Source organism: Passer domesticus, chromosome 2, assembly GCF_036417665.1.
Source record: "Passer domesticus isolate bPasDom1 chromosome 2, bPasDom1.hap1, whole genome shotgun sequence".
NCBI lineage: Eukaryota > Metazoa > Chordata > Aves > Passeriformes > Passeridae > Passer > Passer domesticus.
Window position 1 is genome coordinate 119,769,125 of NC_087475.1, and position 72,089 is coordinate 119,841,213.

The window sequence follows — 72,089 nt, forward strand, 5'->3', positions numbered from 1 at the left end:
TTTTAAAGTATCATTTAAACCAGTGTTTAATTGTCAACTTCTTATCATGAGCACACAAAAAAAAGTCAAGTATTGTGGCTTTAGGCCACCTATTGCATTTACAATAAATAATGATCCTTATGGATGGACAGATCTGTACAGAACAAGTACAGTGTAAGAGATATAAATCTTTAAGCAAAAATATTTGTTTGCAAGGACGTAATTCCTTGGTTTTCTCTTTACATAGTATTTTTTCTGTCAGAAATTTATGTAACCTTTTCACAGAGTGAAGCTTTGTATAGATATGCTGTCTGATACTGCTTCCACTGGCAAATCGTTTCCTTTAGTCTTTTTGGTGTAGTGTTTAATAAGAGAAGCAACACTTTAGTTGGTTTATTTGGGACTTAAAATATATCTATAAAAGTAAAACTTCTTTCTAGTTTTATAGCTATTATTTGCATCATGCATGTGTTGAACTCAAACTCTATTTCTGGGAGGTTTCCCCTTGTAATGAGATATTTTCACTCTTAAGTCCCCACAAACTTAAAGTTTGGTCATCTACTAAAAATTCAATATATGTTAGCCAGTAGTCCATGTTATTTGCTTTAATTAAAATTCTAGACAATTTTTATTGGAGAAATGGATTGTTAAGGCAAAGGAAAAAATCAGTGATGGAACAGTGACCAAATTTGGTAAATCACAGTATAAGTCTCTCCTGATATAGGAGGGTAAATACATATGTGGCAGTGATTTACCAGTGCTTCTGTTTCAGCTGGGAAATTAAGCAAATGTTACTGAATTTCATCTCTCTTAAGTGTTCTGTTTAGTGGTAAGAGAGTGGCAGTTTAAAATTATTTTTCTGCCCCTCCCCTACCCATTATTCTTCAAATGCGGGGGTTCATTTCAACGTAAGCAAATGTAGAATTTTGAAGAAAAGTCAGGCACTTTAGGAACTGCAAGTACAAAGGACAATAGGTCATTGAGACACTCATCCTGAGGGGGTACAGGACCATCCATATGAAGAACCCACGTGATTTCCATGGCAGGACAAGGAATTCACAGCTGAAGATATTGTCCTTGATGGTGGCCAAGTATTACCTTCTTCTTACTTAACACTATCAACCACTCCCAAGCTCCTGCTCAGTTACTTGTACTGATGCTTCCAAAATAATTTCCATCAAAATTACTGAAACTAATTTTAAATAGATTCTATTTGCAACCCTAACACGTTTTGCTTGGCCTTGGCCTGAAAAGGGTCTCAATGAGGTTATTAGCTGACAAAGATACAGCCTCTAGCTGGGAGAAATTGTAAGACATGGTGGACAAGGTGCAGACTGTATCCATTCAGCACAGAAAGATCTGGAAGAAAAATCTGGGTCAGTAATAATGTAAGACTTAATGTCAGAGATGGAAAAGTGCTATTTAGTAAGAGAGCTACATCACATAAACACTAGAAGACACTTTATGCCTAGAAGGCAGGAATCTGATTCAGGCTTCACATCTTTTTTTTTCTTTATTTTTTTTTCTCATTTTGACCAGTAAAACTACCCTGAATCACAATTTTCACTTTTTCTTATGGAAACTGTCTTTCAGAAACAAAGGTGGAAAAAACCCCACCAAAATTATCTTTTTTTGTTGTTTCATAGTTCATAACCACAGAATAAGTGTGGAGTGAACACCCATAAAATAATGGAATTCGCTCAAAGGAATGCAAAGAATTTCCTGCCTTTGGCTCTCTACCACTGCTTTAAAACATACTAACTCTTAGAATCTGTCTTATTTATGAAAGGAAATCTTCAAAAGCAATAAAGGTTTTATAAAAAATACCTTTGTATCAAAGATTTACCCTGTGTTCTGCAAGCTTTAAATCAGATAGATATCACTCCTAATATATTTAAGTGTCTTTATGGAAATTTTCTTAAGCAATTTTCATTACCTTCAAGTAAAATATTTCATACCATTCATTCAGGAATCATTTACATGAGATTTAAAAAGTATGCAGTTATGAATGAAATTTTTTTAATCAAAGGATCAAATGATGTCATACCTAGCAGAATCTGAGATTGGGAGAGTACTAGTTTTGCATTTTAAGATGGATGCAAAGGAAAAAATGTCATATGTAAGTAGGATGTACTATTATTTTTCTGTAACACTCTTTTTTATACTGTCCCTTTTGTTGACAAGCTGCAAGATCCCCTGCATGGCATGAGGTGCACAGATCTTTTATTTGGATGTTCAAGACCTAGAGAGGACAGTGTGGCAGGACTTTGGAAACAAAACATGCCAGGAAGGATGTTTTGCAATAGAAAACCTAAAGGATACTTAAAAAATTTAAGATATACAGGGAGATTAATGATAAGTTCATATATGTTTGTGTTCAAACAAAGGAAATTCTGTCAACTGCAATGCCTTGAAATTTGCCTTGCAGAAAATACGTTCTTGAAATTGACTATACAGAAAAAACCTGAGCACCTCAAACTGAGTCACTACAGCAGTCCTAAGGAAAGAACCCTTGGAATTTACAGGTGTGAAGTCCTGAGATTAAGGCCACAGGACAGTAAGCATTTAGCCTAAAAGGCCCCAGAAGGGCGCTTTCAGATACCTTCAAAACAAAAATCCATCAGTTTCAGGTTTACCTGATGGTTTCAGTGTTATGCATCAGGGCATCATCCAGATAAAGTGAAAATGAATAGTGTTCTTACTATCTCTTCTGCTGAAATCTGTATGAATTGCAGGTATCCAAGTCTGTAACAATTAAACCCAGCATCAGTCACTGAAGATCATTAGAAAACACATAGCTACTCCAAGTCCATCTCACTAAAACTATTTTCCTGAGAAGCAGTTTTACAGCAGCCAAGAAGCGAATGCAGAGCTAACTGGGTGCAATGATCACTCCCAGCAGAGTGGATTTGTTTGTAAATACACATTCCAGAGGGGCCAGTCTGCTGCTTGAGCATGGAAAATATACACATGTTAACTACCATTTATGCTAAATCTTACATATATTATGACTGATCTTCAGTTTAATGGTGTTTGTGAAATGGTAGACACAGCACAGAGTAGCAATAATGCAATAAAATGCTTCAGCAATATTCATTTGTTGTCTGCAAGAGGGGATCTGTGCAGTGATTCATCTTTCCATGAGTTACATACAAAGATAACTTTTAATTCCCAAAGCAAAGCAAATACATCAAAGAGGAAAGTAGCTGCTTACAAAACAACTCTGCCCTAACAGTTCTTTATAATGATGTGAAATTTCAGCTCTTAACATCATTAAGTGAGCAATTTTCCATCATGGCCCTTATGGGTTTTTATGTTGTTGTGCCTGAGGAAGTTACAAACTTCAGGTGTAAAGTCAGATAGTTATCTTTCATAGCTTTGAAGAAATATTAATCCATAGAAGAATAATTTATAACATGCAGCAGGAAGATATGTCATCTAGAGAGACTGTTTAGTGTGAAGTGAGGAAGGGAGCTTCAAAAATAAAATCTCTGGCAAATCTTGGTATTTAAAACTGAGATTTCCTAAAAAAAAACAAAACCACAAAACTAAACAAAAAAAAACCAAACCAAAAACAAAACCAAAAAAACACCACAACTCAAACAACAAACCAAAACAAACAAACAAACAAACCCCCAGACAAACAACAAAAACAAAACCCCTTCACAAACACACAAAGCAATTAAGAATTTTTTCAATAAATTCCCATTCTCAGTTTCACATGACTTCTAATCCTTCAGAGCAGACAGGTTGATGGGCAGATGATTTTTACTAACACCAAGATCAGTATTTTTCAGCAGATTTCCTTGCACATAGGTTAACTGGAGAGATCCTAAAATTTTCTCAGGATTGCAGAACTGCATCACCCTGGTTTATGACATCCTTGTGCAAACTGAGTTTCTTCAGTTAAATCTGGAAATTATTTCTTAAGCAGAAAGATGAACTGTACTACATTAAAAGGGAATGCTTTGGTTGTTGTATTTCACAAGGGTTTTGAGTAGGAAATCATATAATCCATTTTCTAATCACTTCTTACATTTGACAGAGATGTGTGGGAGAAAGGTGGGGTGGTGGAATCTACTCAGATGTTGCTTTTAGATTAAATATCATTTGAATAGTAATTACTGGTGCTTAAGGTGGAATATTAATGGCATTCAGACCATTAGGATAATGTATAACATTATGTGTTATACATCAATACCACCCAGGCTTGCAAGACCATTATATATTAAGGGGAAACTCACTCACTCAAGGCCTTGTTGGTGACCACTTTATTCCTCTTTGACTGTGGTCTGTTGGAGACTGAAAACATTTAAAGTGAAGCAGTAGAGAAGAACTGTGCCTGTAAAAAAACATGTACTCAAAAGCTAAATAACATGCAATGTCATTTGAAAGATTCTCCTAATCTAATTCCCTCTGTTTCCATACATCAAAAGTAGATTACAATTTTAAGTCTCATGCTACAATTACTCACAGGGCTTATCTGTAAATGAAATTCAAGAACATGACATGAACATAATGTGCTGGCAGAAGACACCAAGATGCAGCTAATCTGCCTCCTATCACACTTTATGTCACTGTCCCCATTCACAAGAAGGACTGCAGTTGCTGGGAGATATGTTGTGAGCACAGTCATGCTTTCTTTGCAATCCTTGACAAGATCTCCCCCACCTCAGTGTAAAGCTGTACATTAACCATTATCTTCTCTGTTAGAAGTGAAATAACCCAAATAAAAGCCTGTCTGGAAAATATTTTTCTTCACAGCTTTTATCAGAAGGCACTGACATGTAAATGAAGAAGAAGAAAAAAAAAAAAAAGACCTCAGGTCTTGCAGTTCTTCAAGTCCTTTTTTATCCACAAAAATACATTGTGAAAACATTAGTTCAAATGGCACTGGGTTTACCCCTCTTATTTAAACACAACTACAAAAAGCACTAAAAAGAAAGTTTTCCAGTTGCAATTTCACAGAAATCTGAAGATGAGAGCACAGACTGTGACAGCATACCCACATTTGCACACTAAATAGGACATCATAAAGAATGGCAGGGACCTGAGTTTTACTATGTTTAGACATCTAAAGTACTTTCAAATTTTTTGAGACTGTTTTGTTCACTCTTTCATTTACCAGTGCCTCCTGGAATACTTAATTCCATGTTCTTTAAATTATGTAATCAGAAACTTCTGGAACAAAATGGAGAAGAAGAGTGTTCAAATGAACTCCTTTCCAGCAATCCTAGTTTAAGGGGATTCCAGCCCCTTCCTATTCTGCTGGTGTCAGGGAAATATTGTGTTCATATAAAATCCAGGAAAGATTATTTAGGATATTAATGAAATCTACCATTACCAGAAGCTCCATTTAGAAGACAAGTAGAGGCCAAACTTCATGTATGCAATGTATTCTCAACATGCCAGCTGATAAGTTTTATTTCTATTTCTGGTACGTGTCAGGGGTGCAAGGATTTAACAGCAGCAAAACCACAGCAGAAATAGCAAATTATAGAGATCTCCAACATTTTAAAATTCCATGATGTACATTTATGCAATAAACATCAATCAACCAGAATGAACTGAGCTATTTTTGTTAAAACTTGTATTATGAGCTACTCATAGAATAAAGATATCTTCTTAAAAACACCCTAAACTATATATTTCTATTTTTCATAATGAATATTTCACCATCAGTATCATAGCTTAGAACCTCTCAATCTCCATTGCTGTCACATAATATTAAAGTCAGAAAATTTTGTTCTTGATATCTGGAGAAGTCAAGAAATGCTAACTGTTTGGGTTTTTTGTTTTGTTTTGGTTTTTTTTCAAGGAAAATTGTGGTACAGAAGAGAACTGAATTTAAGTCTTACAAGGGTATTCATTAGACTAATCTTGCTCATTTAGTAGTGGCTTGCTATTCTCAGGTATTGTAAAAAATTTCAGGATGTTTGAAGTTGGTTTAATTCATATTTCATTTGCACGAGTTTTCAGAAAATGAAATTTAAAAATGTATTATTACACCAGATAAATACACAAATTTCCCAAGTTTACGGTATCAAACTGTTTTTTTTTTTTTATTTGCTTCCTGGTCTTCATTCTAGGTTTGAGTGTTATGTGTATTTGTGGTACTGCAGGTAAGTTACAGCAAAAAAATTTATGTAAGTTGAAAAATTGCACTTCTTCCCTTCAAGTAAAATACACAGCACTTCTTGTGGCAGGAAAATTGTGTTGTTTTTTTTTTTTTTTAATAGGGAAAAATTGTAAGATAAGCATCCAGAAAATTGCCTTGCCTCTTCCAAATACAAGCATAACAACTGGCTCTCCACCAAAACTGAATTTTACCCTACCTCCTTCAAATTAACAATTTCTTCATTCTTTTTGTTCTTGGACTTTGCAACAGGACATTAAAAGGGAATTATTGCCTTCAGGATTGTGACCACCTCTGTCAAAGTGCCAGATAAGAATATTTAAGTAGAAAATAGAAGAAATGCAGTATTTGCTTCACTGTTAAGGTTAGTGGTTATATGGGACACACAGCAGGCATATATTGCACCAAAATGTACCATTGACAGTCTTTCCATGTGAGAATTGCTCTTTAGTGATTGGCAATATGCTAGCGATTATGGCAGGAGGTTTTCTGATTTCCATTGTCTCTTCTGAGAAAAAAATGTCCTGTTTTTTGACTAAAGACTACAGGCTCAGACTGCTGGACATAATGGTCCCTTCTATACAGACAACAGTGTTTTAATTGCCAGGGCATTGATGCCCTTTGATTTAGTACAGATGTGTATAATTCTTCTTGGCCAGTTCCTCAGTTATCCCCCTAAATTGCCTCTAATTTCCTGGAGTTAATTGTGCAGAGTACAATTTAAATTTGGTTGTTTTTGTCATAGCTCACCATTGCTGGAAAGCCTCCAGTGGCTGACAAGTGGGTTTAATGAAGCACCTGACCTTTCACTGAGTCATCTGCAAGCTTGTTAGTGCTCATGTTAATGGCAGAGTTGGAAGAGATATTTAGTGATGGGCTCAGGGTCACATGTGCACACCGTGCTACATGAGAAAAAACATCCCTGAGATAATCCTATAAAGAATTCCTTGGCTTGGAACTTGCAGGTTTCAAGGCAAAATTATTTATTGTGCAGCTAGGAGAAGAGGTGAATTACAGTTTAATTGCTGTGTTATTCTCCATTTTTACCTACAGGAGCCAAAGGCATTTACTCATAAAAGTATTTTTATTGTATCCCCCAGTTATTGTGTAGGACTGAACATGATTTTTGGTTTCTTTTTTTTTTCTTTTTATTTTTTTTTCTTTTTTTCTTTTTTTGTGTTTTAACCCTGGTAGACAGCTAAACTTCACACAGTGACTTACCCACAATGAAATAGGGAAAGAATTGGGAGGGCAAAAGGGAGAAAACTCATGGACTGAGATAAAATCAGTTAAACATACAAGCAAAGTAGAATAAAGACTTTATTCAGTGCTTGCCATGGTCAGGAAGGTGTTCAGCCTTGCCCAGCAGAGCAGGGCTCCATCACACATAACAGTGGCTTTTTCAATGCATTTTTCTGATCACATGCTGAGAAAATTCAGTTATTTGCCATGTCCACATCAGACTTTTCAGGATGTGGTTCATTCTTTTTTCTATCAAAATAGGAAGCAGGTAAAAAATTTGCATTCAAATATTCACTGAATTCATTAGCATGCCTATAGGCTGGCCTCCAAAGTGTCGAAATTCTGTTGGAATAAAAGAAACATCTACGACTCACTGATTATTTAAAAACTACAAAGAGTTATGGTACATTTGTAGAAAGACTCAGGTGAGTTAACTAGAAACATATAAAATATTTCCTTCTGTCAGTCTCCACCTAACCCACCTGGGTTCTTCTCTCTGGCTCTGTAGAAGGTAATTGTGCCGTGCTCTTGGAAAGCCCTGAGCTCTTGTGGCTCAGGTAATCTTGGAAGACTTCAGCCTGAGGCAGAGATCAACTCAGGAAATTTTAAGAATGAACAAAGGGCTCTTATTGTACAAACTGTTAGCGAGGCAGCATTACCAGCCACACATAATTAGAAGTCTGTGCTTTGTGGGTTTTTTTGCCTTTCTGTGTTTGATTGCTTCTCTTTTCTGTTCTGTAACAGAGAGAAGCCATTATCAACAGACAGCGGATGGGATCTTTAAAACTACATTGTCTGCTTGAAAGGTCTATTAATTTCTTCTTACAAAAGCTATCAGCTTTTGGCTATTTTGTGTGGATTTTCACAGTTTTGTTTCAATTCTCCTCTGTCAACCACATTAGTTATAAAGCTAACCTTAAAAGCAAGAAGTGATAAAAGGTAATAAAAGTCAATCCAGGTAGTTAAACACCCACTCTATTAAAAGGCTTTTATCTGCAATATTTCTATAATTTCAACTATAAAAATGTTTTCCAGATTTGGTTTTTCCCTGAAGACTTACACAGATAGGAATTTACATCACAGAAAAAATTCTAGCCTTCCTCAATTGTACACTATGTTCTTTCAAAAGTAAAAATTAATAGCACAGAAATTTTAAATAGACCCTATTAAATAGACTTTGAATAGACATTTTAAATGTACATTACATCAAGCAAAATAGTACACCACAGATAAAATATGACTACTTTTTTCCTGTGGAGTTTCTTGTATATTCACTGAGACAAGAAAAATTCCTGATTAAATAAGACCAAAACCAATTTGGTTCAGATATTTTCAAAATCAGGAGAATCAAATATTTGTGTGTGATCATTCTGAACTTGCCTTGGGAAACCAAACAGTCCTTAAAAGAGTGAGAGGGAAAAAATCTTTATAGAAAAAATGCAAGAAAATCTACTAAATTTAAAAAAAAAAAAAAAAAAAAAAAAGAAGCAAGAAAAAGGAGGACCCTGGTCAATATTGTTCCTAAAATAACTCATTGTTAGACAACCATATATTTTTTAAATTTTTTTAATTTGCCCATTTACATTAGGCTTTAGATGTCAGGATCATAATAAAATTATCAGAGTAAGAAAATATCTAACATGAATCATGGAGTTTTTAACTTTCACAATTTTTCACTTTCCAGGGGGTCCAGCAAAAGAAAAGTTAAATTTGTAAATATATAAATTGATGCTTGCATTTTGAAATAGACAAAATAAACAGTGTGATACTGATGAATGAGAAAAACCTGCCCCAATATTTCACAATTTGCCATGCCGTTATTGTCATTGACAAATGAAGGCTTTAGTTCTTCTAAAGTAAACTCCGCAGAACAGACGGTTTTCCTCCTGATATGACAAGTAATAAAATGTCTGGTGAGGATCATGGTATTTTTAAGTCCTCCTAAAGAAAATATGTCAGAAATAACATGGGCAGGAGGCCCTTAAATGGAAACAACACAGGCAGCCATGTCTGAGCAGGATCCAGATCTGACACTTGGGTGTGACACCAACTTGCTCTGGGACTTTGGGCAAGTCATCCTCAGCTCTTTTTTTTCCACTGTGTAATTGTTGTTCTCTACTTGTACAGTACAAGTTCTGTGGCCTAGACAGTCCCTTACAGCATTTCTACACTACTGAAATTAGAGCACATGTAAATATCTGTACTGCTGTCCAATGCTGAAATGAATCTGACATCTCAGGAAATACATAACTCATTTGTACAGTTTGCTGAATCATGAAATCTGAATGTAAATCACGAATCCACAAATTCACCAGAATTATTTTTCCCAGTTTCATGCCATCATCCTCAAAGAATATATATGATACATCCCCATAGTGGCACTCTAAAACAGGTTTTTATTTCAGTAGTACTTAATGATCTTTTAAACTTGATTTATTACATAAGCTTGTAACATGTAATTTACAGAACCAATATATTTCCTACTAAATTTTGCTAATCTCCTTTAGAGTATAACAGAAACTGAACGAACATGGCACCTTGTAATTATGCAGCCCTTTCCTAGCCTAAAACCTGGAATAACCTTAGCAAGTCTCTCTGATTTTATCTGTTCTGCTGAGAGGGAACTAACATGGTGAAATGGAAGTTTTTGAAGTCTGTCTTATTTTTTATGATGTTGCTTGAACAAGGCATACAAAATATAAGTATATAACAGTAATCAGATTTAAAATCAGCAAAATATAGTGTATATATATATATATATATATATATATATACCCATGAGGTTAAGAAACCCACATGATTTATACATTTACACACACACATAAATATAAATAAAACATACAAGTAGTAAGCAGACAATTAATTTACATTTTCCTCTCTTAACCATAGGGCTGCTCATCTCACAAATCATATTTCTGTGGGAAATGAAAGGTAGACTGCTGCCAGCATTTTGTAAGAAATAATGACACACTTTACTACCTGTAAGTGCTGACTGAGTGCTTCTGCCTTTCCTTCCCAAGGTGACTGTAACACAGATTGATGAAAGATTCGGTAGGACTGCAAAGGTTAAAGATGCAGACCTGGAGCTAGAAGGCAGCCCTGACACTGATGGAATACAGTACAATGAAAGTAGCCACATTATTGTCCCATCCTCTGATAACCAGTGTAATATGAAAACTGACTGGAGGAGAAGGGAACAAATTAAATCCATTAATCAAGCATATCTGTACTAAACAGTTGCTCTGAAGAGACGAAGAAATGAAAAATTTACTGTTTGTTTCTATGCTTGCTACCCCTAGAGAAAAAATTAATTATAAGGAAGTGGTTCAACTATTAGTTAAGTTTTTTTTCTTGAGAAAACTATTTATTGCTTTGTCAAAGGACAAATGAACCTCATTACTGAGATTAGTTTCAGCTCATCATTTTGCATTAGGACAGTCTAATAATATATCCTTAAAGATCCATTCAAGGAAATAACTTCAAAGAAACAGAGTCCATTCTGTTGTATTAGACTTAGATCAGAAATATATGATTTGTCACTAGCTAAAAGTCAATTTTTTTTTCATATTGCCCTGGTAAAGTGGTTACATTATTGCCTGCAATCAGCTGCTTGTCAGGTATTCAGAGTGGGGTCTCTCTAGTTAAAGGGTCTCACAGTTCACTCACAAAACTCTGCCCTTGTAGTGCATCATCTGAAATCTGTCTAGTTCCTGAAACAACTCAAAACCCCTAAGTAGGGATTGGTGTGGGGAAGGGGGTTGGTGTGTGTGTCTGTGTGTGTTTTTAATAAAATAAGATGCACCTCAACAGAATTCTTCAAAAATTTTCTATTTATAAAGCAAAGGAAGATATATGTAAGTTCTCTAATCTAAACACAACAAACAGTACAGGCTGTTTTCATGCATTGCTCTGTCATCCTGCTGGAATCTTATGAGAGCAGTCCCTCCCCTTTGGAAAGAAGAGAAGCCAGATCTCTATGAACTGGAAGCCTTCAAGGCAAATTATTACCTGGAGAAGGTCAGAGAAGTTGTGCATGTATTAGCAGAGGGTTTGAAGTGCAGCATTTCTGCCAAAGTTTTGAATCTCTTTTTCAAAAAGAAGTTCTTCAGGGTGAAAGCCTCTGGTTTGCAATGGGCTCTTCTGCAGTGCTGGGCTCCTCATGGTGTAAATTACTCCTCTGGGGAATTGAACTGAAATTATGAAAATAAAATAGCTAGATATCACACAATAATTAACTTGTCACTACTCAATTGACCTGATTCCCAGTGAGAGTCTAGAGGCAAATCACAGCTAGGGAAGTCTGCTTCCATTGTTTTTTAGGTCTCATGAGTACCAGCCTTGATGGACAAACCTGTGGGAAGAGCTTACAAAGCTCTTGGTACATTTGAGAAATGCTTTCTTCCCTAGAGAAATAGTCTCATACTGCAAAAACCACCTGCTATTATTTTTCCCATTTCAACACTGATACTGTGCATTTTCTTGCCCAAAAATTTATTTTTAAAAACCTTGAATAAAACTATATTTTGCCTGTGTCCTCTGCTGGGACTGAACAAAATATTAGAATGTTACTGAGGGGATGGAGAAGAAGGAGTCATAACAGCACATGGAAACACAGATATGCCAAATTACAAAGGCCTGATTTTCTTAAACCAACTAAGAGTTGCTCTGTCCCATTATTAGTCATCCACAGAGCAGCACAACATGGATTGTTGAAAAAACAATATTTAAAGATTAAATATTGTTTAATATTTAATATAAAAAAATAATTTCAATTATGAATGTATTCATCGTTCAACACCAAACTCCACCCAAAACCAAGGACCCCTCCAAAAAAAAAAAATCCTGTTAACAGATTAAATAATTTTAAATATAGTTTGTTTAACTATTAAAATCCATCTGGAGCAGAACATAAAGTCTGACCCAGTGTCTCCATTACCTTCTGTTGAAGTGTTTTAGCTGGCTTTCTCTTTCCAGAGCACGGTGTAAAATGCAGTAGACATCAACTAAACAAAACAGCTGCAAAGAGATCCCTGATAGTTCCTCTTGAAACTTACCTTCAATTCAAAACTGCTTTTTGTACAATAGGGACTGATGTTTCCTGAGGGAAATGTTCAAAACTATTGAGATTTAACTGCAGTACTCACTCTTGTACTGAAGGTCTAGGCATTCTTGCAGTTTAAACAAGATGACCTTGTCTGTACATGTTTTAACTCCCATTAACTCCATTTTGGTAACAAATCCATCCAGCCTTAAGCTATTTCAGCAGGAAAGAATATATTCAATAGAAGTCTCACATGGCGTTTCAGCGCTTGCCTTTCATAATCCACCTTTTTGGTAGAGTGTCCAGAGGTTATCTTTAACCATATTTCTCTTTTGGGTGCATGACAGGATAAAATCATTGACATTATGTCCTTAGCAGGAGATGACTGCATTAGCCTGTGCTCCCCATGGTGCCATTTGACAGATTGAAGTGTGAATGGTGATATCTGGAAGCTAATGTGTCATGGGCATAAAGACCCATGATTCAAACCTCCCTTCTTGTTTTTTTTCCACTGCTGGAGAACTTAGATAGCCTTAGTAAGAATTCAAGTCATCCTTTTTGGAAACAGCACTTTAAAGGTTATCCTGAAGAGCTTTCTCTTTTACAGTAGTAAATCTTCTGTGAATAACAGGCTAGTGACTACCATAAAAAGACAATATTTTGTGCAGTCTGTGCAGTCTCTGATGACTCTGGCCTGTAGCTCATTCATGATTCTGAATGATAAAAGCAGCTTCCACTTTCTGTGTGAGGAACATGCTGTATAGATGATGCAAATGGAGATGGCATGTAATAAAACTATCCGAAATATCTATTACTGGGAGAGAAGTTTGCAAGTAAAGGAAGGTGACTAGTGAAACATAATAATGGCAAAGGTAAGTATTTGTGAAACAGTAATTTGGACTACTGGTGCTTAGCCACAAATGGTAAAAAAACATGTTTGGGTTTTCGTCTAAATATGGAGGGTGTGTGTGTCTCTAAGTAAATGAACTAGAAAATGGATAGTGGATGCTATTATATCTACAGCATTTCACAGAGCTGAATAGCAGCAAATAATGGATTCACAGAATATGTATTAATAAAATGAAAATAACATGTTATTTACTCAGATGTCTTACTGAAAATGAGAGATTAATGAAAAATGGAGAACCAACAAGCCTAGGATATTTGGGTTTTGAAGAATTATAATAGATTACCAAAATAACTTAAGGTTGATTTAAAATGAGCTTGAAAAAGACAAATTTCAAATTAACTTTCCAATGACAATGCTGTTGTGTTTGATGTGAAAAGTTGGAGTTGGTAGACTGAAATATGCAAATATTGAAACTCACTATGTCATTTTAGGAGGCAATTGTTTCTCCTTTTTTTGTGTGTGTGTTCGGGATGAAATATTTTCTTCTGTTACTTTTTATACTAAATGCTTTTAAAAGTCTTTATTTTAAAGGCAGAATCAGCAGACAAATTTGAAGCTGGTATGCAATCAGAAATATTTACTGACAGCTTTTTTTAGGCTGGTTCTACAGACTCAGATCATACTAGATTAGCTTTGGACTCACTGGAATGTTTGAATTTCCATCACCTGTCTTATCAAAATAATCTACTGTAGTCTCATCTCAGAAAATTATGTTGACACAAACTCTTTTTACAGGTTTGTTGACTGAAAACTCAAGTGTTTATTTTGGATTTTTTTCTAAAGGTAATTTGTTCTGGTACAATGACAGCACTTGAGGCTTTCTTCACAGCTTTCAAGATAATTTTGTGTTTCTCAACAGGTTAACCAGAATGCAATGGGTTTGACTGCTTGCTAGATATGGAGTCTTCAAAATATCATTTATGACTAAATTTTTGAGACTATCATCTGAAAAATGTGCTTGTGTTAGCATTTCATCAGAAAGTTCAAGTGACACCTAGAAGCATAATCCACCTGAATTCAGAGATGCACCTTGTGGTAGCTTACCATTTTCTCCCCAAATATACAAACCTAATCAGGTTTGAATCTTGAAGATTTTAGTTAGCATTAATCAGTTAGAGGAGAAAAAGTTGAAACACTTCAGGTAGGTCTCTAGAGACTTCATCTTCCCTGAACAAGGAGGAGATTTTATTGCAAAGGGCAGAGCAGTGTCTCTGTTCACACTCCTGGCACTGCTGCAGGCATCTCCACAGACACCGTCACAAGATTTCTCCTCTTTTTGCTCTCAGAGCTGTCAAGAAACTCTGTGAGACACCAGCTGTGGTCAGATGAACTGAATTAATGACTTTAAACTGCAAACACACTGTAAACCCTCACAAACTCTCAATCCTGCCAAGATCAAGTTCAAGCTTCTTCCCCAGTCAAGAAATTTGACGACAAAAGTGTTCTTTCTTTGTTACAAACAAATAAAGTTTTCTGCCTTCAGGACTCATTAACTTTTCTTCCTTCAAGAACAGGTGATTCTTAATGGTGCTGACCTACAATATTTCTTACCTTATTAAATTCATTTATCTCAGTGAGGACTAAAAGCTGAATTCCTTCCAGGAATCATTCATGTATTAATAAATGTCTCTTTCACATAAATAGTTTGGTTTATTATTTATTTAATTCTAGTTTTGGCCAGTGAAGGCATTTTGCCTTGCAGTGTTAAAACTAGAGCAGAGAAGAATTTTAAGATAAAAAACCCAAAAATTAGATTTGTGTGTCTCATAAATTATTCTAGTTTGTTCAGCAATTTGAGAAAGTTTTTATCTAAATTGTTTATTACTTCAGTAATGTAAGGAACTGTTTCTCATATATTAAAAGTTAATATCTAAGGAAGAGTAATGTTAATATATGAAAATCTCTAATATTACAAATTTTAAAAATGCAACTAATATTATGAAATATAATTTCAAAGACTTTCTGAAGATCCAAATTCTTCAGCTACTAAGCCAAAATCAAAATCAAGACATACGTCAAAAATGATTTTGTCAAATAGATTCATTACACCTAAAGTAGATAACAGATTAAAAAAGCAAAGCAAAACTAGATTTTTTTCTTTATAGAACTACATGTTGGACTGTAGAATTCCATATTAGATGAGAATGGAATAGAATTCAAAAAGAAAAGCCAAATAAAATTCTTCTTAATGTCTAACTATCACTATTTGTTACGTCTTAAAGACTTCTCATAGAAAGAGGAGCTTTGTTCTCTGGTTAAGCTAAAGTATAGGAATTTGATTGCAGATGTTCCCATGTGGAGTGATTCCACAGATTTTAGTGAGAATAACAATAGAAAAATCTAGAGTATTATGGTTTAAGCCAGTGTCTCATGAGGATTTACACTGAAGAAACTTAAATCAGGATGCAGACACTGATGATTAAAAAAAAACAACAAAATCAAACAAGTAAAACTTAACCAACCAACCAAACAAACCCACAAAATCAGTAAAAGGATTTTTTTTATTTAAAGTTACTTTTGTGAAATTTATATTCTTTTTAAGAAGCTTCAAAATAAATCTGATTCTATCTAATCACAAATCCCACTTCTGCAGTCTCTACTAATCTATTGATAACTGGTCTTACATTTAACATCAGTATTAAAAATTAGGTGTAAGCAAAAGACAGATGGCTGGGGGCTAAATACTATATTCCAGACAGGTTCTGCTATACTTGCTTCTCCTATGCATCACCTATTCATTTTTCAAAGTTGCATTGTTCTGTACTGAAATTGAATGAATTTACAACAATATAAAAATAATTTTACCCATGTCTCCAAGGTGAGTGGAATCTAGCAAGAGTTCAACATTTGCAAAACTTGTGCAGGTGCCTAATTACAAGTATGAGTTTTTTTTAAAAATCTTAATCACAGGTTATTATTTCTCTGCTGTAACATGTAATAAAACAAATGAGACTATGAAAACCAGAAACTATTTAATTTTCACTTGGTTAAATTTCTAGACAGGTAAAATTAAGATAAATGTGCTCCAAGTCAGGCTTCTTATTTTGACATTCTTATTACAAATAGTACAAATTATAAGAAAACCTCCCTCAGATCTGTGGGAAAGGCTTCTCACATAAGGATTTACAAATTTATGTTCATTATCATCATGAGGTTTTTTTGTATTTGCAAGGCAAGTATTTCAAAGAACACTTCCTGGAGATAAAGATCCTCTATTTCCCTATGGAAATTCTAATTCTTTTTCAAAGCCCAGCACCCAGAACACCCCTATCAAGCAGATGTTATTCCATAAACAACTCTGAGCCTCACACTGGTACAAAAGAAGTTATTCTTAATTTTGGCAGCTTTTCTACATTTCTTTTTATTATCTGCCATATTACTAATACTACATTATGCTGAGTGTCAGACCATGGTGTTTTTAGTTGGTTTAGGTATAGCATGGACAGAGCACATTTTGCTTATGTACCCGTCTCCTTATTCAAGGGACTCAACATCTTCATTAAGAACATTGCATTCATGCACAGGAGAGGCCACTGAAAACTGATTATACCTGCAGAAATGGACCTACAGGGAAATTAAGCAAGAAAAATTACAGTATGTTGTTCCTTGCACAGGTGAATATTGCAAACCCCTGCAGGAACTCTGTAGAAAAGTGAAGTGCTGAGAAGTAATAGATCATAAAAAAATGGTGTTTTGACATGAGAACTAAGACTTGCTCCCCATTTTTTTTCTTGCTTTTTATGGAAAAAACACCTATCAAATTAAATTTGTGTTTGAAAAAAATGAAATGTTAAAAAAAAGGTCTGAAATAGAAACTCTAAAGTAAGTGAATTAAAAATTCTTTAAAAGAACACATTATTCCAAAAGTACATAGTGAGTAGACAAAAAAGAGCTTTTCATCCTTTCATTTAATGTATTATTCATAATTTAGATTGACAAAACTGCAAAATCATGCAATTCAAATGTTAGGTATTAAACAAAAAAATAATTTAAAATTACACTGCACAATCCTAAAACAAAATACTTACAAATAAGTATCCCACATTTGGAAGTAGTCTTTTATGATTTTCACATCATATTCAGCTTTGTCCTTTTACCAGCTGACAAACTGATGAAGAAACCAAACCACAAAGAAACTTCAATCCTTCAGCTGTGTTAATTGGAAAGAATTTACCCTGAACATATAAATGCCTTTCTGGATCATTCCAGGAATAGAGATGTAGTATAAATGAGTATTCTTACTATTTAGAATTCTGTATGAAGCCTTGACAGGCTACATAGAACAGAGGCTAGACAGAGTTAAAGGAATAAAGTAGGTAATTATTAAAAAGCCTTCAAAGGACACATCTTGGGCAGTACAAGAACACAGCCATGGTTCTAACCAAGATGGATGATGGGTCATGAGTTTTCACACTTTTATAAGTTTTGGTCCATTTCCATATTGGAGTCAATTGTCCAATTACAGCTTCAGGTTAAGAAGTCCCATCCTCTCAGATTGCTCTCCTCAATTTGCTGTTTATATTTTTTGGGCCTGAAGCTGCAACAGCGTCCTTGGTTCTCAGGCTGGAAAAGGATTATTTAGTCTGACTAAATTGTGAGGACAACTTGCTAACACTTCATATGAAGCTCAGTAATGCAGTCCAGAATCTGGAAAATATGAAAGCTAAATCTTAAGGCACCAGTAAGGCTTCCCCAAAGGCTTAGGCTGGCCAAGCAGATGTTCCCTTGGGTGCAGAGGAAGTGTGGGATGCCTGGCTGACACTGAAAGGCTGGGTGGGATCCAGTAATGAACTTGTCACAGCTGCAAGGAAGGAGGTGAGATTGTGATCTGAAGAAAATAACCAAATGTAAAGAAAGAATTTTGACATCTAGGTTGTCCCTTTCCAAGGTTGTCCCAATTAGTTAGACACAAGTAAAGGAGAAGTATTACATAAATAAATACCTTATTGTTCTAAGATACTGTTTTCATGTAGAGCAAACAAGCAGTGACCCCAGAATTCATGTAAAAGGAATGTCACATACAGTTCTGCTGGGCACAACAAAAACAGTGATAAAACAAAGCTGTGTGTATGGATTTGTTTGCTCTGAAGAATGATGAGCAATGCAGAAAAGTGTTGAAAAAGTTCTCTTGTTAGGGAAAACTGGAATCCTGAGGGATAACTGGAAGCAGCAGAAACTTTTGTTCAGATTGCTTATTATTTGAATAGCAAGGAATTGCATATCAATCCGCAAAACCTGACTGTATCTGACAGCAGCCACTGGGTGGTCTTTAGATTGAGCCCACAGTGGAAATGGGTGGTTGGTTCAGCCCCTTCACTCAGCATCTGGTGTGCAGAATTGTCACTCTGATATCACCTAGCACTGTGTGTGTAAGCTGGTTGTCAGTAAAGGAGAATTTTATTTTTATTGCTGGTGTTTGATCTGATACCCTGCCCTCAAAACTTGGTATTCACTGAATCGTCTGTAGCCAGCAATACAAAATAGATTTTTTTTTTTTTTTTTCTCATAGCAACAAAAGTTGGGAGTCTTTATCTCTAGTTTTTGATTCATGGAGACAAAAGGTGTTGTGAATTTAATAAAGCAGATGATGAAAATAAAACATCTCTGCACCAGTGCTGGTTTTCACTGGATGTTTTACTTCAATCTCTACCTCTTACACTTTTAACTTTTCAAAGAAATTAAATAATTTCTTTACTTTGGATGCCAGATGGATTTTGACAAGTAAATGATGAGGTGATGTCCATATAGTGTGAATAACTCTAAAACCTTCTTGCTCCAAATATTATTGCTGTAACTACAATTCTTTGAAGAACTTAATTTTCATTAGAAATAAGCAAATGTTTGTGTAAGAGCATCCTAGATGAATGCTTGTTAATGCTGGAAGGCAGCTATGACTGCTTCATCTCTGATTCACATTGAGTCACTGCACCTTCTCCTGGTTTCAAAGTCAAAACCTCCCAGTCTAGATGTGAGATGTATTTAATCTTCAAACAGGTCTCAGAGCAGCCTGTCCCTCTTCTGTCTTTATCAGTGTGAGCTTGGAGACACCAGGCTCCTCGTCAACATTAACAGTGTCTCCTGACTGAATCTCTAGGAAGTAAAAAGCAGGCAACTGAAAATGAAATATGCTTACCTGGTTAGGTGGCAAGAACACAAAGTTTAGGGCACAGCACACTGCTTGGTTGGTGTCATCTATTTTGGATTAGCCAAAAAAGAACAGGGGGAAGTAATTTTTCTGAAGAACATTATGTAGGATCATGACAAGGCTGTAAGACCTTTGGTCCGGGTCCTGACACTGAACAAGTCTCCTCTGAGGTACATTTCTCACCTTTTTGGCCCTAAGTAAAAAAAGACCAACAAGGAATTTCTTCATATCTCCTGCTAAGATTATCTTATGTTTTAACATAAAGGAGCATTTTCCCCCTAACCACTTTAAATGAAATTCATTTCAGATGTTTCTGAACATTTTTCTGATCCTAACTGATGCCTTTGGTGATATTTTTTTTCTCGGGGAAAAAAGGGAGGAATATCTAAATATTCGAAAGTCAATATGTTTCCCTATTGTTAAAGTTCCCACAGTTTTATTTTGTATTGTTTTCTAAAGATAGCTCTACTTTTCAAACAAATTCATAAAGAAATTAGATTAAATTAATAAAGACAGAAAGTGATTTTGAATTGAAGGAGAAAAACAGATTTTACACAATAGCAGTTTTAGAACTTAAGTCCCTTCAATTCTCAGCTTTTGCCAGGAAAACCACTTCCCATGCCGCACAGAAATGTGTAAGGATGTCTTCCAGGTCCCAAGCTGGAGCATCCTCAGTTCTCTGCATCCTGTTTCTTACTTTTACCTCAAAAAAAATCTCAGTTTCTTGCACCTCTGTGCCAGTCTCATTTGAAGTATCATTACTAATGTGAGATCCACAATCGTCTCCTAAAACTTGCAAAAAAGAGACAAAAGTTTACCCAAAGAGACAATAACTGCAAAATTACCCACAGAGACAAAAGATAAAAGTAGTTCCCAAGCACTAATGTTAGCATGCATTGGTGCTGGAAAAAGATGAGGTTTTGTATAAATATTCCTCTCTTTTATACTGTGGATATATGGTGATTTATCAAGAAAGTCCGAGTAAGGATGTGATTTTAGAAATCATTGGTCTTGCCAGACCAAACTGCATATCTGTTTTAAATCACAAACGTTCACAATCAGCTTAAGAAGGAAATAAAATGAACATCTATTTTTGCATAGTTATTTTATAAATTTGAGATTAAAGACTGGAAAAAATGTAGGACTCTGCCAGAGGAGATGCAGCAAAGCCTTCAAACTTTTGGGTTTAAAAACCCCTTATGAAAAGTTAGATAATCATTCCTTTCTTAGACCTCAAAGACAGGGTTTTTTATTCAAGAAATAAAAAAAAATAAGCTAATCAGGGGTAAAAAACTACATATCACTTTCCTGCTGTCTTTTATTTTCTTCTGCTTTTTATTCTCATACATATACATCTTAAGTTTACATAAAATCTTGAAGATCTGCAGTGCTGAGGTACAAATCATGGTCTGAAGTGAAATATTCTCCCTTCTCATCTACCTAACAAATCAACTTGGTAAGCTTCATCTATGGAATATATGGGAAGAAAGAAGACACTTGCTGTCACTGTGGCTTAAACATATTTTTAAGTAAATCTTGTTTGGAACTCGGGTATGGGCTGCCATTCAAAATGGCAGTGTGTAATTATTTACTATGGTCTATTTTTCTACAATATAAAGACTAGAATTTTAATACTTTTAGATATAATATTGCTTGTGCAAAGAGGATGTAGGGGCTCAGTATTACCTAAAATTCTGTCCTTTACCAAACTTTTTTTTTAAGAGTAAACTAGAATTCGGCTGGCCTATTTGGCCATAAAAAAAATCAGTTATAATCCAACAAGCAAAATCCAGTGTTAGCAAATGTAAAATCCTTTATACACAAAATGTACATAGAAGTATTGCAAATTTTCTGAGCAAGCACACATTTCATAGTTCCAGAATATTGCAAAGGATATTTGAAGTACAATCATGAAATGAAACCTACCAAGTACTGAGGCTGTTTTATCCAAGGCTTTCTCACTCAACTTTGTTCTGTTCTTTTAAACCTCAGATTAAAATATTAGCTGGCAATATGTGAGCTCTAAAATCTTTCTGGAAAAAGTCCTGCCTCTGTCAAAGAAATATTTTGATAGGCTGAATGATATTTTAGAGATGGACCCTGATAAATTCTCAAACTACATCTAAAAGTGATATGTATAGCACTTCATTTCAGGGGTTTGTCTTGGTCCTCTTCATGAAACCACAAAACTTCCCAGACACAGGAGAGAAACATAATTGGGGGAAGGAGGCTGGTTAGATTGTTCTTAAATTGTTCTCTTTTCAGCATTTTAAGAGTTTGGTAGGCATCTAATGTCACCAAGCACAAACTTCTTCAATATTGTACCTCCACCCAAGATCCTTTTCACCAAAAGAAACAAGTGCTTATTGTAAAAAAAAAACACTGTTTAGTCAATTAATAATTTCAGAAGATACATGTGAAAAGTTATGATGGAATGCAAAATTTGTGCATTCAAGTTTATCACTATTGTTCTGAAATATTCTGTTTTTCAACATAAACATTACAGTTAGTCATATTAGAAGTATTTGGTGTACATATTCACTCTTTTTTTTTTTTTTTGTACTCTGTGTTGAGCACAGTTGTCATATTTTTGAAAGGGTTGAATGGTGAGGACAGGGACAAGAGGGGAAACAATGTGGTGGCTGCTAAAAAGCTACACAACACCAAGGGAAAAGAGAACAAGTTCACGAAAAGTGGAAGACCACAATGAATTATTAATTATACACTTACTTACAGCCATCCCTGGGTCAGACAGTCCCTGAGCAGCAAAACGGGAGACTGGGAGACCATTCTGAGACATATCATTGTGTCACTGCTCTTTTTTTTGCTGTGGTCCCTAGGCAGTTTACGTTGGTCATTCTCCAAGACAGGATGCAGGACTACCTGGATTCATACAATAGATATCAATATTTCAGCTCAAAATCACTCTTGTTTATGGCCAGTTTTATTTCATATATATATAGTTAGGCTTTTACAGAATGTTATCCCATTTGTTTTAGGACCACTGATAAGGTACATCTTGTTCATCTTATGTGCAGCTTTATTCCCTTGAAACTTGCTTCAGGAAAGAACAGGTAGGCAAAACCTGCCAGACTGCAAGCTTTAAGTATTTCAAAGAGCAAAGTCTTATCATTCCTACAAAGTTCTCAGGCAGAAGTAAAACAGAAAATATGATCAATGCCACAAAGCAAAGTTTTCTCCCTTATCTGGAAGGAGCAATAAAAAATACTTCCTAGTAGAACTGCTGATATAATCCTATGGATAGTTTTCTTTAAAATAATGAAAATTAAGTAAGTTTTAGACAACAGAGATTTGAATAATAATCTGCACAGATGATGTTCATGTACCCATAAAGTATCACTGCTAATTTTAAACATTGGGATATAAACATTTGATTTTCATATTCTAATACCTTGTTTCATGTGTCAGCAGCACCCTACACAATCATTCCCAGTAAAAGTGAGTTCCTACCTCAGTAGCCCATCTTTTGAGGGTGGCCAGCAGAGGATGTCTGGAGAAGCACTCAGGGAGGAAGTACTCAAATTCTGCTGAATTCTCTGACAGCTTCTAGTTTGCTATGTTTTATGGATTTTCTGAGTCAGAATAAATATTAAATATCAACAATGAATCTTTATTAATGCCTTTGTGCTTAAATTAGTTATATTTAATAGCTCTTGCTTGCTTTTTGTCTCATCAATGTTTGTGATTATTTTACAACCAGTCTAGTGCCACAACATCCTATGGAAATGTGGTTCACTCTTTATCTACCCATCATGTGAATAAGCATCTACTTTGTTCCAGTTAACAATTGCTCCCTCCTTTTTTATGAGACGTTCTTCATTTCCTTTCTTGCAATCTTGATTTTACAGTCTTATGTCAGATTCTCCCTTCAGTGCTCTCTCTTTCATTCTGAAGAGTCCTTGTCTATAAAATTATTCTTCATGCAGAAACCATTCCATAGCTCCTATGATTTCCTTTCCATCTTTTCTAGTTTTACTACTCCATTTTTAGATAAATGATCTTGACAGCAAAAGATAATCTTATGGATAAAGCATTAGAGTGTGGTCCTGGAAAAAGGAATTATATTTCTGTTTGTGTCACAGATCTTATGCATTATTCAGGCTTCTTGTCTGCTTAATTTTGAGTAACCATTCACTGCTAAATGAAAATATTCTGCAGCAACATGGAACATTTCTGCTTTCAGCACGTAGAATATAACCACTACAGGATATTTTAATATGAAAGTATTACTTAAAAGGCACTATGGCATGAGTCTACTTTGGGTATTTTTTAAAACTAATTGAGAATTTAAGATATTTGGGACACACCCCTAAAGAATCTCAGAGACCATACAGTACCTTCAAAAGGAGATCTACTTCAGTGTCTCTGCCTCTCTCCTGTTTTGAACAGCAGCTTTTCAGAAGTTGTTTCCAAACTATTAATAACTCCTAACTTTGAGTAAACTTTGATAAAAGTCCAATATTCTGGATGTCTATGTAAGTTAAAATAGACCCAGCTCCCATTTAGGTCATATACACCTAGATATTAAAAAGGTGTAAAAACCAGATGAGCAAACAAACAATTCTCAATTTCCACACTGCAGGTGAATTGCTTTCATAAAGGAGAACTCACTGATTTCTCCTAATAAAAAAGCATTATTCATTTCATGCTCCAAAAATGGGTAATGCAGAGAAATCTCAAGAGAATATTGGATTTTTCTCTTGTGAATGTGTGTCAATTTCTCCAGTGCTATCCAATGATATCTGAAGTCTATCATCCAAATGGCACCAATTGCATCACCTTTAATGGCAAACCTGCATTCATAAACAATAATAAGCTTCCTACATTTATTTTTACTAAGAGAGAAGCTTCAACGAAATCTGTGGCATGATGACAGAAAGACAAACAAGAAGGATGCCAAACTAAATGAAAGAGCAGTTGGACTCCGAGCCTCAAATTAAAACATTACTTTCTAATCAGTAGATAATATCTCAGAATCTCTGCGCCTTGACACAGAGCCTTAGGCATCTCAGCTGGAGTCCAACAAGCCCTAAGGCTTTACCCACACTCACAGCTCCAAAATTAATTTATGCACAAAAAAGAGACTAAGAAAAATCTTCTGTAGGAGTCAAAAACTTTTTATGGGGGATTTGACATATTTTCCAATGCACGGTGCTTGGTGTTGTTAGTAAAGACAGGGAAACACTGTAAAGCTTATTTATCTCTCTTCTTTAGGCATTTGTTTCTTTAGACATTTCTTTAGGATTATTAATTAGGCAATGACTCTATTAGGCATTTTAGGCATTTATTAACATGGACTTTCAAATATGCTATGGCATAATATCAGAACATGTCCTAGGCATTTAACATCTACTTATTTAATTGGGACATGTGTCCAAATCACTAAAAATAAAATTTAAAAAAATTCTATTATAGAGATAAAATGGGATTATATTGAGTTGGTTTCTCTGTGAATATAATAATTGAGAGTTTTGGTTTATTTCACTGAATGTACAGAAATTGTTTTCATGACTCCGTGTGCAAAGCAGCACCCTGAGCCAGAGGTCCTGCTGTTGGGCTTGGTCCATTATTTACAGAGGGCAAGACAAAAAAACAGGAATTCCTTTTGCCCTAAGTGATTTACTGGGTCACTGCCAGAAGACAGAACTACCTTTCCCAGGTTTCAGTGTAATACTCCAGGTACTCCTTTTTGGGAAGAAGAAAGGCACAACCAGGCTTTTTCCCCAGTGCAATCAACAAGTCAGCTCTATTCATGGCAGCAAGAGTTCAAGCATCAAGAGCTGTCAGTAATTTGGGCATCAGATTACACAGACAAGAAAGGAAAGGAAAACTGGACAGTAACATCTTCCAAGGATGACTGCTCTCCTCACAAACCCACTCCAATCTCACAGCAGAGTGCCATAGTTTAACCATTCTATTTTCCTGTCTGGCATTTAATTTGATTTTCCACTTAGGGAATGACTGCACTTAATTGATCCATGTAAGCCCATCTCAGTGGAAGAAGTGAAGTCTACAAAATTCATCAGGGAAAAGCTAATGAAATTATTAGACACAAGCATCTCCCAGACACGGTCCAGTAAATTTTTATTTCATTTTAAAATGAAAGATATTGAAGCAAGGACTATTTGAGGGAAGGCATAAATAAATAAAATACTGTGGATTATTTGCTACAGAACTATTGAAAATAGAATAAAAAAAGTGTTTGGGTATAGTTCTAGATGAGGTAAAACTTGTGATGTAACATTACAAATGATCTGCAGTAGGAGAAGGATACTGGTAACCCTTTGTTTTACATAATGAAACAAAAGACATCCTGCAAATTAACAACTATGGCCATAAATCAAATATTTTCCATTACTTACTCTAAGACAGGCAGCGAATCTTAAAAAATAACTTTATTTTTGAGGATTCATTTATATTTTCAGGTACATTATTGCCAACCCCAAAAGTATCACTAAGAGTCATATTTGTTCTTACATCAAATTTTTTCAGTCTTTTGCTTTTGAACAAAAATGCATTTAGGAATAAAAGAGGTACTTTTTAGAAGGTAATTTCTTAAAAGAATTTATTGTCTATATGTGAAAAATAATGTTTAAGCAATGTCGTTATATTCTGAAATTCTGCTTTATAATAATCCTATTTAAACTAAACTTCATTTTTCTCCACACTATTTTTCCACATGTCCAACTATCAGGAGTGTTGGATTTTTTTCCTCTTGCAAAAGAAAAGTTTGTGTATATCTTTCTTTGACTATGCTCAAACACAGAGATTTTCAGCCAAATGAAATTTTGTCCTGCAAGATTTTGCACAAAGAACTGTGCATCACATCTTCCAACAGCACCTTTCAACACAAAACTTAGTCAAAATCTCTTTGTTTCACCATGGTTGCATTTTTACTGAACAGTACCAGTGGAGTTCTTCCAGATCAAATTCACAGATAACATGGACCCTCTTGAAAGTCCTTCAAGAACGCAAAGAATGTGCATAAAATCCAAATTGGAAAAATATCCTGCCCTTACTTGTGTTGCACAGGATTTCTTTCTTCACTATTTGCCAAGCTCTGATAATCAGACAAGCTCATCTGCCTCTCCTCAAAACTTCTGAGTCCTTACAACCTACAAAATATAACTTACTTTGCAGTAAACAAGACTCTGAGATTAGCTGCTGTCATAATCCACTTTATGGGATATCTTCAAATAAACTGAGCTACCATCTCAACTCTTTTACACATCTTTTAAATAATTTCTAGCCTTTTTTTCCATGAAACCGTAGAGCTGGCTCATAAAACAAAATTCTATTTCTGGTGTCTGTCTGGATAGCACAGCTGGAAATTGCCTTCCCTTCCTGCAGCTGAATCTCAGCATAATCTCTCAGGGCCCAACATCTGGGATTTCCAAAGCCACCTCCCACATCACCTGCTGCTAATTATCCATTATTATTCATTATCCATATTAGCCACAATACTACCTTTGAAATCAATAATAATATTAAGGCAATAAGTCCAAATACAAAACATTACTTTGGTTCAGTACTTACCAGACGGAATTCAGGCTTCCTCCTTTCCCCTTTGTGTAAAGATGCTAAAATAAATATATATATAAATTTTAACTTTTATAATAACAACAGTCAAAGATATTGTCACAAATGTGTCTTGTCTCTGCAGTTTCCAGGTAAATTATTTACTTACTCAGACTATTGCATATGTTTGTTTACACATTTAAATATTAGACATCTCTTATTTTAGCTTCCCAGTTTGCAGCTCTTCCCTAAGTGCAAGGCCTTTGTGCCTTTAATTGGCTCAGCCTCCAATTCAATATTTGCATGTGGCCAGCTCTGTGGAAACAAGGCATTGCAGTGCTTCACTTTCATCTGTAGAACTTCTTTCTTTTTTTTTTTTTCTGTAACACTGTTGGTCCTTTCTAAGTTCTTCCAAGAAATTTAATCTCTTGTTTTTACAGTGCACAAGACCACAATATCTATGGAAGACCTAATAATGAGATAAGTTTGCTGTTATAGTTATTTTTCACCATGAAAGATGCATTGTCTGAAAGTACATTTGTAACTAGGAAGCCCATGTGAATAAATTAATAGTGTGATTCCCCTTTAAAAGTGAGCTGACAGTTATGTATTGTGTATGAAAATGCATCCATATATCAAGCATTTATATCTCTTTATATGTTCCACAGATTACCAGATTTAATCACCCCTAATCCAGCCTATATTTATTGCATTCAGGATATTATAATCTTGGTATCATTCGCTCAGAAATCTGGTTTTGGCAACAAGAATTATGTCCACATTGAGAGATCAAAATACCAGGCGCTGACTCTTCAACTCTGTCCCTCTTTCCATCACCTATTAGACTAGATATTACTATAACATAAAATAACCTAGACGTCTTCATTTAGGAAAGTTCATGTGGCTTTGTTTTTACTGTTCATGGACAAAAGCCCCAAAAATTGAATTTAGTTTTAGTGTTACACAAACATGCATAGCAAGCTGCAAGCTGCACCTCAGTAACTTTGGCTGTGTAACAAAAGGTCACCCAAATTTCACTGATGAATTGGTAATAGATGCATTGATGACAAATTCTCATTTCTATCCCAAAACCTAGTTTATAAACCATCCCAAAATAAAAATTTGCTGTTTGAAATATTTAAGCATGAAATCTAATGAGTGGTCTCCTAATTTTTTAAATACTTCCAGAAAACTAGATTAAAGCACACTAGAAAACCTTACAGGAACTGGTGAAAATATGATAATCAATAGCAGAAATATTTAAAAATCCAATCAAATACCCTTCTAAAAATATTCCCCTTATGTCATTAACCTTGTCAATTATTCCTTTAAATAAATCCCTGTTTAAAAATAATAAAAAGAAGGAAATGTACAAGTATGTACTTCTGGAGTGACTTCATAAATTGATTAATTTTTAAAATATTTTACACTGATTAATGAGAACAAGATAGAAGAAATATGTGAAATATGTTAACTGAAGATACAAATACACTGTACATTTTTATAATGCCATTTTTCAAGCAGTGTTTTCTGAGCATGATTTTAATTTAAATACCCAATACCATGCATGGAATCTGGCAACTCAAGGATTGCTTCTCAAAATCATTATGGTGAGACCTTTTATTACTGCTGTTATGAAAATAAAGTAATAGGTGAATTTACAGCTCTGATGTACATCACCTCACTAATATGTGTAGATCTTGAACCTACAGAGGTGGATCCCTCCATTCTGTACTCTAGGAGAGGTAAAATCTATTTAAAGGTTCCATGGGGATGCCAAAAGAGCACAAAATTTCTTCATGCCTAGCTCACTAAGCACCAGAGTATTAGTAAATCAGTTATTAGTTATCAGTTATTAGTTATTAGTATAACTCCGCATTTCTAGAATGGGATCAGTGTGTGGGAGAATGACAGATTCTGAGAACCACATTAAAAGATGCAACAGAAAGCCAGGATTTGCAATTAGAAAGGTAGAGGTGACTCAGTTTCCAGGGGTTTACTTTAAATGTCTAAACACTGTTATGACTCTGGAAAATATTTAATTTTTTAAATTTTAGGAAAAAAAAACCCAAAACCCTGAATAATGAGATTTTTTTTTCTTTTCTCAATGTTGTTGTTCTGAAAGTGATATATCAGGACTATGCCTACAATTTGTACTTCATAAAACCTACAAATAAATTGTCCTCACTGGTGACTCGGATGGCATAAATAAGTCTAGATTTAAGTTGATGGGAGATTTGTGTTCGTGAAAACTACAAGATATATGTGCTAATGATTAACACCTTTAGATCTAATTTCCTTTTCCATGTCTTTGTAAGGAACTCAAAGTCATCTGGAAGGTATTGGGTATGTAAATTCCAAGGGCTGCCCAAATCCATTAACTGAAGCTGAAACTTGAGATAACAAAAGAAATAAAAGATTTTTCTGAGAGAGAAAAGTAGTTTGTGTTTCAGCCTGGAATGATCCTGATAACTGATACAATGGAAAAGCTGAAGAAGAGATTAGCCATTTGAAAAATGGCCATTTCAGAGCTTTCATTGATTTTTTTAAAGGTCTATTCACTAAAAATACATTTTAAGCAGAAATGGCCAAGATCCTACTGGTAGGTCATTACTTGGATTGGAACTGCTTGCAGTCTGCTGCCTCAGAACAGTAAAAAAGAAAATATTGCTGCCCTAGCAATGAGTTAGTATTTTCTATAATTGTGGGATGGGACACGCAGGCACATGCAACAGGATTCAGTACAGCTGGTTGTATAAACCTAAATTTGTGTTGCACTCTACAATCACTTTAATATCACTAAGGGTGCCTGGTGGATAGTAGCACAGGTCTTCATCCTACAGAGAGATAATGCCCTTTGGAAGGAAAGATGCACCCAAAGGTCCAGCAGTTAGGGCCACATGGTCATAGCCAATGCTGGATTCAGCATTGTGGGAAAGTAAAACTAGTAAAGAGGAGATAACAATTTATTTGCAGCCAATTACTGACTTTTGATGTATTTGGACTGCTACCTTATTGTATCAGTATCAGTTATTATTCTCTGGTTAACTGCTATTCAGAATACCTGATATTTTGAAGAGAGATGAGGTCCTAAAACACAAGAAATAAAAAGTAAGGCGTAAGTAATTCTCTTAGAATTAAAAAAAAAAAAATCTGGGATGAATAAGCAAACAAAATATGCAATGCATGAAAGATTACAAATAAACAAGTAGCAGCTCTCAAGAGCAACTAGTGATAAAAAAAAATATTGAAACAAGTTAAAAAGTTTAGGGATCAAATAAAAAAAAAAGAAGAACAAAATGAGACCAAACAGTAGGCATAAGATTCAGCTGCTTAAACAAAGTATTCATTACTATGCAGGCATCCAAACAGCCTTACAAGGTTGCCAGATATGACTTTGAATCCAAGTGACACCTGCTGTCCTCTAGGTGGAAGCTGGAGGCCAGGCAGGATATTTTATGTGGCTGAAAACCGACAAACCAGACTGAATTTCTCAAAGCTTTGTGCTCTTTGCAGACATGCCAGGTGATGCTGGCCCTCTATTCAGCATGGTGAGGTCACACCTGGAGCGCTGTGTCCATGGCTGGGCTCACCAGCAGGAGAGAGAGATGGACAAACTGGAGAGAGATGGACAAACTGGAGAGAGTCCAGGGGAGGGGCACAAAAAAAGACAAGGGATTGAAGCATTTCTCCTGTGAGGAAAAGCTCAGTGTGGGACAGTTCAACCTGGAGAAATCTCAGGGAGAATCTCATTTGTTGCCCTACTTGTACTGACCAAATGCCATCTTGCAAAGACTTTTGCTGTAAGCGGTGAATGTAATGCATTATCCCTGAAATTACTGCTCAGCCTGTGAGAACAATTCATGTTTCTATGAGATTACAAGGCAGTTAATTAATCTGAGTTAAAGTTAATTGAAATTTCATTCCCGTAAGAAAAAGTGTTGGTCCATTTAGCATATGTTGGTCTTTTTTCAGCTAATGACATCTAAAAAGAAAATATTATGGGTTTTTGAAGTTTATTTGTGGAATTCCTGTCTATAATTCTCTGCTCAAGAAGAAGAAAAGTGAAGTTTAGTGTCTCTTATTATACAGTTATTTTTAGTTAACTACAGCAAGACTAAATATTGGTAGGTAATTGTGGCATCAGAGCTAATGAGTCAACCAAATTTGCATGCAGAATTTCTGGTCTTTTGTAATAAATCCAGAATCTGAGGGAGACTGAGTAAAGACATTAGAAATGGGATGTGGGGAGTATTCAGCTGCGTTTTCATGGGATTTAAAAGTCACTTGGCCACATACCACCTGTGCACAATTCCTGAAAAGCTCCCTTCCACACCATTCCCTCTGCTGGGGAAGCAGCACCATAAAGAAAAAAAATTAATAATGAACATCCATAGAGCTTGTAGAAATTGTGTCTTGCAGATTGAGCTCTCCCTTTTGCCCTCATACAGCATGCTGATGTCAGAAATATTTCAAAATTAGGGTCTTACGTATCATCAACGTGCTTTGACTATTTAGAGGCAAAACAGTCACAAAACCCAGCTCAGCTGGCTGGCATGCTCTACTTCCTTTAGCCTGTTGGTGAATCTGTTCTTAAAGTGAAAATAAATTATGATTTAAGATACTAGGAAAAATCAGAACTCATACAGGAATATCTTATTTTTCCTGTGCATTATTAGTATTTGCGTTCTGAAATAATTTGAAAAGAGTGAAACTAATAGGTGAACATTCTCCATATACTATTTAGGATAGGAAGGAGTTCTTTAAGTACAAAAGCATCACAAGGATGTGATAATTCCCCCAGAATAATTGAAATAAACTAAAAAAAAAAAAATCTAAGCTTCACACAAAACTATGTTAGCCCTCATATGTACTCCTAGCATGAAAAAATATTTTGAGGAAATTTGAAGATGTCAACAAATAAAATTAATTTTAGATCATTTAAAAAATTGCATAACTGGAAGAGGCCAATTGTCATGCATCATAACATATGGTAAAACTTCAGGAATGCAAAACTATTGTTGAAAATATTTATGTGCATAGAACATAGACTTATAAATATTATTTCTGAGAAATCTATGAATAAACATATTCTGGCATTTCCAATAAAGCCTTCAATATCCTTTCTTGTTTTATCTTAAGTCACCTTTATATTTTCTTATTCCATCAGTTTACTTAAAGAATTTGAATACACTGAAGGAAAAACTCTGATTTGATTTGCACTATAAGATGTGGAAATTTTAAGGTGGTTTTATAGTTTGCTTTTTTGGTCAGGTTTTGGTTTTAGTTTACAGGACAGGAATCTGTAGAGAAATTTGTCAGGAATATGTGCTTATTTTGTTTTATAATATGTGCTATTATATGTTTTAGCTATTGTTTTTGTGGAGTAAACTATTTTTATTTGAAATATAGAAGACAAAATTTACTAATTTCAAAGTGTAGCAGGCTGACAATGACTGGATGCCAGGCACCCACTAAAGCCTCTTCATCACTCCCCTCCACAGCTGGACAGAGGAGAGAAAATATAACAAAGGGTTCATGAGTTGAGATAAGGACACAGAGAGAGAGCATTTACCAAATACCATCATGAAGTAGACTCAACTCAGAGATAGTGACTGAATTCATTACTAACAAAATCAGAGCAGGATAGCGAAAACTGAAGGAAGACCTTAAAAACACCTTCCTCCCACCCCTCCCTCCTTCCCAGTGGTGCAGGGAGACAGGGAACGGGGATTATGCTCAGGTCATCACCCATGGTTTCTGCCTCTGCTCAGTGATAGGATTTGTCCTCCTGATGCACCGTGGGGTCCCTTCCATGGGACAGTTCTCCATTAACTTCTTCAATGTGAGTCCATCCCATGGAAAACATCCTCCCCAGCCTGCTGCAACTCTTCCATGGGGTCAGTCCTTCAGGCACAGCCTGTTCCAGCCTGGGTTCCCTGCAGGGTCACAGGCTCTACCACCAAACCTGCTCCGGGGTGAGCTCCTGTCTCCTTGGGTCTGCAGGTCCCTGCTCCAGCACAGGACTCCCACAGAGTCACAGCCTCATCTCAGACATCCCCCTGCTTCAGGGTGGGCTCCTCCATGGGCTGTGGGTGGATTTCTGCATCCCCATGTGCTGCAGGGGCACAGCTGCCTCATCTTGGTCTCACCAGGGGCTGCAGGGGAATCTCATCCCCCAAAGCCTGCAGCAACTCCTGCCCCTCCTTCTGCCCTGACCTCGGTGTCTGCAGGGTTCTTCCTCCCACGTGTTCTCACCCTGCTCTTCTCTGGCCACGAGTACATCTGCACGATGCATTTTGTTTCCTATTCAAATCTCTTATCACAGGGCCATTACTATCATTCATGCTAGGCTCAGCCTTGGCTAGCTGCATGTCCATCCTGGCTTTGTTGGCCATGGAAGAAGTTTCTGGCAGCTTCTTACAGCAGCCACCCCTGTACCCCCCTGACACCCACGCCTGGCCAGGCAAACCCAGTACACAGAGATATTTGTGTAACCTGGGGGGGGAAATGTGACACCCACCAAAATTTAGGCCTATCATTTCCTCAAGTATTTTCTAAAGAGTTCTAGTATTGTGCTGTGTTAGGTTTAGACATTAAAATGTTAAAATAATTTATAGTTTTTGCCATTAAAAAGGAGTGATAATGAACTGAATTAATATAATTTCAAGTTATAACATAAGAACAATTCCAGATAATGATTATCCTCCTTGAGAATGCAAAAACCACCATGGCATTTTAATTTTTTAACTAAAATAATCTTTTGAAGAAATGGGAAACCGTAGCCAATTAGGGTTATTTGCTGCAGAAAAATACAACAGAAATTGCTTAAAGTATGCTTCTAGCTTCTCCAGTTCCTGGCCCTGGCATTCTGCAATCCTGCCACCTCCAGGACACCCTGCCTGCCTTGGTGAAGGGACCCACACTGTCCCAACAATCCCAGAGCAACCCTTTTGAACTGGAGTTTAGGGGACTGTGTAGAAGTGTTAAATGAAGACTCCACTGTGATCTAATTTTAAAGAATTCTAAAGCAATGTAATTTTTTTTTTGGCAACACATTAGACAGAGGCTAATTACTACTGTTGATAATGATCTCTTACTCACTGCAGCTGAGTGTTGGTAATCCAAACTGAATTCCAAGGCTATAGGAGGAAGCATAAACTAGTTAGGAAGGTTCAGGGTAAGCATCAGTTCAAGGTCTAAAGTGTTTACGACCTGAAACAAGCTTAGCTAATTGATAATCAATGGGCTGCATTCTGAGAGACATGTTTTTAACAGAGTATAGAGAATAGTAAACCTGAGGGTGAAAAAGAGAAGTTAAAATATATAGCCTAAAATGATAAACCAGGTCTAAAACATGCAAGTATTTACAGAAAAAAGATGTTTCTCTTCAACAGAGAGAAATATTTTCCTGAACACATCATCACAAAATGAATCTTTACCCTTCCCTGATAACAAAGCAGAAAAAGAAATTAAAAACTGTGATTCAAATTTGAGCTACACAAACTCAATCTCTAAAAAAAAAAGAGTGATTTTCTGCTTGCTCTATTTAGTAATATGTTTGCAAATATATAACAATTACTTAATTACACTCAAGTTTCTTGAATGGGAGGTTTTGAAACAGCTCACAAAATGCTTATAATACTACAACAGTACAACTTATTATGGTTTATATAGCAAAATTTGGTCTTTTGATCTTTTGATGGATGAAGTAGATAGAGCTAAAGCAAAGAATCAGAAGATAGGTATTTGAAATGAAACAGGCAAGGTGAATTTGCATATTAACTTGAGAATACAGATGGAAATGAAGGTGTATTTAATCAGACAGTTTATATTAACATTATTGATTACCTAAAGGCTTCTGGTTGTCACAGAAAATGTCAGGTGCTCTAATTAGATTATGGTACAACTTGCATATGAACTAATTTCACAGGGGACTGCATATAAAACAAATGCAGTCTTCGTTTTACACGCTTTTTTCTCTTTTTTCCCCCCTCAACAGATCTTTTACATCTCCTGGACAATGACAGCATGAAATACAGTTTCTGAATGCAGATTTGTTTTGGGATGTCCAACAACTTTAAGTATGCAGACAGTGTGATTCCTATCCCTGGTTTACCAATGGGTCTATAAAGCCTTGCAGAAAGATTAATTGCAGCTCACATCAATTTTGGCCTCTAGATGTCATGTAAAGTACATAACACCAAAGAGGAAGCATAAGAATTTTGATTATATCCATCAGAGAAAAAAAAATTACAAGAAGGAAATGTAATTTTAAAAAGGATTGTTTTACTGTTTGCATCTTTCAGATAACTAAAGTTCTTAAAATTAAGGGAGAATTAGGAAGAAAGAAGAAATAAGTTCAAAGAAAAACATGTACTGATTGAAGAACTACTTCTATAAATCAGAACTACTTCGATAATCTAAGATTTGAGAAAATAATAAACAACGTTCAAAAACTCACAGATGCCATACCACTGTTTTTCAAGGTTAAAACTGGTACAGAAAATAAAATATCTGTCAAAGATTAAATAGAAATATAAGTATATAACTGACTTTTACGTGAAACTCTACCTGCAGTTCCAAGCTTTTCTCAAAATATTTCCAATAACTCTCATAAAACAATTCCCCAAATATTTTAGCTGCAGTTTTAAAATGCACAGTGCAAATACCATAAAACCACTTTGCTCCATGACAGCGTTTATCCGAGGATCTTAAAATGCATTAGTCATGCAAGTACCATATAAAGTAAATAATTAGAGTTCTATTCATTTTTGCAGGTCAGCGAGCAGGAAAAAGCTACTGAAATGCAGGCCCAAACTTTAATTCCAAATTGATAGCAAGGCCAGGAAAGGAAACTCAAAATCTTTTTCCCACTGAATTAAATATTCACTATCAAACATAAAATATGTGACAGGAAATCAATTTAGATTCTGTAAGGGATCCTGCATGTAGGGTTTGTGAGAGATGATGTTTTCTGTGTAATAACATACTCTGGAGAGCTGCAGGTGCCTGCAGACCCAGTTGTCAACATCAGACACCTTCTCATCTTTTTGGGCACTGTGCATCCCAGCAACACCAAACACCTACATTAACCTGAGGCCCATACAAAGTGTGCTTACCCTAAAGGCTAAGTCCTGCACAGAACATGCAGCACAAGCCAGCAGGGAAAAGCTGACCTGACCTTATCTTCAAGGCTAAAATCCTGATTTTTATAAGCTGTGCAAAGCTGGGGCTCTCCATTGCTTCTCCCCTCTTTGACTTCATCAGCCCTTTATCTCCTAAATGTCCAGCAGCTTTTGTCTTTTCCTCTCTTACACCCTTCTCCTAAGGTTATCACCAGGACTATCAACCTGCCAACACCAAAATTTTATCTCTCAGCTTTGATTCCCAGCAACTGAAAATCACTTCCAAGCACAGAGTAGCTCAGGATTCAGCTTGTGCCAGTTGTTTGCCTCCGAGTAAAGTTTACTCCAAAATGATGCTGCAAGTTACTATGAAATGCTTCTTAGAGTATGATAGTTCTTTCATACTACTTTAAGTGTCCATTTCTCAATTTTTCTCTCCTCCCAGTAAAACTTTTTTTTTTCCTTTTGAGAGAATAAATGCATTAATCAAAACTAGCTGCAACAGACTGACCATGCTAATCACACTTAATAGATCTAATCCTTTAAGTATGCCTTTTCCAGGAGCTGAGTAATAATGAGATTATACTCCACTTACAAACTAATACATTCTGCTTGAAATTTCCGAGTGCCTCAAATGCAGAAATACACTCAGCCTTGATACACAACATTGAATATTTTTAATCAATCTTAGGCATTTTTATAGACTCACAGCTTTTTTGACTTCTGTTAATGACAAAAAGTGGAAGAGAAGCATTTAAAGACAAGGCAGTGCTTGCCTAATGCGCGAGTCACAAAACTGGACCCTAATTTTCACCTTGCCTTTTGCTGTGATATTTTCTGAGTCTGAAGAAGGTTAAATATTAAGTAAAAACCAGCTTTAAGAAAATTACCTCCAGTCTCTTCTTGCAGTTGCACCCCAACCAGGTCAACCACTTTCCATCGCTTTGTGTAAACTCCCTGTAGGTGACATGCCTCTAGCTCAAAGTTTTTCTACTACCATGACAAAACATAACAAAACAAAAAAATCCCCACAAACAAACAAAACAAAACAAAAAAACCCCAAAACCAAACAGAACAAAAAAAAAAGGGGGATGATTTTGTTCTCATGCAGATGACTTCTGCACCAGAAATCTCATTTTTCAACTTCTTTTCTTTTCAACACAACCAGGGTATAGTAAGCAGTTGCATCAGCCCATTAAACAAAGATAAGAACTAAATTCTAACAGAATGCAAAATGAAATTCCATATGACAATATGGCAACAATTTTGCAAAAGTGTGGGCTAAGTGTTAACAGATTGAGGTCTTTTGTGGTCAAAATAATCTTCTCAGATTGGCAGGATCTATTCTGGGGAGTCCCAGATTTCTGCTAAACCAGCCTTTGGCACACCAGGTCTTCAGAGGTTGAGTTCATGAGCTCCCCAATAACAATTTATGATAGCAACAGATTCTCCACAAACAGAAAAATTATGGGGGGAAAAATGGAAGGAATAAGAAGGAAATAATTTTTAAAGTGTGTTTTTTCTCCTGTAAAGGATTCTAAACTTGAAAAGGAAGTAGTTTCTAGGAAATTAAAGAGTAAAATACAAATGAATTTTTAAAACTCCAGTTAATATTTTGTCTTGAAATTAATTAAATTAAAATATATTTCAGGCATACAAAGTGCCTTTTACTCAATTTAACCACTGGTTAATTTGATCCTTCATTTAATTTGATCAAAAACCCAGGAATCAAATCAGCTCTATTAAAAATAGCAAAACTTTCACTCCTTATTTTGATTAATTTTGATAGCCTTAGGCAAGTAATATCATATAATTCAATCATTGGTTATAGTACATTGCCGTTTTAATTAATTATGAAAATGAAAAAAATTGAGTGCGAACAGAGATAAGAGCCCAAGGAAGAAAATGTATTTATAACAAAAGGACAATTACAACTCAATGTTGTGTTATTAAGACATTGCTACTAAAATTCACCATTTGTCACGGCAGCCCTCTTGCTTACTGCTCAAGCCCAATGCAGAACTTCACACAGAACTGTACCATAAGCACAGGAAGATCAAAATTCAATAAAAAGAAGTACCACCTCTTGAGATTTTCTTCCACGAGAAGAGAAGCCACTCATACAATGATATGCAGCATTTTAGCCTTCTGGGGAATTTCAGTCCTGCCTTGAGGCAAATCTCCTCAGAAAGGCTGTTGCTGCTGCTTTCCTACCTCTTCAGGGAAAATTTGCTACCAGAAATGGCTCAGGAATGAAATGAAATTATTTAAACAAAGCTGAGAAGAGAAGAGGGGGATGTATCAAGCAGGTATTTTTATCAGTCCTCATCCCTCTTGCTCCATTCTCCTTTCATTTTCACTACCCCCAGTGTGTAGATAGAGAAGCAAAAGAGGTCATGTTGGTGACTCAGGAGACAAAGACAGAATCCCTGAAGATGTGCTGAGGCTGGAAGCACTCAGAATAATGCAAAAGACTGGTGCCACAGTTACTGCTGGCCCAGCAGACCAATATTATGTAAGTAAGAGATTCTGTAACTCCTCTTCATAAATATGGCAGGAATACCAAAATGAGTGATCCACACAAATAATTCCGGGTCCGGGGAACCAAGAGAATAATAACAACCACTACTACCACCAGAATATAGAATAAAACCAAAGCAACTATTTAAGGTGAGGAGTCTCCTCACCTTTTTGTTTCCATGTTTTCCCTTTTTTTTTTGTTTTGTTTTGTTTTTCTAGGGTTAATAACATTGACTCACCGGTCCATGAACATGAACCCATTTGCTCAAAACTAGTGGAAATCTGAGATAGGATTTATCACCTCCCTATTACACACCAAGTAAAATTTTGACATTTCAACATTTTGCAAATTAAGATCTGTTGAGAGCTGGCCTTGAGAAAAGCATTCACAACATCCAACTGCTCCCAGATTTCCTTGATATGTGTGGTACTAAGAAAAATGAAAATATACTGAGTGTATACTGATCAGCACAAACATGTAAAGCCTTTAAAAATTACTCATCATAACATTGGAACATGTTTTCCTCCCATCAGTCACAACTTTTTAACTCATAGCCCTATTTTCTTCAAAAAAACTGTATTATAACTCTGTGATGCGAAAGTGTAATGGTAGTCAAATTTTTTTAGGTGTAACAAGACTTAGAGAAACAGAGAATAATGAAGTTCCTATTATGTGTCTTCCCCAAAAGAAGGAAATCTTTTGGAAGCATCTTTTCAGACTCAATAGATCAATCTAAACCTGTGACATTTCATAGCTATTTTTTCTTTATTTTTATTTAATTAAATTCAGAATTTTTATTCCATTGCTCAATTCACATTGAAATGCAACAAAATTCTGAATTACTGGACTATCCCTTGGAATTCTGAACCATTTAAAACCCTGGACTGGCAGCAGTATAGGTAGTCTGGTACCAGATTCTGTGCTGCTGTATCATGTTCATTTTGAGACTAACTGAAAAAACAAATTGAAAACATCTATTTAACTTTTACTTAACTTCCTTCCACTTACAATAGTCATGACATAGAATCTTTTCTTGTTTAGCTCCCCCAGATACTCTATGTTCATCCACAGAAAGCTGCTACTTGTTGAGATTTTTCTCTTCCCCACAAACTCTTTAGGTTTAAGACCATTTTTTTTCAGCACAAACAATATCCTCATGACTGACTGTGATGGGTTTTATATTGATGTTTCTTGTAACCTAAACAGGTTGCAAATGTTACTCATTGCTGGAATTTTCCCAGAAAGGAAACAATCACTCTCAGTGCCCACACAAATTATTTCTGTACATTCAGGCATTTTCAGTGAAAAGCTTTGATAGTGGGGGGCAGAGGGAGAAATTCTCTCAAGAATTCAAACATCCAGTTGGATCCATTCTGAGTTGTCCAACTTTTCCTGTATTTGTCCTGTAATTCCCTCAGGACCAGAGCTGTTGTCCAGCACAACCTACACTAAGTTTCATCTGGTAAAATTAGTAATTTTTTAGATAGGCAGGAGAATATTTTTACAGACAGTCTATATTAAAAGGCATTTTCAGATCCTAAACTGCTTTCTAAAACCAATAATTTATTTAGAATAACACACAAAAGAGTTTACCAAGCTTTTGCAATGGTCTTGCATTTCTTGTTTGTTTTTCTGGCTTTTTTTTATGTGGCATCTATAAAAACAATTAAGATGAGAGTGACTTAGTCTTTTTTTCATTAAATAACCTTTCAAAAGTAGGAGAACATAGACTGCAATTAAGACCAAGTTTGTGACTCTAAAATACCATTTAAGAAACAGAAAAAACACCAGAACAAAACTTAGCAAAGCTTTGAAAAACAAAGAAAGGTAATGCATTTTTTGCCAAAATTCTTTGTTCATTTCTGTATATTTTCTCCCACCATCAGATATTATTCTAGAGAAAATGGAATAAACTTGTCACTTATTGGAATGTGTCTTCCCTGTGTTAAGGACACGTGTTATTTTTAGTTTTCTATGTTTAAAACCAAACCGTTGAAATTGGTTATTGAGGGAAACATAATTTTAAGTATTTTTAAAGGTATTAAAATGCAAAAAAAATATGGATTTAAATAATTTTCAAATATACTTTTATCACTTTTCAAATTTAATTACTATAAGAACAGTATCACTATATTAAAACCTAATTACCTTATACTCTTTCTGGCTTCATGACAAAGCTCATAAAATGCTTAATATTCATGTAACATGCTACCTCACCCTGTAATATCACCATATTTATGGAAAGAAATTGTAATCCTCTTTACTGGCTCAGGTTAATTCCAATAAAATATTAAATCCATTTTCTAATCTAAATGAGTTCATTAGGAGAGGCATGGTACTGAGAATACCAAACTCTCTACAGAGTTCAGCTTCATTACATTTCAGTACTGTGCATTTCCAGAGCTGTTGTACTACATTTATGAGGATTTATCTGTACTGTTCCAAAAACATTCATCCTAATTCTACTCCTTCTGTGCATGCTAATCATGAATATGTTAAGTGGAAATACTAAGCTAGCAGCCAATCTCATCCCCAGATGGGTTCAAGTTATGATTACAGAAGCAAATTTGCCATAAGCACTCATAAAACTCTGCCAGAGAAGAGGAAATGAAGGTTTGGAGATTCTTTTTTTTTTTTTTTTTTTTCCTTTTTATTTTTCCTTTCACTCCCCCTGCCACCTTTTTTTTTTTTTCATTTCAGTATAGTGGGGGAAAAATTCTTTGCCAAATAGAATACATGCCATAGCACACTTAGAGGGTTATTTCCAGTCCATGCAAACCATTGGCATTATGTTAGGCAGTGAAATGTAATGCATGGAACAATTTAAACAATATAAACCAAACTCCTTTGGACTGACACCTGATATCTTCCTCAAGTTCAAGGGCACCTCTCCACAAAATTATCCCCACTGATCCCAAAGTGCAGCTATCGCAGACTTCAGAACGTAAATGAAACAAATATCTTCATTAAAAGCAGTGGAAAATATTGTTTTTCGCAGGTCTTCTACAGCATCACCACCAGGAGTAACTCTCTAAGATAAAATTTTTAGTTTTAAGGAAGAGATCATAGTCATAACCTAAGATGCAGACAACGCAAGTTATTCTCAAATTCTTTATATTCAAGCACCATGTATTATGAGTATTAACTGCCGGTCTGTAGCAAAGGGTGGCCTTCATCCTCAAACCTTTTCCCTTTCTCTTCAGCAGGATCCAACCAGGACTTTGCATGGTTAATTTGATTTGATCTGCGTCATACACCACCAGCAAGGCAGGGAAACCTTTAATGGCCATATATATGTAGAGACACCACTGAAATATGGACAACATGGGTCAGCAGGGACCTTTTTGATCTGCACGTGGCAGCTCTGTACAGAATTGTAGAATACATCTACTCTTGAGGAGAGAAACACTCCTTTAAACTCATCCCCAGAGTTAGGAGAAGTAAAAGGAAATAAATTAGCTCTGCCCTTTACTTTTGAATCATAAAATCATTAAGGAATGGGTGTGAGTGGCTGTTTATCTGTAGGGATGTCTGCAGTCACAAGGAATAACTCGGCCAACTTCAGGTGAGTGGCCGCTGGTTGTCACTGTTGCTCCACAAAACGGGAGCTGCAGAGGGGAACTTTCAAAAGCTGTTCTCCCAGCCAAAAGTTGAAGACTTTTAGTTGATCCCTTTGAGTGGCCTAAGGTAAAGGCATCCACGGAATTTTAACAGCTTTCAAAGCTGGATTGTTGTGCTAAAAAAAAGAGAGCAGCTTGTCAAACAAAAAGTGATCAGACAATTAGATTTTTTTTTTGTTATGACAAAAAACACAGCAGACCTGAATATACACAGAAGAAAATTGTGTGCTAAAAAAAAAACCCAAAAAAATGAACAAATCCAAACACATTTTAATCACAACTTTTTAATTCCCTTCTAAAGTCCATATGCAATTCAAAGATGTTTTACTACATCAATTTAAAGCTGAACCATGCAAATTCTTCTAAATGTAATGCTGCTTACCCCAAATCATTCTCACCTCATAGTAGCTGTTAGTCTCTCTCCATAATCCCTGCATATTATGGAGCTGAACTCTAACTATGCAAATCTCGGTGCTTTTCTGAGTAGTATCAGTGAGAAATTTTCTTAGAGTATTTAAAATTTCCAGCTACTAACACAAACCACTCCGTGGTGCCATTCTGAGTGGCAAGCACTGAGTCAATACAGTTTCCAAGGTCACCTCATTAGTTTGTAATCACCACAGAATCAGACAAAATTTGTTGTGAAAATGGTCTACCAGTTAGTCTCTATTCTTCTGAGCAACTTCTCTGAAGATGAAGAGATGGCCAATTATTTCATCTAAATGGGAAATAACATTTTTTTTAAATCAATGGGATAATCTTGCAGGCATTCTCCACAATTAAAGCTTGGACTCTGTGATCTTAAAGGCCTTTTCTGAACTAAAAAATTCTATGATTCTATTAAGTGACACTTTATTCTGCTAAGGATTTTAATACAGAGATCTTATACCCCACAAATAGTTGGGTTTCACAACAATTTGCTTTGAATTTTCACTTTAACCAGTAAGGAAAAAAATAAAAGAAAATATTCATATCGAAGAAAGGATATAAATTCCAGGTTGATTCTTCAGGATTCATGTTTGAATTTTCTTTACTTAAATGAAAATCAAGTTTTTAAATCAAAGAACAAAATTTTGTTGCCTTTCTAAAAAATTTCATGAAAATAAGAATCTAACATTTTACAAAAAAAACCCCACTCATTTGCACTCACACTAATATCTCACTGCTAAATAAATGAAACGTTCACTTCTAAATAGCAGCATATGTTTAAATACAAGGAATATACATTTTGCTGCTATATGGTTATTTTATTTGAGATATCGTTAACAGGTAACAGACCAAATATACTTCATGGGAATTTCCAGAGTTGACTTGTAACACATTCCTTCAGATAGCTCCACCTTGTAGCGAAAAATTTTGTCTTTTTTTTAAAGTTTTCTCTTACTTTCACTGCTTGAGTGAACTATTTATTCATATATCCTCAGATAAGCAAAAACTCATTTACCACATTTATATTTTTTAAAATACCCAGTGCTAAGTTCCCTCACAGCCAGTGCCTCTGGGCCCAGACAATGGCTTCAGTGACTGCTGCTGTGGCTTGTACTGATGAGCACCAATTAATTGTACAAAACCTCCCAAGTTCATCATACTCAAAGATGTGCCTTTGAGTTCAATAGATCACAAATCACAAAATCAATTAAAAAAGCAGAAGGCTGAGAACAAGGCTGGTAACTGATGGAATCCCCACAATGATTGAGAAAAGGAAGACTAAGAGAGGGAAACTAAGCTTTCTGTCCCATCACACACCAGATTTCTGCCCTAAGATAAAGAGTCAGCTGCAGTTTGTCATAGGTGCAGGGCTCCCCAAGCAATCCCGTTTTGGTGCATGAGTAATTGGCTTGTTAAAAAAAAACCAAAATAAAACAACAATTTGATTGCATGGCACTGTGGAATAATTTAAGAGCTCAAAATCTGACAGCATACAGGATAAGGGATCCTGTCCTAGCTTTCTGTTCTGTGTCCTGTCTAAACTTTAATACTTAATTCTTGTTGCTTCTGAGGCACAAGAATCACCAGGGCTGCAGAGGAGTATAAAATTTTACAGGGGCTTTCAAATGTGTCTGAGTACCCAACAGAGAGTGTATTAAGGAGATTATTCAATTATTGCATAAATTGGAGTAATCTTTTTCAGCCTGCTGTAATCTTAGAAACTCCATTCCTTAAATTTAAAAAAAAAAATCATAAAAAAGTATTTTATTTGTAAGTATAATAATAGGGGCAAAATTACTTCAACCCCAGAAAGCTATTTTAAAATCCTTTGTAAAGTTTGTGAATTACAGGTTATTCACAACCTGATTGCATTTCACTGCATTGTATAGTAGTTAGCTTTCTTCTGACTGTAAGGGGTTTGTAAAAATGTCTTCTCCTACTTTCAGGTAGGGAATTTCTATAATCAATCTTTTCACTGTGGTATTTTCAGTCAGTAAGGAGCTACTGCATATGGACAAAGCAACTTCCACATGTTTATTTGGAGGGACTCTCAGCAGGGGTTTATAAATACCTTGCCCAGCAGCTCCCTGAGGAGAAGGTACATCAAAACCAAGCTGTGACATCAAATTGAGAGATAAATCCACACTGAGGCAGATTTCAGAGCTGCAGAGCTCCCTCCCAACAGGGAAGTGATGAGAGGCTGCAGAGTCCAGTCAGGCTCCAAATCTTGAAGATATTCTGCCAGATTTGGGGGCAGACAAAGGAATGTTGCTGTCCAGGAACCAGAAGCAGACGCCCTTGAGGCAAAAAAACCCCTGTGGTATCTGTATTATTGTGGGTGTATGAATGCTTTTTTTTCACAGTGTTTACGGATTTCAGTGACATGGATGACATGAATGAGTGCTTGGGGTTAGAACTTGGCCTGTTTATCCTTTAGAGTACAGAAAGGAGGGAAATAAAACAAAAAACCAAAAAAGCCCCTGGATCACTAAGTGTCACTTCAGTTCAGGCTAGACCTTCACTAGCATTTTTGTCCAAGGATATACAGACCATGATTTTATTAAATGCGGCTACAAATTTTCAGTGGCTGATTAATGACTTGTTCTTTTGTAAGATCTTATTTTAAAATAAACATGTTGCAAATCTTAAACTCTGCTTTGGTGAAGCCATTAAGAAAATGCTTATCTATTTCAGTGTACCAGGAACAGAGCTGGACAACTGATATATGTAAGTTAAAACCCAAATGAAAATTCAAGGATGAAGCCAAAATGAGCATAAAACCTTTCCAACTAGGATATTTTGAGGGAACTAATAAAAATTATTGTCTGCTAGTAATAGTTTTGTAACTCTTTTTAAAAAAGAGTTACCAAATTATAGCTTGCAGACAATAAATTTTGTTAAGAAAAAAAAAATCTGCAGTCCAAAATAACAATTAAAAACATCTAAGAACAATCACAATCTCATTGTCAATTTGGTAGTGACCCTGGTTTCTAAAATTGCTGATTTCCCCATTGCCCACAATGGAGGGCCATGAAGATGCTCAGAGGGCTGGAACAGCTCTCCTGTGAAAACAGAGGGTTGGGATTGTCCAGCCAAAAGAAGTTGGGCCACCAAAATGTGAAGAAATCAGTGCAGTAGGGGAGGGAAGGAGGACAGAAGGTAGTGTTGAAGTAAGAGACTGCCTAGTACATATATTTCAACCTGGCAGGAGTGACTTTTAAGTAGGACTAATCAGTTAAGCTATCAATTAAAGATGAGGCTTGACTGCATCCACTAATGAGGAAGAAACAAGGTATCATTATGAGTTGTCAGTATATTACTATTTATTTTCTGTGGAAAAAAAAAAGACGCATTGCTCCAAATAGCACAAGAAGGAACAGAGGAGAAGTGACTATATGGAGATGTAGGACTGAACAACAGACAGAGAAAAAGCTACTTTTTGGCTGGCAGCCACTTGCATGTCTCATTATGTGCTTATTGTTATTTATAAAAGATGCTTTGTTTTGCACTTTGAGAGCATTTCCCACTATTCAGGAACAGAAGCACTCCTGCAAAATTCTTGAGGAAAAGAACCACACAACCCAACAATAAATGCTGCATGATTTTGCTCATCAATCTGTTTGGGGAGATGGCAGTCAGGTTAACCACCACTCCTGCTTGATCTTCTCAGAGCTAAATTATGCATGAACAGTGAAGGCACAGGAGAAGCCATCACCAAGATGGTCACAGAACTACTCTTTTCAATGAATTCATTGATGTGAGAGGAAAAATACATAATCAGAGGATGGGGGAGGGAACAGCACAGTGTCAGACAAGTTGAACTCCAAGCAGCAGAAGACCTTGACTCTGTTTTAATTTTATATATTTAGACCCTTAATATTTTTTGTAATTAAAAGTAATTTCTGAGATATAAAAGTTAGATTTATGCCTATCACATTTTTATCAAATCTGTTAGAAACAGTTATCTAAAACAATGACAGATAGTCAAAACAATTATGTGACTGCCTGCCTTCTGTTTTCCAAAACCAGCTGTTCTTCAGGATGCTTTCTTTACTTATCAGGTATAAGACAAGCTATCAAAACAAAAAGCTGTTTTAGAAAGTATTTAATTATTTAACTACAGTAACATGTTGAAAATTTTGGATTCTTTGCTATCCTGCAGTTTATTGAAATTACCTGGTTGAGATATTTATGAAAATTTACCTGTTATTGTTGCCAATTTGGGGGTTGGTTGTGGGTTGGGTTTTTTTTCCCTTATCTTCCTTAAAATGTCAAATACACTCAACTATGATTTTGAACAGTCACATGATATTGCACGTCTCCTATTAAGAGCTGTTAATTAACGCTATTCTATTAAGAGATGTTTTATTTCTTTTTTTCAGGTAAAAATTATGTTATTCACATAATTGAAATTAAAATCTTTAAAAAGAACCAAAGAAGCTTAGTACTTTATCATGAGGTGATTGTTCTCCCCCAGGAACCTACCAGATTCCATTGAAAAGTGATATTAATTTTGATATTGTCTACAAAATCAGTATTTACCAGCCAGAGTATTAAAAAGAGCTCTGAGGCAATATATTACCCCCACCAGCTGAGAATTGTACTCCTATCTTAAATTAAGTTATGAATAATTCCCATCCACTTGGGATTAACTCTGAAAGAAATTCCAGAGGGAATCAGCCCAGAGGGCCAGAAATAAAAGGAAACTCTTAAGCAGGCAGAGCAGAAATTCAGGCTGCAGTGGAATTATCAGGGTCTTTCCTTGCTGAATGTACCTCAAACCTCTGCCTCTGTTGGCCCCAGGATGGTCCCAAATGTGTAAAGGCATCCAAGGTGGCATTATACAAAAGATGCCTTGCTGTGATCAAATTGTATTCTTTAAAAAGGCATGATTTAATAAAAGTAATGACACTATGATGTATGATAAAGTATTTAGTAAATAAGGTTTTAAGGTGAGAGGATAGGGAATGTTAGCTAAACCTCTCAAGTATGAGAAATAAAGTAACATAAAAATGTAAAGCCTTCTCAACATACAGAAGGTGTAGAAAAGAGAGAGGGAAGTGAGTGAAAATGCACACAGTAATTGTAAATTTTAAAGAGAAAACCAGAATCCAGTACTTTAATTGCCCTTTATGACTCTATCTAGACTCAGGAGCAATATTTTTTCTAGAAATATTTTCTGTGGACTTATTTAAGGGCAACACTTCCAGTGGAAGACAAAACTTAGTCTGGAAGTAGATCATGGTAAACTCCAGCCCATCCCTGCCCCGTGGCCTTGGCAGGTCCCTGCACCTGGGAGCACCTCTGGCTCCAGATCCTCTTTTCTCTGCCATGTGCACAAAGAGCTCTTCAGATACATTACAAGCACCAGGCACCAATCTTCCTTTTCTAGCTGCTGCCACACTGCTAAAGGCAAAAGCAAGTGCAAAAAATGAAATATTCTTTTCACCTGTTGCTCAGCAGTGTTCTAAGTCTTAGCAGGTAAGAATTGAGACTCAAAAAAGCAAACTAGTCTAGCAAAGCCTTCTAGGTTTTGATCCTTGGCAATTCCAGCTACATATTACTTTAGAAAACTGAATTATATAAATCCATCAGCTCATGTTTATTATCATGATGATTTTTTTAAAGATTATTAACACTGTGATAGGATTGATTTAAAACATTAACTTTCTCAAAATACTAGTCTTCTACAGGAAAATAAAACAACCTGCATATGATGTATTACACGTGCTTCACAGTGATATGTCTTACTATGCAAAAAGATACAACCCAGAACAAACTAGAAAAAGCTAGACAAAAATGTAACCTGAATATTTTTTCAGATGGAACTCGCAAGTTATTTGCTAAAAATCAGAAGCCAGACTTAGTGGCAAGCTTCTGAAAACTTGCACAGGTCTGATAAGACAGGACATCTTTCATAAATATTCATTAAAAATTACCTTTTCTGGATCATGAATTTTTCAAGCAGACATTGGTTTGACCTCTGCAAGGAACAAAATCCAGCCTGTAGCACAATGTCTCCATTTTCTCACAAAAAAACCAAACCAAAACAAAAAAAAACACAAAAAACAAACAAACAAAAAAAAACCAAACTGGCTTTTCTTGTTGAGCATCTACTTTTTTCCACTACATGAGGCCCAGGTCAATTAGCCTTGCAATCCAAGCATTAATATTAAATTCAAATTACAGACTTTAAATTCCAAAGTGTTACCTTCTTATTTTCTTAAAAAATTGATTGTGAGGCAAGGCAATGGCTTGCGTTTCAAACAATTTTCTAATCTACCATCACCATTCTTCACACATCTTTCAGTTCAAACAAGACAGTCCTAACTGGTAATCTTAAAGCACTTCATTGACATCTCCTGGGCTAGGAAGACTGGAATACATTTGTAAATCTTCTCAATCTGCTTTTTCCTGCTGGAAACTGGGGACTCCCTTAGCACAAGTGTTATCACACCAGGTAAAACATGCAGATTATTCAGTGCCATCATCACTAGTTAGCAAGAGAGGTACAAATGGGTGCTGGGATAACTGAACTCAGGTGTGCTGTGCTGAAGAGACCCTGACTGGCTGTGATCTCTCCCCAGAGATTGTTTCACAGGGGTGTTTCAATCTAATCAGATAATTGCTGGTAAAGACTTGCTATACCCTTTTTCAAAAACTTTAATTTTAAATTATCAACATAATGTTGGCAGCTTCAGCTCTTTTGCTGTTCACCTTTACCCTAACATCTTCTTGCTGCACAGATCAAAACACCACCAGCCAATGCAGAGAGAAGCAGAGAGCTTTACACCTCAGCTCCATAGCTAAACTGGTGCAGAAAAAGATAATTATCCCTTGTAACAGTATTTCAACTTGGCTGGTCAAAAAAGAGCGAAGCACCATGCTTTGTGCATGTTGCTGCATAAGCATCATCATAATTTCTCCTTAAAATCTCATTATTTTAGAGTTACTAGAAAACTAAGGATGGAAATGAGAGATTTCCTTGCATGATTTGTCCTAGTCATAAGAATCTGAATTGGAAATATGTTAAGCAACATATAACAGACATTTTCTCTTCTGATGCTCTATTCAATTCCTCCTTCCCCCAGCTTGTGTGCAGGCAAACCCCATGAACACAGATCTAAATGTAATAGAACCATAGCTAACAGGGAAAAAATTGGGAAGCTGAAATCTTTAAATTTTGGCATGCTCTTACAAAATTCTGCTTACCACACCGTTCTCAAACACCCTAATTCATTTAAGCAAAACCACATGATTTATTGCTTAAGATGAACATAAAATCCTTCCAGTGCACAAACTCATTGGGACATGCTAGCAGGGTTTAAGCTGTGTATTCATAGAGCTTCAACAACAACAACAAAAAAATTATATGGGGAGAGGCTGAATTGTGTCTACCTCGAGTAGCAGGGTAGGAGCAGGCATATGGCTGTATCAGCACACCACAACCTGGGCATAGTAATAGCTACATGCTAAAAAATGATTGAAAAATGTTCAGCATTGGAGGGGACTTTTAGAAACTTTAATCTTGCTTACTTAACTCTTTGTTTTTACATGCATTTCTTTAGTTTGTCCATGACAAGAAAAAAACAAAATAAAAATTACAGTCTGAATTCCAAAAGAGAGTGGTTTGTTCAGTATAGAGGACAGAAATGTGTCAGGGGCTTTTATTACATTTTACATCTCGCTGCTTATGTGCAGAGAGAGCAAGAGAGAGAGGAAATGAAGCAACCCAGTTGCCAGAGAATCAAGATGTGGCAAATAATATATGCTCCCCCTTTCAAAGGCAAGGTGCATATACACATATAGGCTATTCATTGTGAACAACAGAATTGCTATTTGCCTATTTCAAATGGAATCCAAATGTGCCAAGCACAGCAAGAATACTGAGAGCAAAGAGTGCTTAATATTCTAGCCCAGCTCACTGAAAAAAGCACTGAATTGACAGAGCAGTGTTCTGTAGAGCAACATGATGTGTCTGCTTTAAATGGAGAATAATGGATTTAAGTTTAGTGCAGAACTAAAGGGCTCAATTACTATTCATGAATTCTGAAATGTTCTACTACAGAAACTCCTTTTGCATGAAATGTTCATCAGAATCAATGTGTGGAACTACAAAAAGTAAACCTTGCCCCCTCACACAATACAGTACTTACCTAGATTTGTGCATTTACAAAGAGCATTGCTGCAGCATTTATCTAAAGCCACCTAGACTACAAAATAAACTATTTTAAATGTGCTTCAGAGGGTTGCTGTAGGGAAAGCTGCTCTACTAGTGCCATTTTTTGGTGCTTTAAGACAAGTGCTTCAGCATTTGCCTGCCCTAGGATGGGACTAGTGTTTAAGGAAAGCTGTTTCCATGAGGTCTCAAGAGAACCTTTTGGGCAGCAATGTGAGAAGGCCAGTTTGCAAGTCCTTTGAAGGGTTTTTCTAACATAGCTGGATTTTTGTTACAAAGTACATTAAGACTGGTAGTTTCAGAAATCTCTTTTTATTCATTCTGTAAATATTCAAAAACTCAATCTTCATTCAGAACCAGCACTTACATCCTATACAATTCAGTATTTCTCTTGAAATACAGGGTTTTTCCCACAATTTAAAAGCCTCACTGTCTTCCACAGGTTTAGTCTGTAAAATTTTTATGCAATATGGCATTTGATCAGTAGCTAAAATGCAGTCAGAGAATTGTCTCTTCTCTTGTGTTGCATATACAGGCATGTATTGAAGTCTTGTGGAATTATTCTTGAAATCTAAGCACATGGCTCTTCAGATATGGTTGCCCTTTGCAGTTTGCAATACTCATTATAATTAGAGCTAATCACAAGGAAAAGTTCTGTTCAGAATGAGAAAAAAACTAGTGCAACACGTCTTTCATATAAGATGTTGCTGATATTCCCCTTCTAATTATGTTCAAGTAGTAATCTCCCTTAAAAATTCATATATGTTTTGCTTCTTTGTAACAAAAGGCCAAATTAATCATTTCTCTGCTTGGAAAACATCTGCCATTCAATATCTATTAGCATATAAAGGATGACAATTCTTCAAGCATTTGTGTATCCTGCATTATAATTGAGATTAGCACAGGATTTTTTTTTTTGTGTTTGTTTATTTCCCCAAAACACTGTCTTTTAAAGAGTGAAAAGTTTTGTGTGTTTTCTGAATGTAGAGATGAGTGTCAGTCCTGAAGGGCTTTCAGGGGCTTTGTGTTAACAAGTTCCTTCTGTTTGCATATTCCATCCCTCAGAGCAGCACACGTACAATTTCCTCATCACTGTGTGCCATCTGGAGTACACTGCTCGAACTGCAGGTTGAAAAGAAGGTCTGAGGAGTATTTTCATTGCTTGTATCTGGGAATATTATCTATTTCAAGGCCTTTTTCTCACATAATGCATCTGAAGTTTGGTGAGGATTTTGACAGCATTTACAGTAGAGTAGGAACTTCATTTTGGAAATCCGTTTTTCACCCTGTCTGCTGTCCTTCTCCTTCTCAGTGAGCTAGAATCCAGGAGAGATGAGAACCAACTCTGATGTCTACTCCTGAATGTTTGTGGTAACTTGGCTAAGTAGCACAAGCTATGAACAAAACCAGCCATGATTGCTGATTTAAACTTCCAGTTCTGAAGAACTGAAGTAAAAAAATCACCTACAAAGAAATTGCAACAAAGAGATGACAGTCATCCAGGGTCACTCAACAAAGAAACTTGAAAGCCAAGTTAGCTTCCTTTAAAGTTTTAAGTCATGTTTTGAGGAAGAAGGCCAAGAGCAGGTCTGGAAATAACTACAGGAACAGAGATGTCTTTGCTAATTGCAAGTTCATCTGAAGAAGGAAATTTCACAGGAAAAAAGGCTTCCGCTGCCAGGGAAATGCCACAGGGAATGAAACCCTGACTCCTTAAGCAGCCACAGCCTAAGACCAAAGAACAGCAAAAGCAGACACATGGTACACTCTCATCCCCTAAATGAGCTCTACGTTTCCTTGCACTAAGAAGTAGTTATTTTCCTTCTTTTTTTTCCCTTCTTTTTTTCTTTCACACACAAAAATCTATGAGTATCTTAATTGGGTTCAAAACCAGGTATTTCAAAAGGTGAAACTGCACTGCACCTGAATTTCTCTGGCACACCAGAGAAGATTGGGTTGGATCTATGGGAGCTGGATCCAAGATTCTGTTTTCTAAGAGTCTCATTGACCCATGGTGTGGGAGCCAAGCTTAGAAATATTGTGAGGGCATCTTTGTAGCTGAACTTCCACAAGGTTGTATGGTGAAGAGGTTCAACTAAAATTTTAATGTTTAGAGAGGCAAAATTTCAAAATCTCAAAATGCATTTATCGCAGAGAGTCAAACAAAAGGTAGAAAGTCAGTTTAGTACAACTTAGTTCCTTCAGTAGCTAAGAAAACACAACCATATTTTCACAGAGGAGGCAGCTTTTGTTCTCCACATTGCTGTTATGAATGGGGACTGCTGTGTTACCTTGAACTCTTTAATGCATCTTGGTTAAATAGTGACAAAGACTAGACTCAGACAATTTATTTTATGCAATCTAATGTCGCTGGGCTACAGCTGAGATTACTTTAGGAGGGAAAATTTAACAGGGCTCATCCAATTGAAACAGTATAGATTAACTCTGTTGCCATAGAAACATATGATTTTGGCATAGCGAACACAAGAACAGTACATCTAGTCTGGTATTTCACTTCTACTAAGGACTATCATCTGATTATTCAAGGGATGATTATAATAAGACACATATCATATGCACCTCTTCATAAATTTGAGACTATTAAAACAGCATTCTTGGGTTATCAAAAAGTAATGTAAAATTACCTCATATTATTATATGCACACTGAAAAGCACAAAAATTGCAATAATTAAATGTATGCAAGTATATTAATTTTCTGTAATGTAAAACGTCTGACAGATAATTATCTGAATTATTTGGAAAACTTTCAGACATTTTCAAGCAGATTTTATAAATGCAAGTCAACCTTCTTGGAAAAACAAAGTTAAATTGAATGTGAAATTATATTAGTAGCTCAAACATTTTTCTCTTATATGTCTTTAACACTTTGAGAGGTCTTCCTACAAATTAATGCATTTAATGTTATTTTTGTGATTGCTATGCCCAAGATAATTTCTTTTCCTGACTTTCTTGAACTAGCAAATTTCAGAGAAGCATAACTTTGGGCATCTTCCTCATGGGTAAAAGGTTAGGGACTCAAAAAAAACCCCTTTTTATTATTTTTTCTTTTTTTTCAAATAAATTATTCAAATATGTTATAAAGTATATGCAAAAAGATGAATCCAGTTCAGTTTTTCAGTTTCCAGATTTTCATTTTAGATTGCAAGCAAAATATAGAGAAGTATGCTCTAGAAAGAATGAGATACTGGTAACAGCAACTCCGTGAGACTGGAGTCCACATTTTAATTGTGGGACATCTTGATATTAAAGAGATATTCATTCTAATAAGAAATGTAACTCAGAAACTGCAAAGTTTCAAGTGACAATCTTCACTGAAATAAAGGTATCTTTTTCACCCGATATTAGATGTCACTTTCTTTTCTCTTTGGTAAACTACATCAGTATTAAACAAGAAGAAAGCTCACAAGTGATCAGAATTACACTATTTCTGTTTTGTGTGTGCACAGCCTTTTATTATTGTTCTTACATTGGAGCTTTGCTGTCTATGTTATATATCTCTCATTGCAAGTACAGGAAACATCAGGCAGAAAAAATATTTTAAAATGTTTAAAACTATTCTTTCTAAGCAAGAATATTCATATATATAAATACCTATGTTTACACCTGAACTCAGTTACTCTTATGGACAATGCATTCTGTTTAATTCTATTGGTATTTGGGGCCTCAGCAAACAAAATGCCAAAAATCTTTAATTTATCTTCTGCCTTAGTAGGAGATTGGAAATGTATATTATTTAGGGGGCTTTTTTCAGCAAGTGGCTTTTTGATAGGACAAAATATCTTTATTTTAAAAGAAAAAATATTATATTAATTTTTTTTCTTAATATTGTAGGCTGCCTATAAATTCATGCCCCAAAAAATCTTTCCAAAATAAGGAATATTGTGATGGGATGACCTCACCCAAGTGCCAGATGCTCACCCAGCAGTTTTCATTTGCTCTCCTCAACAGGACAGTTGGAGAAATAAGACAGAAAACCTCATGGGGAAAGATAAACATCTTATCAGTATCCACTGCAGACAAAGCAGATTTGACTTGGGGCATATTGATTTAATTTATTGGTAATCAAAATAACTTTGGATTGTGAGTAAAAAAGACCAAAAAAATATAAAGTAACACCTTCAGAACCTAGCCCAGGCTCAGCTTCACTCCATCATTCCCTCCCCTCTATTTCTCCCAACAGAAGCAGAGCAGGGGAAGGGGAATGGGGGCCATGGTCAGTCCATAATTACTTCTCTCTGCTGCTCCTCCTTTCCTCTCACTTTTCCCTTGCTCTGGCATGTGGACAGCCAGTAGCAATTTTTAACAATCTACTTTTTAGATACACTCAAGACATATTAAAATGTAGACTGAATTTTGATCAATTTCAGATTTAGAAATAAGGCAATGCCAGACAAAGTTTAGAGCAGACCTGTCAGAACCCACACATATGTTTCTTTAGAACCACTTTCTGCTTTCACATGTTTTTCTATCTCACACTTGTCTGCCATCTGGGTGTGCTGCATTCTTCAATTCCCTGAGGCATCTCTTAAACCAGACCAAATTAAGTTCTTCAGAATCATTCCTTTGCCACTATGTCCAAGCATGCTACCCACTGGCATGGCACCTCTTAAATCCAGGCAGCAAACAGAGCTAAAATATACTTCACAATTTTATAGAAAGCAACTAACCCACCAGATATAGCAGTATTCCAACCACAGGACAAAACTAATTGCTTTGATACAGGAAAGTGTTTCACCAAAAATAAGAAAGGACTGCTTAAAAAAAAAAAAAGACAAAGTACCTACAAAGTGGATCATATTACCATTTAGGTATTGAAAATGTGAGAAGTTAAATTATTTGTACTTACAAAATATTCTGTCCTTGCAGACAGCTCCATAGTACAAAACAGGCATTGCTCTAGAGTTTGCTTTTCACTCTGCTTGGAACAGAATAGATCTGTTGTGCATCAGAAAAAACAATTACTTTTTTCTAAGAGTTTTTATTGTTTTGATATTATTTTATTATATCTAGTAAAGTACTAGAATCCATGGAAATAATGTATGTTTTTTATAAAATATTGCACCTTATCATGACAAGAGCCAATTACCATACTGAACAGATTATTTTGTAAATGTTTGAATTGATTTTTCAATTCAGTCTGGAACAAAAATACGGCTGATGGATGTACACAAGAATTACTGTAAATTATTTTTTTCAAACCTGAAAGGAAACATTTTGTGTGATAATTCTATAACTTCATTTTACAAGAAACATCTGGGGAAATTACTTTTAATCTATGTGATACCATACACCTAGTGTTTTGAAAATGGTAAAAAAAAAAATTCTATAGTTCTTTATTTCCAAAGAAACCACTTTTTTTACTGATATGACAAAACCCTGGAAAAGGACACACAATGGCAGATATTCTGAGTCCCATTATAAGCAAACACAAATACATTCAACCTCACAAGAAGGTTGAAGATTTACCCTTCTAACATCTCATTTTAGATAACAATACTTGTACACTTTCTTCACGTCAGAGAAAGAAACCAAACCTTGCTTAGCAAATGTAACAATTGTGGAATATTTAAGTGTCTAAGATTTGAACTACTTCTTGTGTCCTTCCCCTGATGTATTTGCATTAAGTCTTGAATATGCAGGTCTGATTTACCTGTTCAGATGGGCAAAAAAGTATTCATAAAAATAAAAGCAACTTCCAATGCTGACCCTGCAGCAGCCAAAGTATAAAATATATTAGTCTTACATCACAATTCATCCATCTCTGGATTTATTTTGACAATATCCTGACATCTTCACCAGGAACTAGAGGGGAAAGAAACACAAAATTTATTTTTTTTTAGAATGAGAATACACTCAAGCTGAGAGTGCTGATGCTTCCGGACTTCTTCCCACAATGATATCTTTTCAATGGAGAAATAATAATAAATTTTTTAGACTCAAATCAGGATTCCTTAGGGTTTATTCTGAGATGATTGTGGCTTTCTACACTTTTAGTTTCCTATAGCAGTATCCCAAGTGATTTGGGAGTGAGCTAAATTGTTGAATGACATAAACATATTATTGAATGACCAAAATGTAGCTAAGTCTGGGAGACTTGAGAGCCTTTTTAGACATTTTGATGAAAAATATAAATTTAGAACCATTTTGGAGGTTCTCTCTTTTATTTCACACAGTATTTATCTCAAAGGGTGCTTGTTAGAGCAGTGCTCCCTGTTCTGGCCCCAGGTCCCTGAGGAACTCATCAGTGGTCCTTCAGGGATCAATGGAAGACTCCTACTTAACTGTGAAACTGAGCCACCATTTACAAACAGGGGTCCTTGCAGGACAGGAGAGGTCGTTTCCAGGGAGGTTTAAAGTGAAAAGAAAGAAATCAATATGTAGTTTTAAAAATAACTCTGTTCGGGGAGGAGAGGAAGCAATCATACAATGGGACATTTTAAAATTGTTTACTGTGTGTGTTACAGTGCCAGGCAGCAACTAGAGCATTTTCTATGCCACACATGAAGCAAGAGGCATTTTCCTCAGTGGAAAACAACACCAATAAGTGACATAATAAATTGTAGCATCTTTCTGAAAGACCAATAATTTTAAAGAAAAGAAGAAATATATAAGAAACATTGGAAATAAATGCTAAAAGCCATGCAAATTATCAGCTCCACTTTGTAAATTTATCCCTTTGAGTGTTGAGTTATCTTATTTTGACTGTTTTTCATTGAACAGAGGACAGTCTCACAAGTTTATGTCAAATGGTTTGTATTTACCTGAACTGGCTTGTAGAATCACACTATAACCAGCTATTCAGCCTGGAGGCAGTGAGGGGGAGCATCAGGCAGAACCAGGTTTTCACAGGTTGATCAGCTCTCAACTGGCTGCATGAATTCTGACAAGTTCAAAGTGATTCACAGCTCTTATTCTGGAAAATCAAGTCATCAAGTTTCCAATTCCACATCCTCCTGAAATTTAGAAATCCATTGTTAAATGCCTCACTTGCACCCCAAGTTCTTTTGAGAATTTGCCCAGACTATTGCTCAAATTATGGCAGTATACCTGAAACCTGTGATACAGACATTAAAATGCAGAGCCTGTGTTAAAAAAAAACTTATTTATTTTTGAGATCTTGGCATAAATTAGTGCTTGCAGGGAAGAGAGGATCCAAGATCTTTGCAATGACACCTTCAGTAAGGTCAGGCAAGACCCCCTGAACTGCTGCTCTGCTTGGCTCCAATAATGCAGCTGGCACATGGTTTTAGCATGACCTCCCTGGCACATGCAGGATCCATTGCAACTGGCTAATTTAAACTCCATTAAAAGCACCTCCTAAGTATCTTACAAACAGAACACTGTTCTCCATGACCTTTCCTGCCTCTGCAGGAACAGTTCTTATTGACTATTTACAAGTGTCTTATCTCTGTACAATTTAATCAGTTTTGCAGCAGAAACCCCCGAGGCAGTGTGGAAAGGAAAGTTCACATTCTCCAGCACAGATGTTGATCATCACAGTTAAGGACACAAACTGGTCCTTAACTCTGGTGAATTCTTGTTAAAAAAGAATTTTTGTTATTTGCCTGGATTTTTTTTTTCAGAAGTCTTAATTGAATTTTTATAATTAAAGTATTTATCAAAACATTATCAGAATACAGCTGTTAAAAAGCACCTGTACCTGAGAAAACAGGTGTCATAAAATGCAGCAGTTACCCACACAGCACAAGAGAAATTTTCTCCCATTGCCAACTCCATTTTGGAATGAAGTTGTTTTTTTCACCTTTTTCTTGCTGTTTTTTCACCTTTTAATAATTTCTTTCCTCTTTATCACTGAAGAAAAACACAAGGCCCATAAAATAAAACCCCTATAAATTAGCATCAATGTTAATACTTAACAGTAGTCACAAATTCCTGGTTGTAGAGTTTTCTTTTTGTCTTCTTTGTTTCAAAAATCAGTAAAATGTTAGCTAAAACAAAACTAAAACAAGCAAAAAACACCCCCCAAATCAACAGTGAAACCAAATGAAACAAATCCAGAATGGGAAGGAATGGGGAAAAAATTGCTGTAAAAAACAAACAAACAAACACACCTCAGTAAATATTCCTAAATACCAAAAAGGCATAGAAGTCTCATCCCATTTTCAAAAGACACAAAGGAGAAGCAGTAAGGACTCAGTGGATTGGGATAAAACAAGGGATTCAAACTGAAAGAAAACAGGTTTAGATTATTTTTTTAGATTTTAGATATTTTTTTAAGAACACTGCTGCTACTTTTCCAATATCAGAAAATGAGAAAGGAAATAGATAGGAAAGGTTTTTCTTTTCCTTGGCAATCAAACTACACAGTTACCAAACAAATCTGTATTTTCAACTCCTATGAAAACTGCCAGTATATCATGTTTAACTCAAGTGTACAGATAATTGGCCTTAGGAGACTGGGAAGGTTGTTTTGAGAAGGCTGCTGCTCTCACTGATGGATTTTAGTAATATGACAAACTTCTGTATCTTTTGCAACTTTTCTGTCATCTGCGTGTTAAGTATTGTAATAATTTTCTTTTTGTTTTGCCCATTCTAAACTTGTATGTATTGTTATTTTGAGGCAAAAAACCCAACTGATTCATGTGGACTTCATGGTAGAAAGAGACCCCTGAGCCTCTTGCAAGGGCTGAAAAAAGGCAGCAACTGCAGGAGCAAGAAGAATGATGTTGAAATTTAGAAAATATTGGGAGAACATGATGCAGAAAACCTACTGTTACCTGGTCTCCCGGAGGCAGCTGTGTCAAGTTTCCTACAATTAAAAGTTGGCTAAAATTCAGCCTGGAAACACAAGGACACAGAGACTGGAGGAAAAGTGGAATGTAAAACCTTTACTCTCCTTTGCTGCCTAACCTGGCTTGTCTGGGTTTCTCTCTTCAAAAAGTTAAGCCAGCTAGTTAATATAGTTAATAGTTTAAAACCCACTGAATTTTCTTTAACATAAAAATCTTCTGATCTTCCTTGGGAAGCTCACTCTCAGAAAATAAACAAAAGAAGAAAAAACAAACCAAAACCAAACCAAACCAAAACCAAAACATTCCAAAAAAAGCCCAAAACCAAACCAAACAAAAAAACTGGTCAAGACAGGTGTGCCTGCTGGTTTGGACCCTCATCATAGTTATCTATCTCCCTGTATTACCTGGCACAGGGCAGCTGTCAGTGGGGACCCTCTGTCCCCACAGGTCCTGCCAGGGTACAACAGGAAGAAGAGAGGAGCAGAAGTACCAAGCTGAAAACACAAAAAAAGATTAGAGGGGAAAAAATAAAGAGTGAAAGGAATATGGATCTGTGCAATTTAGGAAGTACAGCAGACATCTGGAAGAAATTAATGTAGGAGCTTTGTCTACTTGTGAAATCAGGTAGAGATACACTAAAAGAACTCTTTTATGCTAACATAACCTTTTAGATAATCAAAAGTTGCTTAGCAGTCTACAGATGGATCAAAGTGAAAACCAATTACCAGTTGAACCCATAAAAATTTGAAAACATAGCTCTCTAAAAGAATTATTTTAGAAAGTGAAGAATTTCATCTGAGAACTCCAGAAGAGGAAGAAGCTTGCGTAGGAAACTTGTGAAAATCTTTCATCAAATCTGAAATCCAAAGTTCTCTTGAATTAGAGAGTTTATGGAAACATAAAAGGTCAAAAGGTAATGGTATTAGAAATCAAGATCTGAGAAAGAGAGTGCTTTGATATCTAAAATAATATTAATAAAATTATTACGGAATTAATGAATTAATAAAAGAAAGCAGCACCATAAAGAATAGAATTAAAACAAATGGACATAAAATGATGACCTTGGTATTAAACATGAGGGCTTTTGAAATAGAAGAAGGAAAACAGAGATGAAGTCTAAAGAGAGAAACCTGCAAAATGCTACTGGAATGAGTTGATATAAGCTAGCATGAAAGGTTATTCAAAATCTTGACAAGGAAATAAACCTGGAGCAGTACTCTATGCTTGGATGGAGTCATTATACTTGAAATGAAAACATTTTGTGGAAGTCTGCAGTCAAAGAACTGAAACTACCTGAAGAGAAACAAAATATGAATCATATGCACAGTGAACAGAACTAAAAATTCCTTTATGAGAACTGCTTAAGAGAAATCCACATACATAGGTTGTGCTTACATCCTTAAATATAAAAAACCTTTGTGGTTTACAGTTCACACTGATAAGTAAATATGACAACTGTAATTCCTTAAATAAATGATTTTGATAGAAAAAAAGGTCATGCATAACACCCATGTATGTTGGAGCTGACACCTTAGTGGGGGTGAGAACAGACTGTGGGCTACAACTTAATTATGGATGTAAAACTTGTGTTAACTCAAGGCCATTTTAAGTGTATCTTTAAACTCAAGATCAAATACATACATTTCATAAGCCTGTAGAAGCAATGTAGGGGGAATCACAGAACCATAGATCAGTTTCTCTTAGACCTTAAAAATCATCTCGTTTCTGTTTTGGGCAGAGATACCTTCCCCTAGACCAGGTTGCTCAGAACCTCATCCAGCCTGGCTTTGAACACTTCCAGGGATGGGACACCTACACTTCTCTGGCCAAGCTGTGCCAGTGTCTCACCACCCTCACATCAAAGAAATTTTTCCTACTATCTAATCTAAACCTACTCTCTTTCAGTTTGAAACCATTCCCTTTTGTCCTGTTGTTACATATTCCTGTGAATTATCTCTCTCTGCATCTCTCTTGTGGGCTCCCTTCAGGCACTGAAACACCACAATTAATGAAGCCCTTTGTGTTCCAGACTGAGCAAACTCAATTCTCTCAGCCTTTCCTCACAGCAGAGCTGCTCCATCCCTCTGATCCCCTTGGTGCCTGCTCTGGCCTGGCTCCAGCAGGTCCCTGTCCTTGCTGTGCTGGGAGCCCAGAGCTGGATGCAGCCCTGCAGGTGGGGTCTCAGCAGAGCGGGGCAGAGGGGCAGAATCCCCTCCCTGCCCTGCTGCCCACGGGGCTTTGGATGAGCCCAGCACACGGGGGGCTCTGGGCTCCCAATGGCCAGGGCACGTCCAGCCCCTCACCCACCAGCACACCCAGGGCTGCTCTGGATCTGTTCATCCCCAGCCTGGATTGGTACCAAGGGTTGCCCTGACCCAGGTGCAGGCCTTTGGAGCTGGGCCTTGTTAAACCTCATGAGATTCCCATGGGCCACTTGCTGAGCTCATCCTGGTGCCTCTGGATGGCATCCTGTCCTTCAGGTGTGTCAACAGCAAAATTTGCTAAGGGTGCTCTCTATCCACCCATCTCTGCCATTAATGAAGATTTTAAATATCACTGCTCCCAGTGTGGAACCCTGATAGACACCACTTGTCACTGAGAAGGGATTGCTGATAGCTGGTACACCTGAGGTAATTTTTGCAGACACAAGGGAGCATGCATTTGCTACTCAGAACAGCCAAAGCTAAAATAGCAGGAAAGAGTAAATCTTTTAACTTTTCTCCCGACTTCTGCACAGAAAAGAGAAGCTACTCTCAGTTTCTTCCAGAAAAGAAGATGGGAAAAGAAATGAACATTCAGAATTTAAGGTGTGACATAGAGGAGTCAGGAGAGGAGATGCTGCAAGCAGCAACCTGGAGAGCACCAAACCCCCTGAGGTACCTTGGATACTGCAGGGCAGGGAGAGCTCACAGGCTGCCTGTGATATCTTGACACAAAGCTCAGCTTTGCAGTCCCAGCTCACTTTTCTCTCCTGCTTGCTGCCTTGAGACACGTCTCCCGTGTGCCCCGCAGCATCCACTGAAGGTCAGGCAGTCCCACACTGCCTCCCTCCTCCTGCTGCTTCTCCCTGCTCCTGTGCCTTGCCTCGTGGGTGGAAACAGGTTTTTCTCCAGGGAGGCAGGTCAGCACAGTCATCTGGCAGAAAACATGTTGCTGTAGCAGATTTGTTTTCCACCAGTGAGCCAGCTGAGCAATTCTAGCTTGCAGAGCCTCCCTTACAGTTTAGTTAACCTGATACATTGGTTAATGACTCCCCTTTTCAGCTCTGGCAAAATCCTGATAATATTACCTCACGTACAACTGAAATAATTATTGCAAGATCAACATCTAGAGTGGGAAAAAAAAAAAGACTTCTGCCCAGAAAGGAATGAGGGAATGAGAGAGGGAAAAAGAAATTTAATATCACCAAACCCCCCAGCAATCACAAACCTCTTGAATAAATTGTTAACTGTGTCAACAAACTACAATGTCCAAGTTTCAGTGTTGGATATTTTTTAAAGCGTTCTGCACTGGCCTGACTTCTTTCCTCACTGAAATCTCACCTTGGGATATTTCAATGACAAAACTTACTCTGCCACAAGAAAATGTGAGTTGCAATACATAAGTGGCATGTATAATATGGAGAAGGTGAGAATGAGCAAATCAATTTGCTGCTTATTGGAAACTTTTTTCCAAGGGCTGGTCACCTAAGCAACCTAATTATGCTATGCATGCAATCTGCTTCCCTTGAACATTCAATATTGATCTTTTTTTTTTTGTGACTGCTGTATATAGAGACATAGACCACCTCTGGTGTTTAGACAAGTACCATGTCTTTCTAAAATAGATGAGGTTTACTATTATTCTATGCAAGAAAGTAAAAAGAGTTGTAATTCACACTCTGGTTTACCTTTGGGATCTTGTATACTCTCTTCCCTATGGCTATGTGCAGAATATAATTACAACCCATTATTTTTTTCCTTATATTTTTTCCCCTACTAGGAAAAATGCAATCTGGCTGAATTAAATGTTTTGTGAAAATGAATAAATCTCAATTAAACACTTGCTAGGATGAATTCTTACACACAGAAGACTTGGATGGAGAGCTAGGAAAGGACAGGTTGTGGAAAGAATCTCTCAGATCTGAAATAACAATTGCTTCAACAAGAATGGGCAAAAATTAATAAAACCTCCCTGCTCCAAAAGAGACAAAGCACAGAATCTAGTTCAGCCATCCTCACTCCACGCTTTAAATACTCAGTAGTAGCCTGTTTGAAGTCTTTCTTCCTCTGTGAAAACCTAGCCTCACATTCATTTTATTGCAAAATGAAATAGGCTTTATGAAAAACCTTTGATGTTTCATAAAATTGATTTGCTTTTCCACTTTAATTATAACAGTGCCTTACTTAGATAGGTGGCCAGCTTTTTGTCATCACGCAAGCAACGTCTTGTTTGAGAAAATCCTTCCTACTCTATGCTAATTGGAAAGACATAGCCAACACTAAACATCCTTCAAGTGAGGCTACAGAAGAAAGGGGTGCAATGCACAGCTACATTTCTGTTTGCAGGTGGTCCTCTAATATTTAATTTATTTGAAGAAATGACCATTCAAAGAATCACCATGATCTCCTTAGATTAAAAAAAAAAGAGCCCTTGGAATAATAGGTAGAATAGTAAATCAGTCAGGTGGGACAGATATCTTTACCACTAAGCTAACATTATATATATATATATATATATATATATATATATATATATATATATATATATACACACACATATATATACGTAAGGGTACAGTTCAATACTTCCCAAACTGTGCTGTTTAAACATAGCCATGAGGTCAGACAAAAATCTGGATGGTATAAGTTCACTAATGGTAAGACTATGGGTAAAGCAATTGACTGTCTCAAGTTAGGAATTCCAACACAGAAAGGTAGATGATAACTTCCATTAACTGTTGTTCTGCACAAGTTTACAGTGAACTCTTCTTGTTAATAATTATGGTTTAAAAAAATATTCTAAATCATGGCTTTCCCTAACTCAGTCTTTTTGTTGACTTTTATTTTTCTGAAAACTGCTGCCTATTATTATCCTAAGAACTGTAAGGTTCATGCTATTAAAAGGATCTCCTAAAAGGTTGAAAAGTTTATTGCAATTATTTCTGTAATAATATATCATAAAAAAAAAGAAAAAAAAAACATAAATATGCACTTTCACTTCTTTTTGAAGGTCGTAATTAACACTGTTAAGCAGATGTTCTAGTCTAATATGAATGCTGAGGAGTGGGGCTGAGGAAAAAAAAGGGAAAAAAAATCTACAAGAATGCTAATTAAAATGTGACAACAATTGATCGCGCCCTTTCACTGGGGGCACTTTAACAAATTTTTGCATTTGACCTTCACTGCTAAGCCACACGAACTATGAATTCATAGCACAACTAATTAATGATTGATCGAGCCGTGTTTGCGACTGCAGGAGGCTGGAGCTGCGTGTGCAGTTCCTGCGGGAGCCAGCTCAGTGTGCTGCAGCCCCGGCAATGCGGGCAGCTCGCTCGGCATCACCGGCGCTGGAGCGGAAATCATCCCACGCACACGGGGGAGCGCGGAGGGGCTCTCCCGCAGCAGGGTGGCACTGCTGCTGGGCTCTGCTCTCGTGGGGCGAGAAGGAAAACTAAAGAAAAAGGAAGGAAAAGAAGACAGAAAAGAAGATGAGAAAGAACATGAAAAAGAAAAAGAAGGCGAAAGAGAAGATGAAGAAGAAGATGAAAAAGAAAAAAAAGATGAAAAAAGAAAAAGAAGACGAAGAGGAAGAAAAAATAAAAGCAGAAGAAGAAAAAGAACAAGGAAAAGATGAAGAAAAAGACAAAGAAAAGCAAAAAGAAGACAAAAAAGAAAAAGATAAAAAAGAAGGCCAAAAGGAAAAGAAAAGGAAAAAGAAAAAGACGAAAAATAAGATGAAAAAGAAAAAGAAGACGAAAAAGAAGACAAAAAGACAAAAAGAAAAGGAAAAAGAAAAATATTTAAAACAAGACAAAAAAAGAAGGCAAAAGAAGATAAAAAAAGACAAAAAAGAAAAAGATGAAAAAGAAGATGGAAAAGAAAGAAAAAGAAGACAAAAAAGAAAAAGAAGAAAAAGAAGACAAAAAGAAGACAAAAGATGAAAAAGAAGACGAAAAAGAAGAAAAAGAAAAAGAAGAAAGAAAAAAGAAGAAGGAGAAGAAAAAGAAGAAGAAAAGAAGAAGGAGAAGAAAAAGAAGAAGAAAAGAAGAAGGAGAAGAAAAAGAAGAAGAAAAAGAAGAAGAAAAAGAAGAAGAAAAAGAAGAAGAAAAAGAAGAAGAAAAAGAAGAAGAAAAAGAAGAAGAAAAAGAAGGAAAAGAAGAGAGAAAGGAAAAGAAGGAAAAGGAAAAGGAAAAGGAAAAGGAAAAGGAAAAGGAAAAGGAAAAGGAAAAGGAAAAGGAAAAGGAAAAGGAAAAGGAAAAGGAAAAGGAAAAGGAAAAGAAAAAGGAAAAGGAAAAGGAAAAGGAAAAAAGAAAAAGAGAAAAAGAGAAAAAGAGTAATTGAAGAGGAGTTTAGCAGCCCTGAAAACCTGCCCCCATAGGAAGCTGTGGTGTGAGCTTGGTGATGTGGTACAGGTTACAGATGTAGCATGTCTGAGGAGCAGGTGGGGAGAGTCATCCACAAATTATAAATAAAGCATCATAATAGGTTAACACTCAAGTCAAATCTAAGTCCTTGTCATGGATAGGCCAGAGGAAGGTATCCATAAAGTACGAACCCAAAGAAATCGCACAGTGACACCTACCCAGAATGTGGGCATGGAAGTGGGATTGTTCAGCCAGGAAAAGAGAAGGCTTAGGGGTGACCTAATTGGGGCCCTATAGTACATGAAGAGAGCACACAGGAAAGACAGAGAGGGACTTTTTACAAGGACCTGTAGTGATAGGACAAGGGGGGAGGGATTCAAACTAAAAGAGAGTACATTTAAATTAGATATTAGAAAAAAGTTCTTTACTGTCAGGGTGGTGAGGGGCTGACACAGATTGCCAAGAGAAGCTGTGGATGCTCCATCTCTGGAAGTGTTCAAGGCCAGGCTGGATGGAGCTCTGAGAACCCTGGTGCAGTGAAAGTTGTCCTTGCTCATGGCAGAGGGATTGCAATGAGATCACTAAAGTCCCTTCCAACTCGAGCTATTCTATTATTCTATGTTTGCAGACTGCATTACAAAAGTATTCTTGCTCTTTTTGTTTCAACCAGGTATCCATTGACTTAATTCTATGTTCCCATGTTGTGACATCAAACAAAATGTCAGGAAATAAATTTTTACTCATCTTCTCTTAGACATTCACCAGTCTGCAGGTTTCTTCTCTTCATCGGCTCTTCCACTTTATGCTTTCCAGAAAGAAGAAAAGTTGCTTGTTCACACCATCTGTTGGAACTCTATAAATAATCAGGAGTCAAAAAATATGACCTTTAATAGCAACAGCCTAATGAGCTCCATATCTCACCAAAATGTGTCAAAGCTTTCCTGAAAGGATCCTAAGCCTTAGCCAAGATAGGTCACACACATACAGTGACAAGAAATACAAAGAATGCAAGTTACGCAATTTTCATGGAAAAACCCCTTTATTGATCAATGCTTGAGCAGCACAATAAGGTCTTTGGAGAGATAAATCATATAACTATATGAATAATTATATCTATTAGGTAGAATTAGGAACTTGAAAAAAAAAAGAATGGAAAATTAATCAAAACAAACATTGGCAAATATTAATAGAGAATTAATTGTCTTTTCAGTCAAATGTATGTCAACAAAAAGGATTGAACAAATCAAAATATTGCTATAGGAAAATTATATTGCTATCATTTTCCTGATGTTGTGGAAGTAGTAAATAGGTTATTAAATGTGTTTTCTCAAAGATGTGTAGACTTCCAACTTCCTCTGTTATCAGTAGGATTTAAGCAACTAAATGTGTTTGTAGATTTCCTTATAAGTGTTTTCTTTAATAGTACTAAAAAATAAAAAATAAAGCCCTCCATATGCAGAGAGCTTAGAGGCTGTCTTACCTGCTATTTAGCAATGTTCTCTCTTTTCCCTATAAACAGAAAGATACAGTGATCTTATGCAATAATTTATTTTACCTTCAGGACACGAAAACCTTTCTGCTTATGAGTTACAAAGCCATCAAGAAATCTAAAATGACTGGCAAAGATATCAATGTTTTTTCCATCTTGAATGGGTCATAACAGGGCAGAAAATGGCATGGTAATGGAAATTAAATGTCAGCCAGAACATTTATAGGGGACATTATTACATACCCGGAGTAAGAATTAAAAAAAGAACATGCTGACTTTGGTTAACTTATTAATCAGAGCATGCTAGTGTATACAAACTAAGAAAGTCATCCTAGGAATTATCCTTTCTGGGACAAAGTAAATCATCAGTTCAGGACCTTCCTTCCATGTTAGCTCTAGTTTAGGCCACAGATATCAGGAGACACCAAACCATATCCTAGGATAGGGCAGGAGAATTGAAGCCATGCAGAGCTTGGTGTTGTGTCTCCAGGGCAGAGATGTACCAGCCCAACTGCACTCACAAGCTGCTCCAGAACAAGCAGAGACTACATTGCAAAGCTAGATTATGATTTCATTAAATACCAGGTTCACCAAGCTGTAATAATAAAAATCCTTGAAGAGTTGATAATAAAATATTGGAATATTCTGATGTGTGAGGCTTCACGGATAAAGAATATTAGATTCTCTATACAGCATAGATGAGTTAGTCACAGAAATAAATATTGCATTACTTTGAAATGCTGAACACCTTGATCACAAATCTGTCACAGAAAGGGTTTCAAAAAGGAGGCAGCTGTAACTCTGCAGTCTTGAATTCACTCCAGAGACAGGAAAATCACCATTTAATGGCTATTTCTCTAAGTTGTAGAAAACACAAAAAATGAAGCCAACAATAATGGTTTAAAAAAAAAAAAAACAAACACAAAAACTTACATTGTAAATTAGAGAGCTTTAGATAAATGTTTTCTGAGTGATTGCTCAAAGAGTAATAGCTCTCAACATTATTTCTAAACAATAGACAGTTTCAGTATTGATCCCAGTGATCTGGTTCTTACCTACTACAGTGTATAAAAATCTTTTGTGGAGGATCCATATTCAAATTCCTTGTAGGCCTGTACTGTGAGAAAATTCCCTTTCTCAAGATTTCTTGGCTTATAATTTATCACAAAAAAAGAAGAAAAAAGGGTATGGATTTTTCTCTCGAAGTTTCTCTTCAAATTGTGGGCTGTCAATCACTGAAGGAAAAAGCAAGGGAAGGAGTGGGGTGAAGGGAAGAGGAAAAAAAGCATGCACATTTCCACAGACAAAGGAAGTAGAAGGTATTCCCTGTGATGGGCACATAATAAGACACTGCTTTCTGAAATGAAATCCCCAAATTCACCCTCCCCCTTCCTGTCTGTCTTTCATGATGTACTGTTTGTCATATTCTGTTTTCCCATCTGGTGGCAGTTGTGTACATCTAATGAATCCTCCAAAACTTTCGACTTTGTATCCTTCTGTGGCTCCTCAGTTCATTTGCTGTTAACTTCTTAAAAGCTTTTCTCAGAAGCAGTCACTCAGGTGACATGTTTCCACTCTGCAGGTGTAAGGCAGGCATTACTGCTGCTCCCTGTGTTGCTTGCCCCATTCAAAACCCCATTTTTTATGGCTTTTAGATTACAGTAATAGGCACACACTATAAGGAACAATATTCACAAATGACCCCGTTGTTCAGTATGCTGCATCCCATATGTTTGCTTATGGCAATAAATCCAATTGCATTACTTCAGCTACAGCAGATTTATGCCTGCTTCCTATCAGTCAATGAATTGACTTTAAAATTTTGTTCAGAGTTTTTCATTACCTGTCTGAATCATCCCTTTCATAGCTATCAAAATTGGTCTCCATTGATACATACCCTCAGTCCTTACTTTCTAATAATAAATCTCAAATTCATCAGCCCCCTTGCCAGGTCTCTCATCCATGAGTAGCAGAGCATTCACCTGTTATGCCCCTGAGCTGTGGAATTCCCTGAACTCAAGTCTCATCTCCAAATCCCCTGAGCTTTTCTAATCCCTCTTTGATTCACACTTATTAAAAATTACTTTTCATACTTGATCCTTTACTGACACATGCTGTAGGCTTTACTGACAAAAAATAGTTCTATTTTCTTTATAGATGATGCACTTGACAATGTCAAGGCAAAAAAAAAAAAAAAAAAAAAGAAAAGAAAAGAAGCCCCTTTATTGGCTTTATATACAGATTGCAAGACTTGCTTTTCTCTATCTCCCTTTTCTGGGGTTAAGCCTCAGCTCATCTGCTTAGGCTGTGGTGTCCAGACCTCAGCTCTGAGAATAAAAGTAGGAAGTCCTATTGCTATTAGCAGCATATTATGAATCAAGTGCAGAGTACTGAGTAGGCATATCATAAAAATCTAATTTGTAGTAAAGAAATTTTACAAAACACTAACACCCAATCATTCCTGTGGCCTAATTGGGTGCCACGATCAAGAAAGCTGAAGCAGAGTCAGAAAATATTCCAGGACATTCCTGAAGGGATTCAGGTGTTCCAATATCCAAACTCTGGACTGGGACGAGGTCTTTTGCCAGCAGTAGGTATGCTTGTGTCTTTCCTGCACACATTCAACCTGCTGCTTACCCCTTTGAAAGAACACATCTTGATACAGGAGCCCAGACATTATTTGAGTGCTTCGAGGGGAAGCACAAGCAGCTCTGAAGCACATTAGAGCTGTAACTCCTGAGGGTAGGTGTAATCTTGCCCCAGGATCTGCATCCAAGTGACCTATGTTTCACCTCACCTCTTCAGGGTCAAGTCAGTGACAGTTCTGAAGGCAGGTTTAGCCCAGAGGAGCACATTTGTGGGAAGTCTGTATGAGAGAGATTCTTTTCTGATAATTTACAATGGCTGTACTCATAATGACTGTTCTCTGAGTTTACGAAACTTAATAAACAGTGAGTTTTCAGTGATTCCTAAAATCTTACACATCCCACTGAACCCCATGCAACAGAACAGTGCTCAGCCCTGGCAGCTCTCTGAGCCCACGTCTGGGAACTCTGACCTGGCCTTCCCATGGCTGGGACATGGAAAGAATTGCCATGTGTGTGCTTGTTCTGTTACCAGAAATAATGAATAGCACTGGCGAAGGGAAAACTCAGATAGAACAAATGGGCAAATGATGGTGGCTTCTCCTTCATATTTACATTCTACCCCAGTTAAACAGTCTGTAACATGGCCCACCATTTATCATTCTTATCTTCACTGGTTGAGTTATAAGTCTAAGGTTTGGTCTGATATTAATAGCAGGTCGCCCACTCAATTTATGGCAATGAATTTACTCAGCTAGATTATCTGTGCATTGAGTTTGCTTTAGTCCTCTGGAACTTCTTCACTCTTCTCTGGGGTGTTTTTTTTTTTTTTTTTTTTTAATCAGCATCATGGTTCAGAGAGTTTCCCAACAAACACTTTAAATACTTGGGTGCAAGTTATCTCACCCTGTAATTAAAAAAAAACCCTAACTTTAGTTCTGACAGTTGTCATTTAATGATCTCCCAGTTTACTGATAAAGAAGAAGTCCTTATCACTGTCAGATATGATTACACCATGCTGGTTCTTTCCAAACCAGAACAGAAATATTTATTGGGTTCTTTTAACTTTTCTGCACCATAGTTGACAGCTTTAGCTCCTTTTCTAGGTTTTCTAGAGGCTGTGCACCACTCTCAGTGTTCCACATTTCTGCTGCACTAAAAGGATTTCCTCCTCTTCGTCCCACACTGTTATTCTCCCTAACTCTTCCACATAAATCTATAACTCCTAATTAGTAAAAAAACCCCATTCATTGAACATCTTCTCAGCTCTCAAGATGTTTCATGGTAGGTTTAATGAAGAACATTATTTCCTTTCAAATTATGAAACTTTCTTACACCCTTTTGAAAATGTAATTTTCCTTTGGAACTCTGAAAACCTTAATCTCAACTACACTTCTACACAATACACTCCTGAAGGAAGTTTGTTACTGGCTGAAGAAAATTCTTCTTTGTACTTAACAAACAGACCCATATATTTTTTTCTTAAAATTTGATATTTACTTCAATAAATCAAAAAATTCAATAAATATGTAATTCATAATCGATAAATACTGAAAATTGAGACTGTATGCTAGTCAGAATGCTTTTTCTGCCAGAAATGTTTATCTATGAAATTTTTTAAATAGTAAATAGAAATTTTTTAAGGAAAAAGTCCCTTTGGCATGCCAGTCTCCTTTTTCAGTTATATTTTTCTTAAAGGCAGTGTGAGGAGCTACCTCTGCCCTTTCTATCAGATGTTATTAACATTGGCCATGCTCAGGGTCTTTTTTTCAACACCTCTAATGCAAAAGTCAATTAGTTGTGGTG

At 36.2% G+C, this 72,089-nt stretch overlaps 1 long non-coding RNA gene across 1 annotated transcript; it reads right to left on the reverse strand.

Annotated features, from left to right (window-relative positions):
- Positions 1-19,016: 19,016 nt before the first annotated feature.
- LOC135295636 (uncharacterized) lies at positions 19,017-60,307 on the reverse strand. Its single transcript, XR_010357769.1, has 8 exons — positions 60,049-60,307; positions 57,653-57,844; positions 56,635-56,693; positions 55,738-55,826; positions 27,011-27,054; positions 22,925-23,046; positions 22,184-22,336; positions 19,017-19,646 (listed from the first exon to the last, which is right to left on the reverse strand). It is a non-coding gene; the product is annotated as an uncharacterized LOC135295636 (long non-coding RNA).
- Positions 60,308-72,089: the final 11,782 nt, after the last annotated feature.